The sequence below is a fragment of the Nicotiana tabacum genome, chromosome 6 (assembly GCF_000715075.1).
Source record: "Nicotiana tabacum cultivar K326 chromosome 6, ASM71507v2, whole genome shotgun sequence".
Taxonomy (NCBI): Eukaryota; Viridiplantae; Streptophyta; class Magnoliopsida; order Solanales; family Solanaceae; genus Nicotiana; species Nicotiana tabacum.
The window spans coordinates 188,669,176-188,741,264 of NC_134085.1; the positions used below are offsets into that span (position 1 = coordinate 188,669,176).

Here is a 72,089-nt window from a genome sequence, read left to right on the forward strand (position 1 = left end):
AATACATCATTTGTCCTTTATTTCTATTTATCCCTCCTTTCCTTCCCCCACAAACGCACTCCCCAAATCGCCACAAAAAAACAAATATAAATGGAACAGTTAAAAACAAGGAAAATATAAATTTTATAGAAGATTTTTGTTGTGCATGAATGGTGTGTTATGGATGGGTCAATTCAGATAGGCGTAGAGCAGTAAGTAAACTAGTGAAAAGGTGGTTTAACATTGGTTAATTACATGTGCTTGTCTTTTACAATTAATTAAAGGTAAAGCATAGGCTCTAATTGAAGTGTTTCTTTCATGCTTTGATTCAAATAAATCTTACTATATGAAGTGCATCAATTGATTATTTCAGATCCACTTATTGTTCTGCTCCAAACACAACAAAACAATTAAAAGCTTATCTAATTAAAAGTTTTCACTAATCATCTTGTCCTTTTAGGGTTAAGATGGCAAGCATAATGTTGCATGAATTAACTAATAGTATAACTTCTGAATAATAGTTCAATACGTTTCCCTAACTTAGTGTACCTCATCTAATCATTTTTTTAATGTCCAAAATAATGAGCTTATAATCTGATTCCAAAGATTTGTCCATTAATAAAGATTGAGATTAATTAGCAAAAAGCTCAATGGGGTGAGCTCAAAACAAGATGAGAATGCCAAGTCAGCAATGGATAGTGGGACCATCAGTGAATACACCAAGATTAGGATGACAAATCAGCCACACACGTAGGACCAAAAGTGCAACAACTACCGCCATCAATCAAAAAAAAAGATAGTTCATATGCACAAGGTATTTCACGTTAACATAATGCCCAAAAATAGGGCGGACGGCCATCAATCAAATTTTGTATATTTGTATAGTTATAAACATTTATACTTCTATTTTTTTTTATATAGCAATTCGATAGTCAAAAGGTCATAATTCTAATAAACTATGATAGTATCAAAAAGTGTATATTTTTGCTACCTGACATTAAGTGATACTGGCTTAATGACCCACTAATTGATTATTTTATCTTTGAAAAGAATTCTTGATTTTTGGTGTCAATAGAAATTCGTGCTTTTCTTTCATTCTTTTCCAAGTTTATCTGTTAATTTTATAAAATAAAAAAAGTTCAGAAAAGAAAAGAGAAAATGATGGATGGGAAAGCAGCCACGTAAAATTCATAGAATAACTTGTTAGCTTCATCTTATCATAGTAATGGGCCTAGCCTTTGTCATCTGCATCTTTTGGTACATAGATTTCATGGGCCCACTTTCTCCTTAATCCATTACAACAGTGGCCATCAGCCCCTCTCTTTTATTTGAGCTTAGCTACTTATGATAAAGTGTGCGGGTCATGTTAAACAACAGCGAAGCTAAGATTTTAAATTTATGAATTTTTAATTTTATAGAAGCAATATAATAAGTTTTGAATATATTATTTTTATATATTAAACAAATTAGTTAAAATCTGTGGTATAAACTAAAATTATTGGATTTTGTCGAACCCTAACAAGCTTTGTCCTTGTGTTAAATGATGAAATTGCCTACAAGCTGTAAGCAGCAGTATTCATCTTTGCCATGTCCTCTTTGATGTTTATTTCAATATGAGTGGGCCTATTTTTGCCTTTCTAGATACATTGAGTAAAAAGTATACAATTGAGCTGCTAAATAAAATGACTTATAATAACTTAAACAAGATAATATCCTACTGCGAATGTCGTTTTCCATTATTTTCGTATTTTATGTAAAACACTCGAAAAAATTAGGGGTAAATTTTACAAATGGTCATATAATTTTTTTTTTCCGCCAAAGTCATGTAACTATATTTTCTTGCACAAAATCATAAAACTTTCGCTAACTCACACAAAAATCATAGTGGCAGGAAAAAATAACTTTCTGGTAGTATTTTCCTATTCTATATTTTATTATTTTTTATTTTCAATCTAACAAATAATAATCAAATTAAAATAGAAATGACCCAATCCGACCTCACCCAATCCAATACCGATATACATAAACTAAACTAATATTAAAAGAGAATTATTCCCTCAAAATATACGATACTTCTATTTTTATTTTTATTTCTAACATTTTCAGTCTCATTAATAAGTTCAAGAGCTGTGTGATTATCCATACCTTTTATTTATTTATTTATTATTATTTTTTTGGTCATGATCTCATGAAAAATACTCCAAAAAGGAAAAAAATAGTACTTAGAAAAGCAATGATTTGGAGTATTTAGCATACATTATTATATGTCTTCCTCTGGAGCATTTTGCATGAGTTTATTATAAAAAAGAAAAGAAATAGAAGGTATGGACATAATTCATAAAGTTCTTGAAATAATAATATTATCAGTTGGAATGGAAATCTTGAAAAGGAAAATAAAAGATACAAGTATTGTGTATTTCGAAGGAATGATTAACTTTTAATATTACTTTAATTTATGTATAATCAGTCGGGTTGGATCGGGTTGGGTCATTCCTATTTAATTGAGTTATTATTTGTTAAACTGAAACTAAAAATGAAAAAACTTGGAATAAGAAAATATTACCGAAAATTTATATTTTTCAATCACTATGATTTTTCTGTGAGTTATTGAAAGTTTTATGATTTTTGTGTGAGAAAAATATAGTTATATGACTTTGGTGAAAAGAAATTATAGTTATATAACCATTTGTGAATTACGAGTAATGTAATTCAAGTGATCCAATCATTAAAATGTGTTGATTACTCTTTAATAAGTATACGACTTGTCTAACCTATTGAAGTTTAGATGGCCAGAAGCATAAACAAACAAATTAAAAGTATTAAAGCAATGGGAAAACGAAATGGGCACTAGTGGACAATTATATATGGCACCAATTTATAAGGAATAAATCAGTAGTAAATTCATGACAAATAATTGGGTCCAAAAGAGAAAAACCCATTATCCCAAAAGAAGAAAATACAACAGATTCTATAAGGTGGGGAAGAAAAGGTGTGTACTACTTTTATTAAGCATAACTATATATTGTTCTTGTCTTTATATTGCAACCTGCGATTCCATTGGAAATAATATAGTATTATTTCAGAATCCAAGTCCAATGATGATGATGATGATGATGATGATGATGATGATGATAATAATAATAATAATAATAATAATAATAATAATAATAATAATAATAATAATAATAATAATAATAATAATAATTTACCCTAATGTCCTAAACATTTAATAAAGAAAAAATTGGATTAAAGTTATCTGTAATTTTCATTTTTGTAATGTCCGCACGACAAACTAACCATGAGGACCACAATACAGTAACTCAAACCAACATTATTTCATCTCAGCTTTTCAAACCTATAATAATCATTCTATTATTTATAGAGAGAGCACGACAGTCAAAAAATTAATTCGATTCATAATGTTGCGAGTTTGAATTTTTATAACCTCTTTCTTTACTCATTAAATATGTAAGCAAAAAAAATCTCCTTCTAAGTCCTAACCTATAACTAGTGGTGGCAAAATGGTTAAAAGAAAACAGTTATTCATCCATATTATCCATTAAAAAATAAGTTGATTTATTAACTTTTTTAGAAACGGGTCAAATATGGATAAGAACCATATTATTCACTTAGAAAATAGATAACCAATGAATTTAACTTTTACATTTGTAAAATTTTATTTGTATTAAATATAGATCGAGTCGGATAATTTATCTGTATTTTTGCATTACCCGTTTCCGATCCGTCCATGTCTTACCCGACCCACCCGTTTGACACCCCTACCTATAATTATAACAAAAGGAAATATTGTGATTTTACTTATTTCTTTTTTGTTTTAATCCCTAGAGAATTCAAGAAACTTAAGCTGCAGTTGATTATAATTAGAGTAATAATCATATTATTATTGTTATATTGCTTTCTCATTACTTTAGCAAGTAGGATTGACAGGACATATGATGGGATCAAGTGGTTTAATTTATTTTCAAACAAATTGGAGACAATGGGTGGTTGCTTTTAGCTGTAGTTATATATAATGGCCCCGCGGGTAGACAAAGGAAATAACAGAAGAAAGGAAACTTTAGTATAATGATTAAAAGTGAAAAAAGATGTTAAGTGTTTGATACAGCGAAAGTTATTTTCAGTATTTTTTATTAAAAGGAAGAAAAGAATTGTTTTTTTTAATGGTCGGAGTCAGATTTTTAACATTATATTACTTACTTCAATTAACACATTAGATATTTATCATAAGTTACTTTTTCATAAATCATGTTTAATGAAAAATGACTTTCTTATACCAAACACAGTACAGACTCCCATAGTTGGTTCATATCCATTTGCATAATTCATTAATGAAAGGAGTTACACTATCTATTATAGCAGGTATGCGCTCTGCTTTAAGGCTAAAAAGTCAAAAAGCCAAATACAATATAGTTAAGTGCTGAAGCAAAGCATCTGATTCATAGCTTACTTCAGTGAGAAAAAAGTAAATATAATAAATAGTGCCAATTTCAAATCAAGTTTATTACTATGATTCGTAATTGTCAGTGCATAACAACTTTCTTCTTTATCCAAGCTTGAAAACGACAATATGACTAAATCTCGAAATATTGTAAATGGACCTAGTAGCACTTTCTTTCTTTTCCTGTTTTGGTTAACGACCGATAGAACATTAAGCAAGTGAATTGTAATATCTTATTATATATATATTAATCCTTTTGTATATGTATATAGAATTCAGAGTAAAAATAATTGGCACTAAGATTATATAAAAACCACCGGCCAAAGAACAAAACAATTTGAACCACATCCCAACTCTATTCTTGAATATAATTTTCAGAGTTAACAATACATATGGATTATGTCTTATGAGCAGTATATGTGCCAAATGTCGATGTTATATTCAATAACTCAATACCTAATCACTTAACGTAATGTTCAATGAACCACTTTAATTTCTGAATCATAATCCATTATGTTTTTAAATAGCTCAAGTCTACTTCATTGGATTTTTAATTTTCCAAGCTTATCTAATTCCTAAATGAATTGTCTATTATATATTACTGATGATGATGATAATTGAGATTACTTAAAAGCTCAATTTGGTGAGCTAAGAACAAGATGAGAACGTCGATTAAGCAAAGGATAGTGGGCCTTTAGTGTATTGCACCAAGATGAGAATGACAAATCAGCCACACACACGTAGGACCAAAAGTACAACAATGACAGCCACCAATTACTTTTTGTATATTTTCACGTTTTGAATGGAGACAAGCGTTTTCACGTCTTACCATAGTAACGGATTTGTCTTATCTATTCGTTTTTTGGGTTAAAATAGCACGGTCTAGCCAGTTTTCGGATTGGTCATTTAAAAATAGTCAGTGTTTGCCAAGTCACTAAAAAATTACCACTATTTTGCTGCAATAGAGACCGGTCCAACATAATATACTGGAGTTCGGTGCACCTGTGTATGAACTTCCAGCATATTATGCTGGACTGATATACTTTGCTAGCTCCAGTATATTATGTTGAACCGATATATTATACTGAAACTCGAATATATTATGCTGGAGTATTTTTTCGGATTTTGAACAGTGTTTTCGTTCAGATTTATCTTTACATGAAAAGTGGCTAAATTTCGATTATTTTTGAAACTGTGGCTATTTTTGAATGATTACTTGTAAATTTAACTATTTTTAAATTTCTCCCGTTTTTTTGTGATGTCCCAACACTAGCATGGACTCGCTCAAAGTGCTTTCTCTGATTGATGAGTAAGAAATAAAATGGGAACAGTGTCGATTTTGACTCAGATCCTAACTACGTGTCATTAGGATTCTTTGTCAATTTGACAAATAAGCTAGACCACGTAGATCAGAATAATGTTCACTCAAATGTCTTAGTGTAGAGGCGAATTGATTTAGTTATACTCATAGTATTATGAGTTCAAATTTTAAAAATTGATTTAGTTATAAGTCAAGTTGGACGCTCATTTTAAGGACGAGCTATAGGTTGTTTTAATAACTATAAGGGGTCGTTTGGTAAGGTTTATAAGAATAGTACTGAATAAGATGTAAAAGTAAAAGGAGCGATAGCTTGTTGAGAAAATGACATTGTATAGTCGCTTTCAAAATAATAGCCAAATTTATATATATATTCTGTATATTATATACAAAAGTTATACAAATTTTATATACTCTTTCGGTTATCAAATATATAAAAGGCTAAAAGTGATAGCTTCAACTTATCGTGGATGAGCCAGGCCTTGGCATCTTTCATTAATTAGTTGATAGATATCTGTGGGCCCACATCTACCTTAATCCATTGCAGCAGTGGCCATTGGCCGGTCTCTTTTGAGCATAGCTCCGAGGAGAAATTTGTGGGTCCCGTTAAACGGTCAAGTTGGATACGAAAGTAGGGAAAAAATTTATTTTGTGTCTCATACAATTGTTACTAGTTGTATAAGATATTTTTTTTGTCTTACAGTTCTGTGGACTCAAATTTTTGTATACCCATAAGTATAAGATTGGGATCGTCTTTGCCATGTACTAATAGGGTCCCCTTTATTCAATAAAAATGGGCATATTTATTCCATTCAATAAAAATGGGAAATTTCTTCCCGACAAACAAATTTCTATTTGTTTGCTTTCTTTTTCCTAATTTGTAGTTACACAGTTGAGTTCATTTTGAGAAGCATCAAATTTTTAATTTTTACATTTTTATAGACTATATGAAATTATATTACCATCCCTACTCAAGTTTTACTTTAATTACTTTCGATATACAAAATTATTAATTATGTACATTTTTAGAATTTAAGGATAATTAATCAATTCCTACAATCTTTCCGACTCCCCCCCCCCCTCCACATTTCTCTCTCCACATCCCACCCCTCTCCCCACGTATCTTGCACAAGAGAGGAATAATTCCACCATTGATAGCCATTAAAAAGCTTTGAAGCTTTGGATTTGAATTTGGGTTTCAAAAAATATTATTTATTTGAATTGGATGATGTTGCAAAGAATTGGGAATTCTCTCAACGTCTCTCTCTATCTCTCAATCCCCAATTTCAGTAATGTAAAGCAAAGGGAAAGAGAGCAGCAATTCCACCATTGACAGCCATTAAAAAGCTTTGAAGCTTTGAATTCGAATTTGAATTTTCAAAAATCATTATTTGTTTGGAATAGGTGTTGTTGCAAACAATTGGGAATATGGTTTGGAGTTTATATCTCAATTTTGAGGGGTTTTGGTAAAGATTAGACTTGGTTTTGGCTGAATTTCAGATTAAAACTCGAAGAAGAAGACATGATATACATTATATTTACGAAATTATAGTAAAACTGTAGAAAAATTGTAGTTCTGTTGTTTATATATATTTCTTTTATTTGTATTTTGCCCTAGTTGGACTGGTTCGCCTAATCGAAGAGCCCTACCTTACTTGTTCACCGTAACTATTGTATGAAAGTTGAACAATATAGTATAAAAATTATATTTAAGTTGTATGATATTGTAGTTGTATATAACTGAGTAGAAATAATGTATGAAAATTATAGATAAGTTGTATAATATATAATTAGTTGTATGAAATTTGTTTTTACTATGTATAAATCAGATACCAAATATACAAAAGACATATTGTATAAATTTTGTATAAAATTTGTATTTAAATTGTATGTTATTGTAGTTGTATTTAACTGGGTAGAAATAATGTGTGAAAGTTGTAGATAAATTGTACAATATATAATTAGTTGTATGAAATTTATTTTTACTATGTATAAATCAGATACATCATATACAAAAGACATATTGTATAAATTTTAGTTGAGCTCTCCTTACTTCATATCGGGGGTGAGGCGGGGTTGGATTAGGGTTGATCTTAGATGACTTGCAGTTTATGTTGAACACATACTATTCTTGCAATTTATCTTAGCCCCGGCCCTTAGACTCTGGTTACTGTTATTGCATGTCATTCATCTTTTGGTTTTTATGCTTCTGTTACTATTACTGTTTCTACTGGAGTTACTAATGAATTCTCTTTTCTTATTTTTTATTTCCGTCTTTCTAAGCCGAGAGTCTATCGAAAACAGCCTCTCTGCCCTATCGGGACAGGGGTAAGGTCTGCGTACATATTACCCTTCCCAGACCCCACTATGTGAAATTTTACTGGGTAGTTGTTGTTGTTGTTGTTGTTGTTGTTGTTGTTGTTGTTGTTGTTGTTGTTATATTGTATAAATTTTGTGTAAAATTTGCATTTAAGATTATACTATACCCATGTCTTCATTAGGGAGGAAGAAGAGGTTGTTTTGTCTTCATTTACAACTTCTCTCATCTCAAGTTCCGATACAAGAGTCTCTTTTATTGAATCTTTCAAATCAATTCTTTTAATCTTAACCAATAACTACCTTTCCTAGTTAACTTTGTTTGTAAAATTTGAGAACCTGGTGAACATTTACTTTGGCACACTTTGATTTCCAGATTATTTCATGTTACTTTTTGTTGCCCTGCAACTCTACTCTCTGAGGCAATTTGTCATGGACATTGCAAAAGTATTTTTGTGGCTGATGGTTGTTTGTGTAATCTTATTCGCTTCTTATTGATCTGCTGGAAAATTCCAGATTAAACTCGGATGTGGAAATGTGTATTCTGCTCTTACACAATTATACTAATTTCTCTGAGTTACGAAAAAATGCAATTATTCTTTTGAGAGGAAGAGAGGTATATCTCTTTCAGTCAAAGTAGAAATTGTTAAAGAATTGCAAGAGCTGAATTTGCAAAGGAACATGATGTGGTAAACAATTGACGAGCACTGTCGATGATTGGAGAAAAATAAGGAAAGAGAAGAAGAGAAAAAAAGGTGTAATTAAATCTCTTGATTGAAGGCACAAATAATGAATTTGGGAACCTTTTAAGGTGGATTGTATATATTTTGTAAACAAAATTTGTTTATACCAAGTAATTAGCTAAACATGAACATTAAAGGTAATAAAGTTTCAAATAGTGTATAGAAATGAAAAAAAGTCTCAACCAAATTGGGATCAATGATATGAATTCTTATTCCTTTTATTTAGCTCAATTCAACATCATCATTACCAAAATAAAATAAAACTACAAGTAACTAACTAAATAAAAAAATATAAATAATAATAATAATAATAATGCGCACCAAAAATTACATTAAAATATACTGGAATAAATTAGAAGAAACTCATGCACAAAGAATTGGACGGTCCTAAAAGATTGAGCATGATGAGGGGTTTCCTATTGAATATACAAAAAATGCAAAAAAGAGTTCATGATGTCGTACCAGAAAAAATATATCAAATTATCCTAATAAAATTATAAAAATATGATAGATTTTGTAAGGTGGGGGAAAAGTAGAACACTTCTTTTTCGAGCATTGCTTTTGTTCTAGTCTTTATTTTGCACTCTCCAATTCCTCCAGAAACAATACTTTATTTTAGAATCCAAATCCACATACATAGCTTTGCCTTTACTTATAAAACAAGAAAGAAGTGTAGATAATTATTTGAATATCAAATTAAACAGAAGTTTTTTTAAAATCCTGGGCTGTGTTTGAAGGTGTCAGATTTGATTGAATCATATTTGATCTTATTTATTATTGATCTAAATTTAGTTCAATATTATTTGTGTCTCATATTTTAGCTAAAGAGGATGAGCTTCTCCATAGGACCATAGCTAGGATTTTATTCAATCAATGTTCTAATTATTTTAATAAAAAAGCTTACACGTCCATGGTTGTATCTTAGCATACAGTTCAAAGATGCAATATAATATATAAGTATAAATATATGCATGCATAAAGTAATCAAGTATCATTTACCTATTAAGGGAACATTTATTAGGAGGAAAAATATATTAAAGCCAGTGGTGGAGCCAGTTTTACGTCAAAATCTAAAGAAGTAACCCCAAGAAGAAAACAAGGGGAGTCAATATATAATACATATATGTAAAAATTATTTTTTTATCTAGCTAAATAGTGTAACTTTTCCGGTAAAGGAGTGTCAATTGATACCCTTTAGTATAATATGGCTCTGCCATTGATTAAAGACGTTTTAGTTTTTTTTTTAAAATAGAATCAAATTCTTTTTTTCAACTAAATATGATTTTGAAATGTAGAGTTGGGAGATAGTTGCTCTCTCTTATATATGTTGCAAGTTGTATAGAGTTACTTGTGAATTTTAATTATATTTAATGTGAAAGGCAAAGGTTCAAGTCACAATTTTGAAGATGATCTTATCCGCAGCCATGATTTTGTCGGGCATTCTCCGTCTATATAAATTTTGGGAAATAGACTAATGATTTTCTTTATTTTGCATGGACATATGCCAAATATTAACAGATTGAAAGGATAGAAATACTCTCTTATGACCAGTTATAATCTAAATAAATGAAATGATCCTAAAAAGATTTTTATTTATCGATTTCATGTATTAGATTTTGTTGGTCTCTTGCGAAAAAGAGTCATAAATTAAAAGAACATTTGTAATTGCGAATAGAGTCATTAATTAAGCTTCTTTCCCTCGGCTCACCCAAGATTGAGACCCAACAACAGAAATGTCGCACTTTTTCTTTTTCTTTTTTCCTCTTTTTACTAGGTGCACCCGTTGTACTTAAATCCTAGCTCCGTCTCCGGGGTGTGGGGTGTTTAGGTGGTAAACTTACTACTGCTAGTGATATACCGAAATTGTTGACTGAGAAATGAATGCAGCTTTCACTAAGAAAGTGACCCTCAAAATAATAAGATCACAAAGGAGGTTTTGATTTTTATTATCTGAAATCCTTAATGGATTGATGCGAAGTGTAATTATTGATCTAATGTATTGTGATGCTCTAATTTTTTTTTTATAGTAGCATCTAAAAGGTTAATGACATATTAACTACTTTCAAATCTGGTGTAGAATTATGATTATGATCCTAATTGACTTCGACCTATCACATTATCAACAACAAGTATTGCCGAATATTGACTGTTTAGGATAAGCAACTGACCATATTATATTTGACGCATCCTAAGATGCACAATGATGCCTAATAATATAAAAACAGAAGCTTCATATTAAAGCAAAGAAATATTTTGATTAATTAATCTCTTACCCTAGTTTCCATGGCAATATATTGCAAGATCTAACTACTCTAACTACTCATGAATCCAAGATTAAATCAAGACATATTCGATGCTTGAAAACTTATTGATTTGACTAATTTGGATTCGCGTCTCTTAGGACCCATTAAATTAGGAAGTGCTCCCTATCAAAAGATTCTCCATTCTTACGGCTCGAATATGGGGCCTCTAGTTAAAGGTAAAAGGATCTCATCCATCGCACTAAATCATGGTATAACTATGACATTGATCAGAAAAACTCGTGCTTTTTACCCACAATAACTCAAAATATAGCATAGAAATTCTAACTTGCACTCTCCTAATTACAATCGAGGATAAATTATATGGAATTAATTAACGTAAAGAGATCTTTACACAAATAATTGACCGAATTCAATGTTTTCTTTTTCCAGCAGGCAAAAACTAGCGGATGAAGGAGGAAATGGCTGGTTAAAATGGGACCAAAGACATGTTCTAGGCAAATATTGGGTCTATGGTAAAGGTTCGCCAGCTTATAAGGGGACCATAAAATTGAAAAAGATTGCTCAAACTCTTAATGTTTCCATTTTGTTTGAAACTTGTGGGTAGTGAAGTGCCAAATTAGCAAAAACCAAAAAGGGTGAAAGGTTGAGGTGTGGAACAATGGGCTTCAATCAGACTTATGAGATATTATCGGGGGAAAAAATAGTTATATTTATAACTGATAATTGAAAATAGTCATAGTTTCAAAAATAATCGAAATGTAGTCATTTTTCATGTAAAGATAAAATCTGAACAAAAAACATTCTTAAAAATTCAGAAATATTCCAGCATAATATGCTGGAGTTCGAACTTTTTATGTATGAGCTTCCAACATAATATGCTGGAATTTCATAGTGTGCTGGAAGTTTATATACAGGAACTCTATAATCCAGTATATTATGCTGGAGTTTTCCGTATTTCAACAAAACAATAACTATTTTTCAATAATTTAACAAATACAAACTATTTTTCAATTAACAGTCTGAAAACTAGCCAGTCCGCTCTATTTTTACCTATACGTCTGTTGAGACTCAAGAAAGCCAACCAATCTGCATTTTTGGACCATTGCTTCCACTTTTATTTCCCAACCATTGGATCTTTTTGTTTATTGTCCTACTGGAAACAGTTTAATATCCCACAATAAATCAATCGACTTCAATCTGAAGCAGGTTCGTATCGGCCATGTAAAGCCTCAACTCCACACAACATTGTCGATCCCAAGCTCGGATAACTGAATCTTAAAACTAAAAAGTTTAATTAATGTCCAAAAATAAAATACAAACTTAATCGTTGTCATTAGGGGCGGAGCTAGACCTTCGGATACGGGTTCGGCTGAACGCAATAACTTTTGTCCAGACCTTGTATTTATTTTAAAAAATTATTAATTAAGAACTCAGTAACTTAAAATAATTAGAATACTGAACTCATAAGTTCCAAATCTCGGTTCCGCCACTGCTTGTCACATATAAACTAAGATTGTATTTTTACCGGAAATTATTAAACTTGGAACTAAATCTTTGTTGAGAAACTCAGCGACACCTTAAAACTTGCTTGAATCGAAACAAAACGAATTTAATTATTGACAAACCTTAGAATGCATATTTAAAACATAACAAAAATGAGTTTCCAATTTTACTATTGATAGCAGCCATGTAAGACTTATGTCATCGTATTAAATTTAATTATTGACAAACCTTGACTGCTTTCTTCGATGATCCACTTGAAGAATCATCAATTATTCTAACTTAATATTGGAAATTATGGAATGGATAAAGCTTATCATCCTAGTCATAACTGAAAAGCCATCGGATTTTGCCTTGTTGGACTTCTCATCCATTTAGACTGCAAAATAAATTTGATTCAGTATTTTGAATATGGACGAAACCAATTTAGTTCCTATCTTTTTTCTTTCCTCTCCAGTAAAATTATATACACACATATAATACAACAATTATGTCCTTTTTTTCACCAAATAAGTTGCAGTTAGCTATACGAATTCTCACGATGCATGTTGCTCTATTTAAACCCATTTCAATCGAATATTATGTAAGATAATATATATTCGCGTATTGATATTAAAGTTATACGCTCCCCTTTGTGCTTAAAGAAAAATTTGAGGGCAGAAAAGGAAAATAAGTAGGTCGTTTGGACATGAAAATAGTAATTTTTTGAAGAAAAAAAAATAGTAATTGGAGTTAAGTTAAAAAATAGGGTATTATCATTTTTAACCCGCGCCAGAAACTATTTACATTTGGTAGCCGAAAAAGTATATAAAACTTATATATTTTTTTGTATATAACATACAGAATGTATATATATAGACAAAAAATATACAAATTTTATACATTTTTCGGCTATACAGTGTCTTTTTTTCCTTAAAAATATATTTAAAATTATGTTTGGACATGCATTTCATTAAAAAAATATTGCAGTTTTGTGAGTGGGGGGAAAAAATTCGAAAATTATAAAAAAGTGGTCAAAATCACTTTTTGGTTTGAAAACTCATTTTCGAATCTTTTAAAACTTACAAAATTTCATGGACAAACACGTTTTGAAAAAAAAAATCCGAAAAATAAAACTTCTATGGACAAACAGGTCCTAAATATCTGAATTCCAAACCAAAGAAAATGTAGTCCTCGCAAGTGTTATCCTAGTATTAAGGATTGGCTTGCCACATACACAAGGAAAGGTTTTAGAAATGTTATCCAAATCCAGGTTCCATAATCAAATGGGTCCATTTAATCCATATTTGCAGAAGTCGAATACTGGTCATATCATAAATTCTGTTGATGGGAAATGTGGGGTTCTTTTTGCCTTATTCTTCTAACTTCTATGTGGATATTAAATTGGACAAACATCTCTAAATTGCGTACAAAGGGATGCTTTTTGACAAATATTTCAACGTCCATCCCCATCCTCAAGTTTGCCATCTCCCTTTCATGCAATCCAATTTTTCCTTTCTCTTAAAAAGAAAAGAAAACATCATCTACTACTTTCTCCATTTCATTTTATGTGCCTCGGCACAAAATTTTAAAAATATATGATCTTAAATACATCATAATATTATTATAACTATAAGAGCATGCATGTTATCAAGAATAAAATATAAAATCTAGAGTACCTTTTGAATAAGATAAGTTGTGAAAAGATGCTCTAAAATGTAAAATTTAGAGCATGTTGTACCCAGATTTCCAGATTTTGGCGTTTGTCGCATTTATTCCTAAAATTTCCTTCTAACGACCCACTAACAAGAAAATGGATAACGCTAAGGACCCGTTTGGCAATAAAAATATTTTTACTTTTTTTTTCTTCAAAAAATTCACTTTTTTCAAAATCAGTGTTTGGCTATGAAAATTTCAAATCATCCGAAGATGAATTTCGGAATTTTTTGAAAATTTGAAAAACTCCAAAAAGCTATTTTTCAAAATTTTTACTTCATCACTCTTCAAAAATTCAAAAACAGCTCCAAATTGTATTCATGTCCAAACACAACTTTAATTTTCAAATACCATTTTCACTTGAAAAAGAATATCACTTTTTTTTTTCCAGAATTTCACAATTCTTATGTCCAAACGCCCACTAAGTCTTTTGTGCCAACTTGTTGGTTATTGCCGTTTGTTTACACTATTCTACTTATGTACTCATTTCCTTTTGTTTACACTCTCGTTCTTTTCTTGTCTCCAGAATAGTTGATTATCCACTATCCTATCTCTAACTTTTTTAACTTTTGAACTTAACTAATACAGAACCTATAAAAAGATCAATGTTCAATGGAATTCATCATTACCCCAATTCAAATTGTGGACTGAGTTCCAACCTTAGAATGTTCAGCTTTAAAATTCAGTTACACTTGTGCAATATGAAGATTTGAATAATGTACGAGAAAAAAATGCAGCAAAGATCCAGTGCATCAACTTGCACAGAAATAGTGCTCAATATCCCGTGATTGTGATCAAGAAAGCGTAGACAGTAAATTGAATTCAATTTGCTGGCATCAAAAGTTCCATTACATGCATTGCAACTTCATTTCATGATTAGCGAATGGAGAATAGAGATCAAAAGGAGGCATCAGGAAGCCATTGATTTTGCTAATGTCAAACTGCTGAAGGCAATTTTTAGGCAAAAACTTTACAAAACCTATATAAGTAGGTTTTTGGTATGCAAACCAAGTACTCCCTTTGTTGTCAAGCAAAGAACCTGAGCAGCCACAACTGTATTGCATCACCCTCTCATTTCTCCTGCAGTTCTCCCTGTCTGTCAGGAACATAACCCCAAAAAACAACAAATGGAAAATACAATTTATAAATCTTCCAGAAATGACAATAAAGGTGTTCATATCTCCTTCCACTTTTACTGCTTATCAAGAAAGGGAAGCTCAAGGAGTGATAAACGATTAATAAAAAAGGGGGCATGGAGAAATGCAGAGAGTTAAAAGAACTATTAAACCTCGAACTCCTCCAAAAATTCAATTGAATACTTTAACACGTATACATGAAAATGACCTGTACCAAAACATAGCTACTTACAAACGTGTTCATGAACAATTTACCCTCATGTTAAGAACAGCGAATGAGCAAATCAAACACATTCCTCGATCCATTCAGCTATGTATATATTTTCCAGAAGTATTAAGGAGGAAATCATAGCTCTGCTGTAGTATGAATATTTCTCCATTCAGAACAACACGGCCTCTTTCTTTCTATCTAAGATTTGAAATACGATAAGCTCACACACATCCAAGCTCTTGAGATATTTCAATGAGAAAGCAGTGAAGAGGTAATAACAGCCTTCTGAACAATGTTGTTTTTGAGATCTCATTTGTTTCAGCATGCACATGTCTGTCCTTTTTATATTGGATTGCACTACTTCATTTCTTCCACCAACATCACCTTGTTGTACCTATTACATGCAATAATTGCCAAACTTGAAAGTATTAAATTAAGAATAAACAAGATTACGCCCCACACTCACATATTAAAGGTAGGGGAAAAGCAATACTGAACAGAGTTCCGGGCACGGAGCACAGATGTTACCGAAAAGAGAAATGGCGGAGAACCAGTTCTCCTGCCCATACAACAGATTAATAATGTGTTCCAATATTTCCTATATAAGCTTTGATGTACTCTTATGTCTTTTCTTTATGGTATAGAAAATGGTAAGACAACAGCCTGCACTCACCAATGGCAAGAGAAAGTTCCACCATCTATCCAATTCCAAAAGTTTAGTTGTTGCAACAATCAGGAGATAGAAAGAGAGGATAACAGAGCAACCAGCAAAGCACATGAAAAGGCAGAATGTAGTGCTCCACATGAACAGATAAATAGTCTTTTGGATAAACTAGTCTTTCAATTCTGTTATGAACTTACTTCAAGGAAAAAGACATATCATATGCCCCTTGAAATTGAACCACATATAAGTTGAAAATATGAGTCGTTGGCAGAATCTAGTGCTCCACATGAGCAGATAAATACACTCTCTTTATCTCAATTTATGTAAAGGTGTTTGACTGGGCATAAAGTTTAAGAAATAAATAAAGACTTTTAAAGCTAGCAGTCTAAAAGAACTCCAGCGTAATCCCACAAGTGAGGTCTGGGAAAATAGCAGACCTTACCCTTACCTTGTGAAGGTAGAGAGGTTGTTTCAAACCATAGAAATTTGTATGGTTTGAAATCATCTCATCAAGGGTAAAAAAAAAAATCTAAAGCTGAATTGTTACTAAATATAGAAATGTGTTACTCTTTTTGTGACTGACTAAAAATGAAAGAGTGTCACATAAATTGGGACGGATGGAGTAGTTCTTTTGGATAAGTAGACACATAAATTAGTCTTTCAATTTTGTGATGAACTTCCTTCACGAAAAGAGACATATCATATGCCCCTTAAAATTGGGCCACATGTAAGTTAAATATATGAGTCATCTCATGCCCCATAACTTGTCACATCCTCAATGTCATAAAAAGAAAGTGGTGGTGGGGACCATCTTCCATCGGAACAAAGCTTAAAAGTTCGCGTATGCACAACTTAGGTAGACAGCTTTGTGTTCTGTGACGAACAAAATGTAAAAGTCAAAGGAGAATATTTGACAAATTTCTTCTTCATGTGAAGGGGAAAAAGATGACATGGACAAAATCGTGACTCACTTCTTGCATTTTTCAACAATTTGAAAATATTCAAGCCATTGGACTAATAGTCTATTTGGCCAAACTTCTAAAATCAACTTATTTTGAAAAGTATTTTTCTCAAAAGTGCTTTTCAAAAAAGTACTTTTAGTGAAAAACAGTTTGTGCTTGGCTAATTAATTTGAAAAATACTTTTGAGCAGCAAGTGTTTGGCCAAGCTTTTAAAAAGTGTTTCTAAGTGTATTTTTTTTAAAAGTGCTTTTGGTGAGAAGCTATTTTTTTTTTTTTGCTTCTCAAAAACTGCTTCTGCTTCTACTTTAAGACAGTTTTTTTCCTTCTAAAAGCTTGGCTAAACACCATAATTTTAGGGGGTGAAAAACGCTTTTGGCCAAAAGAAGCTTGGTCAAACATGCCATAAATTGCTTAGATCACTCAAAGCCTCCTTGTTTTAGGTGTAGAATCTGCCACTTTCAGCAACTCTGGAATATCTCAGAATTAAGAATCATGACCCTGGTATGTAATATCATCAAGGGCGTAAGTAAACCACAAACTAGATTCAAGCAAAACTGGGGTCTGCTTGGTTTTCTCTCCCGCAAGCTTGTAGCAGCTTGACTTTGAGCCAGCTCGATAGTAGAACAAGCTAAGTGACCTAAAAGCTACCCGGCTCATCAGACTCGTGAGCCTTTTTTGCCTTTTAATAGTTCATCCTCACATGTCATACAAACTTATGTACATATTTCAAATAGCCGCAAAGTACAGCAGGAACCAACCTCACAGTAGAAACCAACATTTACCCTCTCTTGAGTAGGCTACTTCTTCCCTCTCCTCGTCTAGCATGGGATCTTCTTTCAATTACCCCATTTTCTTCTCCTTCTAACACTTATCTTCCTTTTTCATCGGTTGAGTACCAAATTTCGGTAAATCACCCATTGTCCTCCAATGTCCCTCTTGCTCTAATTGGTCTCCTTTCCTGGCAGACCTCTAATTAAGCATTTAGGCCAAGCTAGAGATGGAAAAATTTGCCTTCCTCCGGCAGGCGACGCCTTCACTCTCCTTCTCCAGCTTGGAATCTTCTCTCAATAACCTCATTTTCTTCTTTCTTAATCTCATCTTCCTTTTTCATAAGTGGAGAACAAAATTTTGGTACCTCAGCAATTGTCCTCAGTGTCCCCCACTCTCCCTCTTGCTCTCATTGGTATCGGGTCGGAAACATGAGGAATCAAGGGTAGTTAATGGTGTATCCGCTAAAGTGCCAAAGCATCTGCCGATGACTAGTTCAGTATGCTTACTCAAGAGGAGTCAACATTTAAGTAAGAAAATCATTCAATTAGGCTTATGGGTCAAAGAGTTGGTAAAAGATCTAAAGTGAAGGCTATTAAATTTAAGAAGAGAAAGTACCTGCTAAAGTATTTAAAGTTTTATAGGATGCTAAGGACGAATGTAAGGCAGACAAGTGTTATTTTCTGTATAGAAGAGCATTAACAGAAAGATTGCATGAAACGATTATGGATCTGCTGATTGATTTGCCTCTTCATGGAGCAAAGCATACATGGTCAAGGGAGGAAAACACTACACACATCTAGGATTGACAGATTCCTTATTTCTATAGGTGGGATGAAAGCTTTAAAGCAATTAAGCAGCTGGCGTTGCCTAGACCTATTTCTGATCATAAACCATTATTGTTGGAATGTGGAGAATGGGTTGCAACTCACTCCTACTTCAAGTTTGAGAAAATGTGGTTGCAACAAGAAGGGTTCATTGATATGGTCAAAGGATGGTGGCAGAATTACACTATAGGTGGCAGCGCTGATTTTATTCCCATTCAGAAGTTGAGAAACTTGAAAAAAGACATCTCCAACTGGAATAAGGAAGTTAATGGCAAGCTGGAACTTGGAAGTAAGAATAAGCAGAGCTCTACAGGAACTTGCAGCATTAGAACAGGCTACAGAAGGCATAATTCCAATGCAGGCAGAAAAGTAGAAGATTTTGAGTTTGCAAGTGGAGCTGGAGGAACTGGCCAAAGCTGAAAAATCATCATGGAGACAAAAGTCAAGATGTCAATGGTTGAAATAGGGGGACAGGAACACCAAGTATTTCCATTCCATAGCCAATTCACACAAAAGATTCAACAATATTGACAAGCTCAAGTGAATGATGAAATAACAGAAGACAAAGCACAGATTAAAGAGATCATGAACTACTACCATAATCTGTATACAGAAAATGAAGTGTGGAGAACTACTGCCAATTTTGATGAAGTAGCTAGACTTGCAGAAGAGGATAGGGAGATGTTAGAGAAAGCCTTTGATTCGGGAATCTCTTTCTATGTTAGCTAGCGGGGGCGAGCTTTCCTATGGTAGTCCTGCGGCCTCTGAACGGCCGTCCCATCTCATCTTGATTTGGCTATACTTGTATGTAGCCAGCCATGTTAGCGTTCACCTTCTCTCCTCTGTTACAACATAGGTCGTTCCAATCCCTGATGAAAATATTCCACTTATTAGTTTAATAGTTTACTCGAGAGTTACTCAATGAATCAGTTGATTGGAATTGCGGGATTGATAGATATTACAGAAGATGAATCAATTTCTTGTTTAGCTTTCTTCGGGATTTGGCCCTAACTGTTCGGCGGATTCTCAACTCTTCTCACAATGAAGAAGAAGTGCATGAAACCATTAATTCTTGTTCCTCATTAATTCTTTTTTAGCTTTCTTCAGGATTTGGCCCTAACTGTTTGGCGAATTCTCAACTCTTCTCACAACGACGAAGAAGTGCAAACCATTAATTCTTGTTCCTCATATAAGGCTCCAGGTCCAGATGGTTTCACTATGGCTTTCTTTCAAAAAATATGGGAGTTTATCAAGCCAAAAGTGATGGGGGCACTCAATCACTCTCATCAGCAATGCTATATGGTGAGATCATGTAGTGCCTCTTTTATTGCCTTGATTCCCAAAAAGAAAGGGGCTATTGAACTTAGAGACTACAGAACCAATAAGTCTGATTGGCAGTGTCTATAAGGTTGTGGTCAAGCTACTAGCAGAAAGATTGCAGAAGTTATTGGCAAATTAGTCTCCAGTCATCAAAATGCTTTCATTAAGCACAACAGATGACTGATGCTTCACTTATAGCCAATGAGGCTCTAGATTGGAGGCTTAAATCTGGGAGTCTGGCATTATATGCAAACTTGATATTGAAAAAGCTTTTAACAAGCTGAATTGGTCATATCTAATTTATATTCTAAGGAAAATGGGATTTGGAGACAAATGGATGAGGTGGATTAGATTCAGCATCACAACAGTCAAATATTCAGTGTTGGTCACCAGAGAACTTGTTGGCTTCTTCTCACCTTAGAAACGGATTAGGCAGGGAGACCCACTCTCCCCATTTCTGTTTATACTTGCCATGGAAGGTTTAAGCAAAATGCTTGAAAATGTTAGAGAACTATAATGGATTCTGTCTCTGTTTTTCAGCTGTTGTATGCTGATGATACTCTAATGTTTTGTGAGGCTGAAAAGTCACGACTTATGTACCTAAACCTGGCTTTCCTCCTATTTGAAGCACTTTCTGGGCTACATGTCAATGTGCTGAAAAGTATCATTTATCCTGTCAACCATGTATCTAACATTGAGGAACTAGCAGGTAGCATGGGTTGCAGTATTGGGTCCTTGCCCACCACATACTTGGGCCTTCCATTGGGTGCCAAATTCAAAAGTTGGGAGATATGGAATGGGATTATTGAAAGTTTGAAAAAGGGTTAGCAACATGGCAATTGCAATACCTTTCCATGGGAGGAAGACTAACTCTTATCAATAGTGTACTTGACAACATTCCAACTTATTACATGTCACTGTTTCCTATCCCTAAAAAGGTGTTAAAGCAATTAGATAAAATCAGGAGGGACTTTCTATGGGAAGGGAATAGCAACACTCACAGGTTTCATCTTATTAAGTGGGATAAAGTCACACAACCAAAGCACCGGGGAGGATTGGGTATCAGAGATCTAGAGGTCCACAACAAGTGTTTACTAATGAAATGGCTTTGGAGATATGACACAGGGGAATCAAGTCTCTGGAAGGAGGTGATTATTGCAAAGCATGGGAAAAGAGACAACTGGAGCACCAAAATCTCTAATGCACCTTATGCAGTGGGCCCTTGGAAGTACATCAGGAAATTGGGGAATGAATTTTTCCAAGAATCCTACTTCAAAGGCAATGGAGCACATATTAGATTCTAGAAAGACAAATGGCTCAACAATATTACACTTATGGATGAATACCCTAATCTGTTCCAGATTGCATTGGATAAAGACTCCTTCATAGCTCAAAACAGAAAGTGGCAATAATTAGAATGTTCATCTCAGAAAAGTAGTGCAAGATTGGGAAGTGGACAACTTCATAGAGTTACTTGCCAGAGTGGAAAGGTTCAACATGAATGCAAGTATACGACATCATTTGTTGGGGGAGTAAGGGCACTTTCTCAATGAAAGAATGTTACATGCAGTTATGTTCTCAAAACCAAATTATCGATGCATAGCCATGGAAATTAATATGGAAAATTAAGCTGCCTATTAAAGTAATTTACTTTGACCGGAAAGCTGGATTGCTCTCCATGAAGCTTGCTTGACACAAGACAATCTCAACAGGAGAGGCTTTTAGCTAGTCAATAGATGTTATATGTGCAGGGAAAATATGAAAACAGTTAGCCATCTGTTTTTGCATTACCTGGTGGCCGCTGAACTTTGGAACATGTTTTACTGTATTTTTGGCCTCAAATGGGTTATGCCGCAAACCATAAAACAAGCACACCTGAGCTAGAGTCTATGGAGAGTTGATAAGACCATTAAGAAGATCTGGTTGATGAACCCAGCAGTTATTTTTTGGTGTTTGTGGAATGAGAGGAATAGTAGATGCTTTGATGGGATCTCAACTCCAAATCACTCTCTCAAAGCTAGATGCCTCCTCAATCTTTTTTGTTGGACTAGGATAGCTACTGTAATTAGTTCCGATCATCTTTTGGACTTTGTTAGCTCCCTTGTCTTAGATTGACATTCTGTAAAGGGACTAGTTTTCTTTTAATTATGCACCTCAACTTTTGTAACTATGCATCTTCTTGATACTTTTGATAATATAACATCTTACTCCCTCCGTTTCATATTAAATGAGGTACTTTCCTTTTTAGTCTGTTCCAAAACAAATGACACATTTCTAAATTTGGAAATAATTCAACTTTAAACTCTTTCATTTTACTCATTTACCCTTAATGAGAAACTTTTATAGCCTCAAAAATGTCATGGCCCCACAAACTTTTTACCCCTTAGTTTTTAAGACCACAAATTTTAAAAGTCTTCTTCTTTTTTCTTAAACTCCGTGCCAAGTCAAACTACCTCATATAATATGAAACGGAGGGAGTACTTCATAAAAAAAACAGAAAGATTGCATGAACCATAAAAAAGGTACATTTATTGCTTTTATGTATCTGAATCGAACTTAGCTGAAGTTTCTAATAGTACTTGGTGGCTTGACTTTAGTACAACTACTCATGTCTACTATGTTGTAAGGATTCATTATGATCCAAATCACAAACCCAAATGATGATTTCTTTTTTTTGAGGAAATCGCATAAAGGTTCCAATTGAAAACACAAGGAACTTACTACTTAATCTTAGATACTAGATATTATGTTGATCTATTACAAACTCTTTATATTCGCTCAGTTTTTATAACTTTGGTTTCTCTCACAACGACTTGATGCTTCCTGGTTTAGTTTTAAGTTGGCCATGGATTTGAAAAAGCTTACGATAAAGTCCCAAGGGAGGTTCTATAGAGATGTCTGGAGGTTAGTGGTGTTCTGGTAGCGTACATTAGAGTGATTAAGGATATTTACGATAGAGCGAAAACTTGGGTGAGGACTGTGGGAGGAGACTCGCATTATTTTCCTGTGATGATGGGATTACATCAGGGTTCGGCTCTTAGCCCATTTTTATTTGCTCTGGTGATGAACGTGCTGACGTGCCACATTCAGGGGAGATGTCGTGGTGTATGTTATTTACAGATGACATAGTGCTAATCGATGAGACGCGTTGCGAGGTTACACGATCGGCTAGAGCTGTGGAGGCAGACCCTGGAGTCTAAAGGTTTCAAGTTGACTAGGACAAAAACCGAATACTTGGAGTGCAAGTTCAGTGTGGGGACGCAGGAAACAGAAGCGGAGGTGAAGCTTGATACAGAAGTCATTCCCAAGAGAGATAGTTTCAAATATCTTGGTCCTGTTATTCAGTGGAACGGGAAGATTGACGAGGATGTTACGCATCGTATTGGAGCGGGGTAGATGAAATGGAGGCTTGTGTATGGTGTTTTGTGTGGTAGAAATGTGCCACCAGGACTTAAGGTCAAGTTCTACAAAGTGGTAGTTACTAGTTAGGCCGACTACAACCTATGTTGTATGGAGCCGAGTGTTGGTCAGTCAAGAAATCTCATGTCCAGAAGATGAAAGTAGCAGAGATGAGGATGTTGCGATGGATATGTGGGCATACCACGAAAGAGTGGATTAGGAATGAAGTTATTAAGGACAAGGTGGGTGTGACTCCTGTGGAAGACAAGTTGCGGGAATCGAGGTTGAGATGGTTCGGGCATGTGAAAATGAAAGACACTGATGCCCCGATGAGGAGATGTAAGAAGTTGATCATGGCAGGTCAAAGGAAAGGTAGAGGGAGGCCTACGAAGTACTGGGGAGGTGATTAGGCAGGACATGACACTGCTTCAGCTTATCGAGGACGTGACCCTCGATAAGAAGGTGTCGAAGTCGAGAATTAGAATTGCGGGTTGACAGGCAATCGAGAGTCTCTTCTAGTCGTACTAGTAGTATTAGTACTAGTCTTGTATTCTCCTATTCCAACTTCCTTGTTGTTAGACGATGTGGCATTATTGCCGGTAGTTTCTGCACTTCTTATAGCTTCGTATTCCTAGATATTTGCTATTACATGTTGTGCTATTTGTTTTTGTTATCTTATTTTCGTGCCATTATTATTGCTTGTTTATTATGTCCTTTTCATTGTTCTTGAGTCGAGGGTCTATCGGAAACAACATCTCTTCCTTCATAAGGTAGGGGTAAGGTATGCGTACACATTACCCTCCCCATACCCCACGTGTGGGATTTTACTGGGTTTGTTATTGTTGGTGTACCTTATTCTTTATAGCTTTGGTATTCTTATTGATAATTTATATTAAAATGTGTTTTCTGAATCTCTTCTTCCTGTTCATTGTAATGTTGGATTGGGGGATGAAAGTTCTGAGGCTCGGGACCTCGGAATTTGATTCCGGGCATATGCCCAAGTCCCATATTTTTCCACGGACCCTCCAGGACCATCAAATCATGTGTCCGAGTCCGTTTACTTATGGGACCAAAGGACCAGACGTTTAGGTCATATACCCAAAGGAATGTTAAAATGATTAGTAAAGAATGAAATTCTTCCAAATATAAGTTCTAGCGATCTTAATATATGTTTGGATTGTATTAATGAAGATCAAACCAAACATCATGAGAGAGGGACTACAAACAGTTGCCAACTTCTTGAAACTATACCCATCGATATATGCCGACACTTTAATGTTTTATCTTTTGGTGGGGAATTTTTCTATCACCTTTATTGATGATTTTTCACGTTATGGATATATGCTTATTTGTTGAAGAAAAATCTCGAATAACGGACGCTCACAAGGTGTAAGTAAATGAGGATAAAAAGCAACTAGAAACTCATTAGGTTAGACAGAGATGCTGAATATTACGAAACTCATAATGTATCAGAGCAATGTCTAGGTCTGCTTGCAAAGTCTCTTGAAGGACATGTCATATGTGCACACTATATTGTGCCAGGGATGCCTTTAACCGGACACTTATGGACATGGTTAGGAGCACGATGAGTAATTCCTCGTTTGCTTGAGATTTTTTTCCCAACAAATAGGAATATCCATACGTAGAAAATAAACAAAAAAAGGTGATAAAATATTTTTTCCACCAAAAGATAGAAACATCAAAGCACATATCAATGTGTATAGTTTGAAGAAGCTAGCTACTTCTTGCTGCACCTGCTTCATTATTTTTGGTTTGCTTTCTCTTGATGCAATCAAAACATATATCAAGATCGTTACAACCTAAATTTAAAAGAATCTCTTCCATAATTGATCATTCCAACCTTTATTCGGATATATGACCCAAAAGTCTATGCCACACGTATGCAGAATTTCCGTCTAGTAAACTACTTTAATTCCAATATTATGATGAGGTTTGAAAAATACATTATGAAGTTTCAATTTATATAAACCATCAATAGAAACATCAGAGACATAAAAGAACAACATTCATTCTTATATATGCGAAAACATTTATGTCCAAAATTAAACTAAACTCCAAAATACCAAATCTTTAAAAAGAAAACCAATATCCTAGAAATTGAAGGAACACAGAGAGAGCATAATAAATCAATGTGATGTCCAATGTCTAAGATCAAATGGTAAATCCATATTCCTTCCGTTGGAAGCTTCATATAATTTTACATAAACAAGAATTTCCCATTTGGGGTATTGCTTGGGATCATAATGAATCCTTGCACCGTAGTGGACATTGGACACGTGAATAATTGCACCAGAATCAAGCTGTCAAGTATTATTAGGAACTTTAACTAAATTTGTTTTGTGAAACATAAAAGCATTATACATACCTTTCTCTTCAAACCAAGCGTTAAGTTTCATGCAATCTTTCTAATAGTATTCTTTATCACAAAAATGAAACTTTTATGCCTTATTTTTCATCTTAGCCTGTGAAATTGATTTCTTCTTCTTAAACTTGTTGACCTTCATTTTAGGTATTTACCAACCCTTAGATCGTCTTGAGTAAATATACTGGACAATTCATTAACATTTTACATGTCCTTAATAGCATTATAGTTAATTTAGAAATGTACAGGAGGAGGAGGAGAATTCAGAATGAACTTAACCAAAAAAGAGTCATTCACCTTCATTCCCATGGTCTCAAGTAGTCTTAAACTTCATACTAGCGGGTTATGCCATTAGTGTAGCAAGAAGTGACTCGTCAGTAGAATGAAAATGTTCTTCCAAACTTCAAGTATTCCCTGTCATTTTCTGTTTGTAAATAATACTCTTCATGTTGTTAGCTATCACATCCGCATGAATATAAGACAGTCGTCATCAACAGCAAAAATATGTCATGTCCCTATACCCATATTACTAACCAAGGTAGAGAAGAGAATGAAGCAGACCTTTCCATTCCACTGGTCTGATGGAGTAAGGCGACTGTCCCTAAGAAAATGCGAGGACTGAGCAAAACCCAACCAAACTCACCAACCCAGGATGGGGAACCCATATTATTACAATAAACCCATCAAACCCGATTTGTCACCGATTAAATATGGGCTCAACCCATTTTCAAATATCATTCAACCAACCCGCTTAAATATGAGTCGTATGAGGGGGTGATTGAAAAGTGAGTCTCAATTTCCAGGACTAATTTAGAGTCAAAGAAACAGCTTACCCTCTATTCTCTCCACAATTGGCAGGTTAGAGTCACCTATACAGAAGCCCAACTTCAGCATGATTACGTCAAGCCTTTGCACATTTGTAAGGTAAAGATAACCAACCTACAAGAGAGAATACTAGAAAAAATTAATTTGTAAGTGAAAAAAATCATATGCACTCCATAAAGAATTTCATTAGCTTCTAAACTACCAAAAAAGGAAAAGATTTGATTGACAACCATTAATGAACAGCACATATTGGCAGATGAAAACATAGATAAAGCAGTTAATTCGCTATTCTTAATAATAGGGTTGAAAAACTGACAAGTGTTTCAAGTGAAGACGCTCGGTTGTAAACAGCTACACCAGCACGCTTTTTCGTCCGAGTTTTACCTGAAACAATATTTTTCCCCCAACGAAGCACACCCCTACAACATGGAAACACATACACATGGTCAAAATCACATGATAAACATGAGGTTTTTTCCTTTGCTTAACAAGTAATAGTTCTTTTGTAGCTTAATGGGGATAAATTAAACAATATATTTAGGGGCCATTTCGTTACAAGGATTAATGGGGTTATCCCAGTATAAAATTTGGATTAAATTTGTCAAGTGTTGGTTGCAAATATTAGCTAAAACCAGAATAAAATATATATACCAAAATCATGGAATTATCTATCCCATATAAAAGATAGGATTATCTATCTGGTTTTGAATCAAATGACCCCTTAAAGGGCGGAGACACCTCAATTTAATCCCAAATTTTATAAACACCAAGGTTCAGCCTAAGCAATCCATTAGTTGAGTCGGAAAAGAAAAAAAGGAACTCTGAACTCAGTTGAGAATAGAATTAAACAGTAAAATTGCGAAATAAAATATATCTTGTTTTACCAATATAAGATTCTTTATTATTATTATTTTTTTGCATTGTTCGATTTGTCAAGCAACAACTGAGTTATGACCGTGGAACATTAATATAATTACTCTCCTCCTGAGTTGGATTTTACTAGAAGAACCAACACTTCTCACCCTAACCGATCCGACTTCAACAAACAAATCGCTCGTGTAACCCGTGTTTATCATATTTTTGGCACAAACTTATTTTTCATTAATACAATTACTCTCCTCCTGAGTTGGATTTTATTAGAAGAACCAGCACCTTTCAGCCTAAGTGATCCAACTACAACAAACAAAACTGTACCACTGTAGGATTGCATATAGATGTTCTTAACATGCAGCGGAAGATAATAACAATCCTAGGCAGAACTTTTCGTGTTTAAAACTAATTTACATGTCAAAGAACGGATCTAAGACGTACCTAGTGAAGAGAATCTCGTTTTAAATTTCTTCAATAGTGTGAAGACTCTATGTGTATCCACACCGAGACTGATAAACAATCTCCCGTCCTCTCAGGTACCTGAGTATCCACTTGACTGCTTCCTAGTGTTCTTTTCCAGGATTTTCAAGAAACCTGCTAACACCAACTGCGTAAGCAATATCAGGTCTAGTGCATACCATTGAATACATCAAACTTCCGATGGCAGAGGAATAAGGAACTTTGGTCATGCTTTCCTTTTCCTCCATTGTTGCAGGGCACATCTTCTTGTTTAACTTCAGATGACTAGCAAGAGGCGTGTTGACTAGCTTAGCATTCTTCATGTTAAAGCGTTCCAGTACATGTTCAATGTACTTCTCCTGAGACAACCACAACTTTCTGCTTGTTCGCTCTCGAACTATCTTCATACCCAGAATTTGTTGTGCTGGGCCAAGTCCTTCATATCAAATGACTTGGACAAATCTCCCTTCAACTTTGCAATCAGCCCCTTGTCTTTTCCTACAATTAACATGCCATCCACGTACAACAACAAAATAATAAAGTTGTTGTCAGAAAATTTTTTGAAGTATACACAAGGACCAGAATATGTCTTTGTGTAAGTTTGACTTTTCATGAATGAGTCAGACTTCTTGTACCACTGCCTTGGTGTCTGCTTCAATCCATAAAGACTCTTATTCAATTTGCACACCATGTGTTTCTTTCCAGCTACTTCAAATCCTTCTGGCTGCTCCATATAAATTCCCTCTTCCAAATCTCCATGAAGAAATGCAGTTTTCACATCCAACTGCTCCATTTCAAGATCTAATTTAGTTGTTAAGCTCAAAATTGTTCGAATAGAAGTCATTTTGACAACATGTGAGAAAATTTCGTCAAAATCAATACCTTTCTTCTATTCGAAGCCTTAACCACCAATCGAGTTTTGTATCTGACCAACTTTCCATTTCCATCTTTCTTGAGTTTAAAGACCCACTTACATTTGAGTGGTCTTTTACCCTTTGGAAGTTCAACGAGCTTGTAAGTGCCATTTTACTATAGAGATTCCATCTCTTCTTGCATGGCTTTCATCCACTGGTTCTTTTCTGTATGGGACAGCACCTCCTCAAAACTTGCTGGCTCCCCCTCACCATTAATGAGGACATACTTTGTGGAAGGGTACCTGCATGACTCTACCTTTGGCCTTTCTGATCTCCTCAGAGGTTGAGGTTGTTCTTCTCACTGAGTGGGGTGATCCACTTGCTCGACACCATCATCAAGTTGCTCCTCCTGCTCAATAACCTCATCAGGTTGCCCCCCGCTCAGCAACCTCGTCGGTCCTACTTTCTACACTTGTGGGATTGTTAAAAGTAGAAGGAATAGTAACAAGGTTTAATTACATCATTCTTGGCCTTCTCTAACATATCATCAGCCGTTCCAACTTCACTTTCTTGGAAGACTACATCTCTGCTTCTGATGATCTTCTTCTTTACAGGATCCCACAATCTGTACCTGAACTCTTCAACTTCATATCCGATGAATATGGAGGGAACAAATTTATCATCCAGCTTTGTTCTTTGCTCCTTTGGTACATGTGCAAAAGCTCTGCAACCGAACACCTTCAGATGCTAGTAGGACACCTCCTTGTTGGTCCAAACTCTCTCTGGAATGTCAAACTCCAATGGAACTGATGGACTCCTATTGATTAGGTAATCGGTTGTATGAACTGCTTCACCCCAGAATGACTTAGGCAGTTTAGCCATTCTGCTTCTCACCTTCTGAACAATAGGGCAGTTCATCCTCTCGGCTACGCCATTGTACTATGGGGTTCCAGGAACTCTCTTTCCATGTCTGATCCCATGACTTGAATAGTACTCTTCAAATTCCCTTGAAGTGTACTGCCTTCATTGTCACTTCGGAGATGCTTTAGCTTTCGACCCGTCTCCCTTTCCACCGGAGCATGAAACTTATAGAAAACTTGAAACACCTGATCTTTGGTTTTCAAAATATAAACCCATAATTTTCGTGAAGCATCATCAATAAAAGTAACAAATTATTTGTTACCGCCCATCGATTTCAATTTCCATTGAACCACAAACATTAGAATATACCAAATCAAGTATATTCAATTTTCTTTCATACGATGTCTGAAATGAGACTCTATGCTGCTTACCAAATAAACAGTAGTCACAAGGTTTTAACGTTGTACTTTTGGCATAAGAAATGAGTGATTTCCTGGCAAGAATATGCAATCCCTTCTCGCCCATATTACCCATCATTTTGTGCCACAAATTTGTAGAAATCTCATCTTGTCCGCGTTCAATTCACCTTGGCATATTTCTGCATTTGTCCAGTACAATGTGCCACAAGCAACTCCCTTTGCAATCACCAATGATCCCTTAGTTAGTCTCCACTTTTGATTTGCAAAATAGTTCTCGTATCCATCTCGGTCTAAAGTAATTCCCGAGATCAAGTTCATCCGCAAATCAGGTACATGTCGCACGTCCTTTAGAACCAATGTACATCCGACATTTGTCTTGATATAAATGTCACCAATCCCCGCAATCTTTGAGTAACTTGTGTTACCCATTTTTATAGTGCTGAAATCACCTGCTACATATCTGCAAAAAAGATCTTTTACCAGTGTGGCATGGTAAGACGCTATTGTATCAACCACCCATTCCGACTCTAGGCCTGATAAGTGCATGTATTCCTCTTCCTCATTTATAAAGAGGGCAACATTATCATTGTTTTGCACCATGGCGGTTGTGTTGTCGTCATTCTTCTGGCCACTGCTTTCACATTTGCCCTTCCTTGGATTTGGGCAATCTCTTTTGAAGTGACCCAGTTGATCACAATTGTAGCAATTTCTTGCTCTTGATTTGGATGGGTTCTTATACTTCCCACAAGTTCCGGATCTACCATAGTGCTCAAACTCCTACTCCTGCCTCCGCCTTCTGTGATGAGAGCATGTCCTTGATTTTCATGCTACTTTCTCACCTTCTCATTGAGTAGAAGAGCCGATGTGACACCTTTCAACTCAATAGTAGTCTTACCGTGCAGGATGGTTGTTGCCAAATTATCATACGAAGATGGCAACGAGTTCAATAACAAGATGGCTTTATCTTCTTCCTCGATTTTCACTCCGAGATTGGCGAGCTATGTGATTAGTCCGTTAAATACATTTAAATGTGACAAAAAATTTGTACCTTCACCCATGTGTAGGGCATATAGATGCTTCTTCAGGTACAGTTTATTTGTCTGCGTTTTGGACATGTATAAGCTTTCCAACATTGTCCAAATGCCACATGCGGTGCTTTCATCAATGATGTTATTTACCACATCATCTAATAAGTGCAACCTGATTGCACTCGCAGCCCTTTCATACAAGTCAGCTCAATCCTCAACTTTCATGGTATCAGGCTTTTTGGCATCAACATCTAGTACCTTGTGTAATCCTTGTTGGATGAGCAGATTCGTCATCGTTCTTTGCCATGTTGAGAAACCGCTATCTCCGTTGAATTTTGTTACCTCGTACTTTATTCCGGACATCTTTGTTTTTCACCGAGTATAGTACTACCAATAGTAAATAGTATTTCTGTGAACGAGCAGAACTTGTGCTCTGATACTAGTGTTTGGGAATAAACCCCCTACAGAAATAATATTCACAATAATAAAAGCAGAATAATAACGTAGCACTGAGATACGATAATTAACAAGAATAAAAGAGTGAAAACAACACCAAGATTGTTACGTGGAAAATCCTTTTTTATAAGGGGAAAAAACCACGGCCTTGAAACGAGCAACTGATATCACTATAGCAAGAAATTTTATACTTTGTAGGTCCGAGTAAAATACTCCAAAGACCACTACAACACTCAAAAGAAATAACCCTCTTTTGATATTCCTACCTCATTACAATATCGCTCACTCTCTATTTTTCTCACACTCTTATACCCTGTCTGTGAAATCTCACTCTTGCTTTCTCTTTGTTGGTGTGTAGAAATAAGAGCCGAAGCTCTTCTTTTATAGTCGAAGCTTCACTCTCTGAAGCCGACTATATTTGACATTTTTCCTTCCTACAGATTTGCAAATTCCACAAGTGCCTACCATATTTGACACTTTTCTTTTCCAATTCTTTGTTTCATTTATGGGGATGGATCAACATCCATTTTGTTCTGCATCCATTTTTTGAATAAACCCCCATAGAAATAATATTCACGATAATAAAAGCGGAATAATAACGTAGCATTGAGATATGGTAATTAACAAGAATAAAAGAGTGACGACACCCAAAATTTTACGTGTAAAATCCTTTTGAATAAGTGAAAAATTACGGCCCGGGAGGAGCAACTGATATCACTATAGCAAGGAATTTTACACTTTATAGGTTCGAGTAAACTACTCCAAAGACCACTACAACACTCAAAAAGAAATAACACTCTTTTGATATTCTCACCTCACTACAATATCGCCCACTCTCTATTTTTCTCACAAACTATTTTTTTATACCCTATCTGCGATGCATCACTCTTTCTTTCTCTCTTTGTTGGTGTGTTTGAAATGAGGAACGAGGGCCTCTATACATAGCAGGAAGAGCCGATAGCTTAACCAATCAAAAATTGATTGGTATCTCATAATTTCAACCAATTTGACAATTTGCATATCTTGCAAATTCATCCACCGCCCAGCCACAAATCCAACCAATCAACATTTTTTTGCATATGTCAACAAAATTAGGCACCTCCCATCCCATTTTTCTTTTTGTTTTCTTCAATAAGAGCCCCACAAATCTCTCCCTTAATTTTAATTTTTCTTTTTCATTCCAAAGTTTGATCTCAATCTCTGAAAAATCCTCAAACTTAAGAGGCTTTGTAAAGATATCTGCAGCCTGATCATGAGACTTCACATATTTGAGCTTGACTTCCTTCTTGGCAATGCTCTCTCTGATGAAGTGATACTTTGTATCTATATGCTTGCTTCGATCATGATACATCGGAATCTTGGCGAGTGCATGTGCGGATTTGTTATCAATACAAATCTCTGTAGCTTCAATTTGTGGCAAATTGAGCTCTTTCAATAATCTTCTCAGTCAGATAGCATGACACGTACAAGATGTTGCTGCAATATATTCAGCTTCACAAGTCGAGAGGGTAACAATTGATTGTTTCTTTGAACTCCAAGAAATAATAGAATCACCCAAGAAAGACACAACCAGTTGTGTTTTTTCTATCATCAATATATCCCGCATAATCATTATCACAAAATCCCACAAGGTTAAAATCACTAGAAGAAGAATAAAATAGCCCAAAGTCAAACGTACCTTTTAGGTAACGAAGAATTTTTCTAGTGACTTTCAAATGAGTGGAGGTAGGAGTTTCCATGAAGCGGCTTACTACTCCAACCGCAAAGAGTATCTCTGGCCTGATACAAGTCAAGCACCTCGAACTTCCCACAAGACTTTTGAAAATGTGGGATCCACTTTTTCTCCTTCATAAAACTTGGACAATTTTGTCCCACTCTCCATCGGTGTGTTCACGGGGTTGCAATCGAGCATGTTACTTCTTCAATATCTCTTTTGTATAGCTTTCTTGAGAGATAAAAATTACATCCTCCATTTGCTTCACTTCTAGGCCCAGGTAGTATGACATGAGCCCTACGTCTGTCATATCGAACTCATGGGACATATCTTTCTTAAAAGATTCAAACAAACTTGGGTTATTACCCGTAAAAATAAGATGATCAACATAAAAACAAACAAGAAATATATTTCCATTAGTATGAACTTTAGGATAAAGAGCATATTCATGGAGAGACGAGTAAACTCATTGTCTTGAAAATACTTGTCGATGCAACTATTCCATGCCCGTGGAGCTTGCTTCAATCCAAATAAAGCTTTCAAAAACCACAATACTTTATCTTCATGGTTTTTAACCACAAAGCCCAATGGTTGTTCAACATAGACTTCTTTTTCAAGATAGCCATTCAAGAAGGCTGACTTGACGTCTATTTGATGGATCAACATAGACGTCTAGTTGATGGATCTTCAAGATAGACTTCTCTTTGCATCCACACATATGATTGCTTGCTCCATTGTTCAAATACCACGAGCTGCAATCATCCTTATCCTCTTCCTTGAGTGCCATCAACAACGTTGACTCAACTTCTTCTTTCTTGTCGTCAACAAGGTTAGCTTTTTCTTCAAGATTACTACAACATTCCCAAGAGTAATGGCCAAATTTATCACAATTATAACCCTCAAATTTTTTATTTGTCATACCTTTGGCCATTATTTTCTTGGTAGTAGTCACGCCCTCTTCCTCCTCTTTGTCCACGACCACGACCTCTGAATGTTAAATCTCCCACTTCTCAAGAAAGTTCAAATGAACCGCCGCAAAGGACAAAGAGTATTCAAGCGCTCAATGAGGACACAGAAGAAGTTACTAATTTTAATTTTTTATATTGTTTTTTTGCTGACAGTGAAACAATGAACTTTGATGAAGCTATTACTGACAAAAGGTGGAGACAAGCCATGGAGGAGGAGATCAAGTCAATAGAGAAGAACAACATTTGGGAGTTAACAACTCTTCCCCAGGGTGATCGAGCAATTGGAGTGAAATGGGTATACAAGACAAAGAAGAATGTTGATGGAAATGTGGAAAGATACAAGGCACGACTTGTGGCTAAAGGCTACAAGCAAAGGCAAGGCATTGACTATGAAGAAGTCTATGCACCTGTTGCCCGCATGAAGACGACTCGTTTGTTGATCTCTTTGGCGGTGCAAATGAAGTGGAAGATCCATCAACTAGACTTCAAGTTAGCCTTCTTGAATGGCTATCTTGAAGAAGAAGTCTATGTTGAACAACCATTGGGCTTTGTGGTTAAAAAAAATGAAGATAAAGTGTAGCGGTTGAAGAAAGCTTTATATGGATTGAAGCAAGCTCCACGGGCATGGAATAGTTGCATCGACAAGTATTTTCAAGACAATGGGTTTACTCGTTGTCTCCAAGAATTTGCTCTTTATCTAAAGTTCATACTAATGGAGATATATTTCTTGTTTGTCTTTATGTTGATGATCTTATTTTTACGGATAATAACCCAAGTTTGTTTGAATCTTTTAAGAAAGATATGTCCCATGAGTTCGAGATGACAGACATGGGACTCATGCTATACTACCTGGGCCTAGAAAGTGAAGTAGATGAAAGATAGAATTTTTATCTCTCAAGAAAGCTATACAAAAGAGAGATTGAAAAAGTTCAACATGCTCGATTGCAATCCTGTGAACACACCGATGGAGAGTGAGACAAAATTGTCCAAGTTTTATGAAGGAGAAAAAGTGGATCCCTCATTTTTCAAAAGTCTTGTGGGAAGTTTGAGGTACTTAACTTGTATCATGCCAGATATACTCTTTACGGTTGGAGTAGTAAGCCACTTCATGAAAGCTCCTACCTCCACTCATTTGAAAGTTAATAGAAGAATTCTTCGTTACTTAAAAGGTACGATTGACTTTGGGCTATTTTATTCTTCTTCTAGTGATTTCAACCTTATGAGATTTTGTGATAGTGATTATGCGGGGATATTGATGATAGAAAAAGCACAACTGGTTGTGTTTTTCTTGGGTGATTCTGTTATTTCTTGGAATTCAAAGAAACAATCAATTGTTACCCTCTCAACTTGTGAAGCTGAATATATTGCAGCAACATCTTGTACGTGTCATGCTATCTGGCTGAGAAGATTATTGAAAGAGCTCAATTTGCCACAAATTGAAGCTAAAGAGATTTGTATTGATAACAAATCCGCACAGGCACTCGCCAAGAATTCGGTGTATCATGATCGAAGCAAGCATATAGATATAAGGTATCACTTCATTATAGTGCATTGCCAAGAAGGAAGTCAAGCTCAAATATGTGAAGTCTCACGATCAGGCTGCAGATATCTTTACAAAGCCTCATAAGTTTTAGGATTTTCAGAGATTGAGATCAAGACTTGGAATAAAAATGAAAAATCAAAATTAAGGGAGAGATTTGTGAGGCTCATATTAAAGAAAACAAAAAGAAAAGAAGAATGAGATGGGAGGTGTCTAACTTTGTTGACATTATATGCAAAAAAAATGTTGATTGGTTGGATTTGTGGCTAGGCGGTGTAAGAATTTGCAAGATATGCAAATTGTCAAATTGGTTGTAGTTATCCGATACCAATCAATTTTGATTGGTTAAGCAATCAGTTCTTCCTGCTATAAATAAAGGCTCGCGTTCCTCATTTCAAACACACCAAAATAAGAGAGAAGCAATAGAAGTTAGAGAGAGTAATTCACACATTGTAGTATGTGATATAAATAGTGAGTGTGAGTAATATTGTAATGAGGTGTTTAAAATAAAAAGTGTTATTTCTTTTGAAGTTGTAGTAGTCTCTTGACACTACTAAGTTGTAATATTATAGTGGTAATATTGTTCCGCTCGAGTATTGTATTTTACGCCGTTAAAAGATTTGGTGTCGTTGTTACTCTCTTGTGTTATTGCTATTTATCGTGGATATTATTCCTGACTGGGATTATTATTTTCCCAACAACGTGGTATTAGAGCGGAATAACAATTGTCCTTCATTTTTGTCCATTGCATAAAAGAAGTTTTGGGCACAAAGTTATTTTTCAAATAGTTGTAGGCTGTGAGAAAGAACGGGAGAAAATATATTATTGATATTGGTTACTCAATATAATACAAGAGGTCCATTTATAGCTATAGTCTACAAAGTACATATTACTCCCATTCCAATGTGGGACTACACATAATTGTAATTGTAAACTAACACTCCCCCTCAAGCCGATGCATAACGAGAACCAATAAGAGATTTAGTGAAAATATATGCTAGTTGATCATTCGACTTTACAAATTTGTAACAATATCTCCTGAAAGTATTTTTTTCTCTGACAAAGTGATAGTCGATCTCAATGTGCTTAGCCCGCTCATGACGCAATATGAAAAGCAGCTTGGTTATCACACACCAGTTCCATCTTGCTGATTTCTCCTAACTTTAACTCCTTGAGCAACTGCTTGACCCAAACTAACTCACACGTTGCCATAGCCATGGCCCGATATTCGGCTTTGGCGCTAAATCGAGCAACTACATTATGTTCTTGCTCTTCCAAGAGACCAAATTACCTCCTACTAGAACACAATATCCAGACGTAGAACGTCTATCAGAAGGTGATCCTGCCCAATCAGCATCTGTGTACCCAACAATCTGCTCGTGGCCTTGATCCTCAAATAATAATCCTTTGTCTGGAGCTGACTTTATATACCGAAGAATGCGAACAAATGCATCTCAGTGACTATCACAAGAAGAATCTATAAACTGACTTACAACACTCACCGGAAAAGAAATGTCAGGTCTAGTCACTGTGAGTTAATTCAATTTTCCAACCAACCTCCTATATCTCGTAGGATCTCTAAGAGGCTCCCCTGTCCAGGCAGAAGCTTAGCATTCGGATCCATAGGACTATCAATAGGTCTGCAACCCATCATTCCAGTCTCCTCAAGAATGTCTAAGGCATACTTCCGCTGTGAAATAACAATACCTGAGTTAGACTGAGCGACCTCAATACCTAGAAAATACTTCAATATTCCCAGATCCTTAGTCTGGAAGTGCTAAAAAAGATAACAATACCTGAGCTAGACTGAGCGACCTCAATACCTAGAAAATACTTCAATATTCCCAGATCCTTAGTCTGGAAGTGCTAAAAAGATGCTTCAGATTAGTAATACCATTCTGATTATTGTCAGTAATAACAATATCATCAGCATAAACCACCAGATAAATACACAGATTAGGAGCAGAATGCCGATAAAACACAGAGTGATCAGCCTTCACTACGAGTCATGCCGAACTCCTGAATAATTGTGTTGAACTTACCAAACCAAGCTCGAGGGGACTGTTACAAACCATATAGTGACCTGCGCAATCTGCATACACAACCACTAAACTCCCCCTGAGCAACAAAACCAGGTTGTTGCTCCATATAAACTTTTTCCTCAAGATGAGAAAAGCATTTTTAATGTTAACTGATAAAGAGGCCAATGACGTACAGCAGCCATGGACAAAAAGAGATGAACAGATGCTACTTTAGCCACAGGAGAGAAGTATCACTATAATCAAGCCCAAAAATTTGAGTATATCCTTTTGCAACAAGACGAGCCTTAAGCCAATCAAGCTGGCCATCCGAGACAACTTTGACTGCATAAACCCAACAACAACCAATAGTAAACTTACCTGCAGAAAGAGGAACAAGCTTCCAAGTGCCACTCGGATGTAAAGCAGACATCTCGTCAATCATAGCATGTCGTTATCCTAGATGAGATAGTTCCTCACCTGTAGACTTAGGGATAGAAACAGTGGACAAAGAAGATATAAAAGCATAATGAAGTGACGACAGACGATGATAACTTAAACCGACATAGTGGGGATTAGGATTGTGTGGATCGTACACCTTTGCGGAGCGCAATTGGTTGACTAAGAGGAGACAAGTCCGTAGTAGGTGCAGAATCTGATGCAGGACGTGAATCACTCGGGCCTGATGCTGGACGTGGACGACGATGATAAGTCAAGAGTGGTGAAGATGCAGAAGGTTGAACTGGATTATGTGGAAGAACTGGAGCAATAGGTGGTGGAGCTACAACTGGAGCTGTAGGTGGTGGAGATGGAGATGTAGAGGAAGATGAATGGGAGATAGTGACTGAATCTCCAAAAGATGAAACTGATAATACTTCAGAAATATCTAAGTGATTACCTGGACCTCTGAAGAATGATTTAGCTTCAAAGAAGGCAACATCAGCGGACATAAGGTACCGCTGGAGGTTAGGAGAATAGCATCGATACCCATTTTGTGTTCTCGAGTAACCCACAAAAACGCACTTAAGAGCACGAGGGGCTAATTTATCCGTTCCTGGAATAAGGTTATGGACAAAACAAGTTCTTCCAAAGATACGGGGTGGAAGAGAGAACAAAGGTAAGTGAGGAAACATGACAGAGAATGGAACTTGATTCTGGATAGCTGAAGATGGCATACGATTAATAAGATAGCAAGATGTAAGAACTTCATCCCCCCCAAAATGCAACGGAGCATGAGATTGTATGAGTAGGGAACGAGCAGTTTCAATAAGATGTCTATTCTTTCTTTCAGCTACCGTATTTTGTTGAGATATGTACGGACAACATATTTGATGAATAATCCCATGAGATTTCATAAACTGTTGAAATGGGGAAGACAAATAATCTTGGGCATTATCACTAATATGCGAATAGAATCCCCAAATTGATTTTGAATTTCAGCGTGGAAGGTCTGAAAAATGGAAAACAACTCAGATCAATTTTTTATCAAAAATATCCAAGTGCACCTGGAATAATCATCAATGAAACTGGCAAAGTAGTGGAATCCCAAGGTAGAACTGACCCAACTAGGACCTTAAATATCTGAATGGACTAAAGTAAAAGGTGACTTTGCTCGATTATCAAGGCGCCAACGGAAATGGGAGCGAGTATGCTTACCGAGCTGACAGAACTCACACCCTATAGCTGACAAGTGAGATAAACCAGGTACCATTTTCTAAAGTTTTGATAAACTGGGATGTCCCAACCGTTTATGTAATAAATCTGGTGAATCAGTAACAGGACAAGTTGTTGAAGGAAGATAAGAAGTGAGTCCATGTGATTTAGCAAAAATAAGGTAATAAAGTCCGTTTGATTCACGTCCGGTACCAATGATCTTCCCCGTACTGCGTTCCTATATAAAAAGATGGTCATCAAGAAATAAAACAGCGTATTTAAGTGATTTGGCTAAGCGACTAACAGTTATGAGATTAAAAGGACTATTGGGAACATAAAGGACTGAATCTAAAGGTAAGAAAGGAAGTGGGCTCGCTTGACCTATTGCAGTTGCCATAGTTTGAGACCCATTAGCCATTGTGACTCTTAGAAGAGATTGAGAATACGAAACAGTAGTGAAAAGAGATTCGTTACCAAAAATATGATCTGATGCACCTGAATCAATGACCCAAGACTCGGAGGTTGAAGATTGGGAGACACAAGTCACGCTACTACCTGTTTGAACAACGGAAGCTATCTCTGAAGATGCCTGTTTGTAATGAACGAACTCAAAATAATCTGATAAAGAAACCATTTGGATTGGATTCAATGGATTGGATCCAACGGATTGTCAGTCAAAGGCTTTTGATACAAATGACATTATAATTTCCACGCGGGAAAAATCAGAAACCCTTCTAAAATCACTGTTCACGTTGTTCATGCCGGAAAAATATAAAAGTGGTCGGAATTTGGTGTAACATAGATGGGTAAGCTCGGAATTCCCTTGCGAACAATCTGTCCCAAAGAATTTTTTTCAAAAAGTGACCGGAAAGGGCCCCACGCTCCGGTGCGTGATGTCAGAATTTCGCTAGAAAAATTTCTTCCGGCGACGCATGGGAGCGCGTGATGGGTCTTCTGATGGACATATTTTTATGGGCTAGTCTCCAAAGTCTGATCTACTTCGTGGTGGTGTTGGTTTCTGCACAACACTGACGAAAAGTGATTTATTTTACTGCGACAGACCTGTGTTTGCCGGAAAAAGACTTCTGGTTGACTGATTTCTCTTCCCGGAGTGGCTGGAATTTAGGCACAGCGATAAATCTCTCACGATTGCTCTGATACCATGTGAGAAAGTACGAGAGAAAATATATTATTGATATTGGTTACTCAATATAACACAAGAGGTCCTATTTATAGCTATAGTCTACAAAGTACATATTGCTCCCATTCCAATGTGGGATTACACATAACTGTAACTGTAAACTAACATAGGCCATCAAATACATTCTACAAGAGGCATTTTAAAAGGGTGTGGTAATGCAGGAAGATGTCTCGAGTATAAATAAATAGGAATCTATAACGAATTAAGCCATTAATTTCATGGATAATTGTAAATTATGTCTACTAAATGTATGAAAAGGCTAACTTGGTTTGTTTGACGAAGAAGAAAGTTGCTCTATTTGCTATATTATAAATCTGTTAGCACAACAAAGATTTGAGAATTCCACAAATTTCCAAGATGAGGATTCATTGACATGTAAATTCTCATATGAACATCCAAAAGGAAAGAAACTAGTTTAAATGCAATATCTACCTTTCTTCTTCTGACAAAATATTGTCATTTATGAGTTTCTGCAACATAGCATCCTGCAATGAAATCATCAACAGTTCCATCTTATGAAGAAGGTGACATTAAAAAGAAAAGTACCATACATATTCAACCAATACTCATCACACAACAGCAAGGCCTTAAAGGCCTATGCCCTAGGAAGTGGTTCAAAGGGATTTTTTTCTTTTTCCTTTTTTTATTTTTATTTTTATTTTATTTTTTTTGGGGGGGGGGGGGGAGTATGATATTCTTGAATACTTCTATATTTAACACCTTCTCAAATACCAATCAAAAGGAAAAGTTTATCAAATAAAAAACCAAGCTAATTGAGTTAAAAGGGGTTATCTTAAAACAAGTGTGCATCTGAAAGAGTGAATTCTTAACCTCTCCAAGCATGTATAATGATATTCTTGAATACTTCTATATTTAACACCTTCTCAAATACCAATCAAAAGGAAAAGTTTATCAAATAAAAAACCAAGCTAATTGAGTTAAAAGGGGTTATCTTAAAACAAGTGTGCATCTGAAAGAGTGAATTCTTAACCTCTCCAAGCATGTATACCCAGTTGTCATGCAAGAAAATTACAAACTATTTCACATATTGTGCAGCAAAATCATCTCTAGTATCTTTCTTTTCAACATCTCAAAGCATGAATTAGTAGTAGAAGATTTCTATCATTATGCAGTACAGTCATCTCCATTGCCTTTAGTTTTGGTGAGGGAAGGGAAGCCAAACTCCAAGAGTCTTGATCCCCTTATAAATCCATAAAGGGGATAAAAAGGGATTATCAAGATGTTCCTAATCCATATTTGTCTCCTATTGGAGAATCAAATAAGTACTCTTAAAACAGAAGGAGACATCAGAAGAAATCATGGGAAGCAAACATCAATAATCCAGAATGAATCTTCATAAAGCCTTAAGACTTGTGAGAGAGTCATACTTGTGCCTCGCAACGTACTATTGCCATGACTCTATCATTGTACTCTTCGATGCTCAATGGTGGGAACAAAAAATGCCTTCTTGCATATAGCTGCACAGTCATAAGGTGCAACAAGATTAGATATACCATTCAAAAGTTGCATCCCAAATTGTTTGATATTGTAGCTTCTAGTTTTAAAAGTATCCAGTATGGCATTGACAGCTGATAAATAAAGTGTTAGTTCGGAAATTGATTTGTTAATTAATTAAGATATTAGAATTTAGTTTGAGAAGATTGCCAGTTTCGAGCAGAGTGTTTTGCTTGACATCTTGCCTTCTGAATATTATCCTTAGATATAGTATTAAAGAAGCAAACTGAAAAATTCTCTCTGAGGAAGCAAGTATTTCTCTTTTATTTCTTTTTAGATAGGCAAGCGAGGACATTTTCTGGAAAGCAGACTAGGATTGTGAGACAGTATATTTTGGAATTGGGCTTTGCAAAAAAGTACTTGTTTCAACTACAAAAAATAAAGGCTTAGACTTTTTGTTTATATTCACCAAAACAGTAAGTTCAATCCCTGCCTCTGATTTGGCAGAGCCTACTAGCATGTGTCAAGCTTAGGACTCTTCACTGGGGTGTTCCAGAGCTCTAATGCAGACAAAGAAGAGAGTTTCTAGCATTTCCTGTAATTTGGAGTTGGACAATCCTAAACTTCAACACCCTTCTAAATCTTCTACTGTATCACTCAAAAAGGGGAAAATGTATAATATTCATAGTGAAAGATTAAAGAAGAATTAGAGTCAGTTGGGAGATTTTGTATGTTATTGGTCTGAGATAAGCTTAAGCGAAACAACATTGTCAGTTAAGATTCATATAACCAACCTCAATTTGCTTCTGTTTGAGGGGTAGTTTTTTGTTTGTTTAGATTTAGTTGGGAGAGGTGTTTTAGCTAATGCCAAATATAGGAGGCTAAGGTTCAACCTAAGTTTGCCCATCTTGGATGTTGTTTCTCATCTTGTAAAACATTTTTGAACTTCTCTCATGAGTGACATATATATAGCAGCTACCCTCTCACCTAATAGCATGACTCGAACTTAATTCTCTATCCTATATCACTGCAAAAAGTCATCAAGAATTTTATTGATGAGGATCACTTAAAGCTAATAATCCAAGAAACTGTATACATATCCAAAGAGAGAGAGAGAATATAATCAACAAGTAAGATAGTGAATACAAACCTCAAAGATGCAATCTCCAATGTAAGCAAGTGAGGCTGCATTAAACACCGACCGAGGCTTCTCAACTTTGCGTGCACTTGGTAACCATATGTCGTACCCCATATAGGTTTCATCCTCTTTCACTATTTACATATAAAAGAATAACATAAACAAAATCAATATAGAAAAATTACAATTATACAGTAAAATATCAAAAAATGCACAAAAGGAAAAAAAGAAATTAGTACCTTGGGTTGGTTTAGGAATTTCACGTTTAAGAAGGTCCGAAACCGAAATATTGGACCGGGTGGTGGAAGGGGAAAATGATAGAGTTGAATCAGAGGTTAGGGGTTTCTTGGGAGGAGTACGGTGGGGGGTATAAGGAAGTCTTTGGCTTGTGTCGACGGAGGAAGCCATTACCTTTGGGGATATGGAGAGAAGAGGAAGAAGAATCGCCATTGGATTTTAATACTTCAGCTACTCTCCGGGAGAAGTTTGGCAACGGATAATTGTATTCCGCGGTATTTTGACCCCTTTTAATCACGGAGTGCTTTTTAGAGTGTGAATTCTAAACTACCCCCGATACTTCTTGCAATTGTAAAACATTTCCCTTAACTTCATTAAGATTACAGTATGCTCTTACTTTTCCAATTACATTAGGGGATGAAAAACGAAAAGAAAGGGAAAGTAAAAATGAATATAAACTCCACATTTATTTTCTTGAAACTTTTGTTGATATCACCAGACTATACGTTTTGGTAGTACAATTTAATCTTTATACATAATTGAGATTTGAAGTATCTATATTCAATAGTTAATGACACTTGAATTGCTAAATGTTAAATGTGTGGTTTGTATACGTAAAAATCTGATCACAGTAGCCGACCCAGCTAGAACCCCGCCTAAGGGGCGGGATAGCGAGGACCACTATGACCTACTTCGGTCTAAGTACTTATAGTATACATTAAGTCAAAAGGCAATATTAAGTAATGACAAAAAGGCCACAGCGTGAAGGCATACCGATCGGAGAAGGTAGTCGCGGTCTCAGAGCTATATATAGGGGATGAATTCCCAAAGAAAAGGGGGGTTTTTTCGTTTTTCTCTCTCTATTCCCTCCTTCTATTTTCTTCCAAAAAGGATGTAAAATTGATTACCTTTTTTACTTTATGAAAGAAGAAATGACAAAGATGAATGGAGATTGTTCGCCCTTATTTTATTCTATTCATTAATTTCCGATTCATTTTTTATCTAGATTTTATTGTGCTTGACTAAAATTGATCTCATCATTATCATTAGTTGTTTTAATCAAAAAGGTTTTGACATCTTTTGGTCAAACAATTTGGCACCGTCTGTGGGGACTCTTAGTGAAACTTCCTAGTCTCTTCCAGATTAAAAATCGTAAACATAATCACCCACCAAAAAGAGCGGTAAGTAAACCTCACGTGCTAATCTAGATCATGATGTTGTATGCAAGTAGAAGTTACAGCCAACATCCTCCCCCGTACACCGGGCGGTCCATGAACCAGCTAAGGCAAACCCAACCCACGCACAGAAAGAGCACAAAAAAGAAGGGGAAAGAAAGCTGGATACGGCCACCGAATTTAGAACCACCACCCCATCAACCGTTGAAATGCCAGGCAAAACGAGCAACGCTATAGATCCACCCCCATTCACCGACTCATCAGATCGGGGTAAGAAAAATATCATTTTGGCTCACCTTCTGTTGTTTGCTCAAATAGGAACACAAGCGCCGCGCAGGCGAGCGAGCAAAGAAACATCTCAAATGGAGAATGGGAAATTACTACAAAACAACTGAAATATCGCCCACCAGACAATCCAACTTCTAGAAAATGACGCCCCTTAAGCCGTACTCTCTCCCCCTCACCTAGGAGTTGTCCCAATAGGGTTTTCCCGAGGACTTAGGGACCGAGTCGATGAGAGGGACATCCCCAAGTTCAAAGTATAATTCATTATCCCGCCCACCAATGACATCTCAAGACCAGAAAGTGAAAAGATTGGACAAGGAACCTCCAATATGTGCACGAAACGTAAATAGTAACGTTTTATACTCTCCGACATTACACTCTCCGATGTAAACAAGATCAAGCAAACTGGGACTCCCCAGAGGATAGCCGACTCTCCAAAAAATTGGGACTAACGACGGGTTAATATTTCGACGAAAGTTCGAAATAACACCTTTAAGGCCAATGGCCATCACCGAAAGAAAAATGACTTCGCCCGAACCAACGGTAGTTTGGACCAACCCGGACGACCCAAGTCATGACAAGCTTCGTCCGAAATAACGAATATGTTATAAAATCTTATTTTAAATCAAGAGCGAATCTGCTCAAAGCAATAAGTCACTTGTTGACCTTGCCCAAATAGGCAGTTCAACGACTCCATTCAGACTCACACGACGAAGTCCTACTTAGTCTGACAGAGATTAAATTCCTTAAAAATCAGGAATAGACCATACTGAAATCCGAAATTTCACGCCAAAATTATGCAAAGAAAAAGGAAGGGGAGTGCAAAGACATACACCGATGAAAGCTTCTCTTTATCTAAAGCAGTTGCGCAAATATTCACAAATTACATACGGCTAAATGTAGGGCAAGTCCAAAGAAAAAAACACAAAGATAAATAATTTTTTTACTCGGCGTCATCACCGTCGTCCTCATCACCACCGTCTCCAAGAAGTATCTCTTCAGCATCAGCATCCTTGTCGGCCCCGAGCGTTGTAGGATCATATCTGCAATTAACACGAGCCTCTCGTGCCTTGGCCCGAGCTCCTTCATATGCAGCCTCAAAAATATTGCTCGCTTCCCACAAACTCTTGTATATGTCCCGCTGGGCTTCGGCATGTACCCATAGCTCGTGCAGATGATGGGGCATAGCGGCGGAGGTAGATTCGACTTGGGCCAATAATTGTGCCTTCTCGGTCTCACGAGTAGTGACCCAGTCCCCTAAAGTCGATGTTTCCCGATCGATGTCACTAATACGCTCTTCGAGTCTCGCCTCCCTAAGCGTCATCGTTACCCTCTCAGATTCCTGCTCGGATTGAAGGACACGGATAGTGTCCTCTAAAGCAGTCGCCCTCGCTGAAGCCGACGCCCAAGCACTCTCAATGTTCTCCAATCCGGTAACCTTTCTCTCCGGTTCAACTAACTTTCCCACCCAATCCGCACTCATCGCCTCGACCCTGATGTCATCGGCCCTATGAGCACTCTCAATCTCCACCATATACGTCTGAAAAACAAAAAAGATTGATTAAGGCCAAGGTCGCCAAAGATGAAAAGAACATAAAAGAAAGAAAAAACTTACCCTCAAGCCCATAGCAGCCACTTCATGCATCAAATCAATATCACGAACGTCCCGGAGAGCCTGGCTCTCGGCGGCGAAACACATGAGGTCAAACTGCGGTATCAGGTCTTTCGTATCCCATAGGAGGTTGATATCCGACGAGATTTCAAGTATACGGGATGGGCCTCCCACATATACCACCGAACAAGTAAGGCCCTCTTCAAATATCCTGACCTCATCAAGATCGAGATCAGACTCAGATTCGTAGTCATTGACCACGACGCCTTTCCCCCCCTTTGCGGCCGAAGAAGAAGCACGACCTGATATAGAAGATGAATGCCCGCCCAAAGTAACTACAGCGGCCTCGGGACTCTGACTCCCTGTCGTAGTAGTCTGTTGGTCACTTATAACGGCCGGGATCTCTATCGGCGGGTTGATCACAACGACCAGATCCACCTATACAGAAAGGCTAGTATCGTTGCCCGTCCCTGACTCCATTAAGGGTACATCATCTTCTAAAAATATCACGGTTGACGGAGCCATTTCAGACTCCACCCATCGTCTCTTTGACGGTCCCTTGACATCCTCAGCACGAAAAGACTACCCCGTTGGGTAGACAGTAGAAGTTGGAGCCCCAAATTGAGGAACAACTTTCATCCACACGGCTACGGCCACAGATCAACTTGATCAGCCCTTGCCGGAGGTAGGGCAGCAGGTCTCCATACGGGCCGAGCAGAGGACGTTGGCTGACGAAATGCAAGTGGAGGAGCCATCGCTCTTCGCACTCTCCCTGCTAACGATAGATGTTATATAAACAACAAAGCCAAATTGCAAAATAGAAAACAGTGACGGCGGTAAAGTTACTTACTAGTAAGGGACTTAGACCCGTATTTCTCGTAGAAGGACGACCATTCGCGAACTCCCACCGTATGAGGAAGAATGGCGTTCACCCATTCGCGGATATCATCAACAGGCGCAGAAGGTAATCTTGGGGCTGCAAAAGCAAAAATAATTAAATAGCCGCCCAAAGGAAAGCGGTCGACTATCATTCCGACTAAAGACACAAAAACTTACGGGCGAAGTTCCATCTCTCAGGGAATCTTGCAGGGTTCACCACAAGGTGCTTAGTCCACACATAAAAACAGTTTTCATAAAATGACGGTTGTCCCTGTTGTCCATCCTTACCACCAGACTCTTCGTCCCTCGATGGCGCATGTGGATCATCGTGCCTCGGATGAGTTGAGGCGAAAAGATATTGAGCATGTGCCTCAATGTGACCTCCCGACCAGCAAGCTCTGCAAACTTGAGCAGTTTAAGGAACAATATATACAAGTACGACGAAAGTTGAGTTAGACACACCTTATAGAAACGGTAGAAATCTACTATTAAGAGGGGAAGAGGAAGCGTATACCCGACGATAAAGGGATAGGCGTAGAACGCACAATAACCCGGGCGATCGAAATGTATGATATCGTCTCCCATCGCCGGCAGCATTTTCAGCATGGTGAGGGATCCCCCATTTTGCCCTCAGCTCCGCAATCCCCGCCTCAATCATAAAAGAGGGAGCAGGTTCCGGCTCTTCTCCGGCGGGACTGTGGAAATCGTTCTACGGCTTTCCAGGTCGAGGCAATATTTTGGCCGCCGTCGGAATCCCCTCATCTTCTATCACTTCCACTCCTCTAAGAGCAGGAATATCATTTTCCGACCTCGAAATTGCGGCAGGATTATCAGTGCGGGAAGAACTGCCAGCCATTTGTATCGATTTAATTGAACAAAGGGCTTAAGAAAAAGAAGAGATGGGGGTTAAAAGTTCCAGCTAACCAAAGAAGATCCGAAATCTAAAAGTATATGAAAAGAGGAAGATCTACAATGTTTTCTCAAAAAAGGCAAGAAAGTGTGTCAATCGAATGGTGTCTTTCCTCTATTTATAGGGACATAAATTCCCCGGGAAATCCAAGAGTCGCCAATCTAAACTGATAAGGGCACGAAATGGTTTAATCATCAAGAAATGTATGTCATAATGACAGTAGTCACGAACGACGTTTCAAATCGAACAAATGCTTTGATTTCGAACGGTCGCGACGATCTAAAGGCACTATTATAGCGTCATCTCATTGCCTCGATTTAAAGACTACGTCTGAGGCATGAACAGTCAGATTTCTCTTAAATGTTCAAAATCATAATCCGCCCGTCGGTCCCACCAATAGACGACCCCGACGGACAGAGGGACTAACTTTATAGGTCAAAATATGACCACAGTAGCCGACCTAACTGGAACCCCGCCTAAGGGGCGGGGTAGCGAGGACCATCACGACCTACTTCGGTCTAAGTACCTACAATATACAGCAAGTCAAAAGACAATATTTAAGTAACGACAAAAAGGTCACAGTGTGAAGGCATACCTGTAAGCACGTGATTTTTGCCCTATGAAAGAATTACTCCCAAAAAATTCAAAATAAAATGATTTTTATTTTGGTGTGCAATTTTTTTAATTTTTGTGGTATTTTTGTGTAATTATTTGTATATTTGTATGTGCATGTTTATTTGTTAAATTATTAAAAATACAAAAATATGTCACATTTTGCATGTAGGATTTAATTCTACAATTGTTAGTAATTAAGTTTGTTTTACAAAAATTGAAAATTACAAAAATAGGCATCTTTTGCATTTTTAGCATTTAATGTCCAATTGTACAATTTCATGCTTAATTATTACTTAATTGTGTGTTAATTGTTATTGGGAGTTAATTTGCGCTTTTGGTTAAATTAATTAAATTTTAGAAATACGCATTAGTAATCAAGATTGTTTCTAATTCTCCGTAATTGTAAATAATTATAGCTCAAGTCATCTAACAATGTGAATTTAATCTAGATGGGATAATTAGTTTCTTTTAAAATATTATTTGACAATTCCATATTGTTTTTATAATTACATTTTAGTGATATTTCATTTCGTTAAATATTTGTCTTAAACTAGTATTTAATACGTTATTTTAAGTATGTAAAAAATTGATTTTTATAGACAAGTTTAATAAAAAGAAATGTAGTCATTTTAAGATATTCATAAAATAAGGGAGGATTTCGCTAAAAATAAATAAATATAAACAATACAAAATTTGCAGGGTCCTCCAATCTTATTTATTTTTTTTAAAAAAATACTTAGATTCCGGGATGGGCAATTTAGTAAATTTCACAGTCCTACCTAATAGTATAACAACGCGTAGTATCTTGGCGCATATTTAATAAGGGTATTTTCTTAAACATGGGTGTGCATTTATGTAACCCAAATCCCAATCTTGGCAGAGTCAAAATGCGTCAACAAATCACGTGTACACTGGTTGTGACGTGGTTCGAGATGCGTTTTCACGACGTTGCAATTCTTGTATAAAATAATAAGAGGAATAATGATAAAAGCGATTTAAAAGCTAAATTTGCATATAAGTTCTTAATTATTTAAAAAATCAGATAAATAAGCCAAATATAATAGTTGAGCGACCGTGCTAGAACCACGGAACTCGGGAATGCCTAATACCTTCTCCCGGGTTAACAAAATTCCTTATCCGGATTTCTGGTTCGCAGACTGTAATACAGAGTCATTCTTTTCCTCGATTCGGGATTAAAATTGGTGACTTGGGACACCGGTTTTGTTTTGTTTTGTTTTTGGTAAAAAATTAAAAAAATGAAAAATGAAGAGGAGGAGTTGGGTTGTTGGTACTGGACTGGGTCGACCCGGTTTGGAATGGATCGGGTCATATGGGAAGGTTGGGTATATTTGGGCTTGTGGTTCAATATTGAAGAAGAGGCCAAATTCGATTTTTCTTTATTTTTTGCTCTCTTTTCTTCTTTTATTTTTCTAAAACTAAATTCTAAAAATCCTTAAACTATCATATAAAACTAAATTAATTTATAAAAGCACAAATTAACTCCCAATAACAATTAACACACAATTAAGTAATAATTAAGCATGAAATTGTACAATTGGACAGTTTCGATTGTCCTTTAATTGGAAAAAAACTCCTTCACCCTTCGCGGGGGCGGAAAAAGGAGGTGTGACAATACCGATCAAAGAAGGTAGCCACGGTCTCAGAGCTATATATAGGGGATGAATCCCCAAAGAAAAGGGAGGCTTTTTTGTTTTTCTCTCTCTATTCCCTCCTTCTATTTTCTTACAAAAATGATGTAAAATTGATCACCTCCTTTACTTCATGAAAGAAAAAATGACAAAGATGAATGGAGATTGTTCGCCCTTATTTTATTCTATTCATTAATTTTCAATTCAATTTTGATCTAGATTTTATTGTGCTTGACTAATATTGACCTCATCGTTATCATTAGTTGTTTTAATCAAAAAGGTTTTGGCATCTTTTGGTCAAACATAATTCAAGCAAAGATCAACCAACTTGATTAAATTGCAATTCGGATAACAAAGGTGGAGGACAAGATGAAAGTAAATACTGGTCCATTAAAGTCTGACACATCTAGAAAACAAGTCGCATAAATGTGAATGCTAAGATAGACGTGCAGTTATATAAGATTAAAAATAATCATATTTCTCAAATGTACAAGTAACACATAACGAGGATAAAAAGAGAGAAGGTCTCTTAATATTATTTGATCATATTCTATATTGGCCTTAATATGCACTGGTTCATAAGTGTGAAATGATGGTAAATTGAGATGTTAAAATATGAGAGGTACACCTAAAATTATACCGATAAAGTTTATCCAGAATCTTAACAACTTTTAAAAGCCATACAAACTAAGCAAAATATATGGCATAGTTGAATAAAAGATCTATATAGACGCTACTAGTTATGTAAGAATATGCTTTAAACATTTTATTAAGCTCTCGTTTGGCCATAGATTTTGGCTTCATTTTTTCAACAAAAAAATATAAAAAATTGAAAACATCGTTTGTTTATGAAATATGATAACGTTTTGGGGGAAAAAAATTTAAGTTCCCAAAAACTGGTTTAGGGTAGTTTCTGGGTAATTTTTTTCTTCCACTCACAAAACTTCAACTTTGTTCAAATAAAATTCATGTCCAAACACAACTTTAACTTTAAAAAATTATTTTTAAGTATAACTTGTCGCGCCCTTTTTTTCCTTTTTGACGGGGAAGTCCGGGTTTCGACATTTAGGGGAGAAACAACTCGTTTATTTTAGGAAATTGGGTATTTGAAGAGTCGCCACCTAACGGATTATGGTACGTTAGGGCATCTTAGAGCAATTAACTAATGGACTACTTTGCATTACCAGAGATCTAGGGTAAGGGCTCGAAATAACCTTGAGGAGAAGGTGTTAGGCAGCCCTCGTGGTCCACAACGGTGAGTCCCGGTCGAACATAAACTATATGAATTAGTCATTTTAAAAAATAAATAGTTTTAACACGTACTTGAAAGTAAAGGCATGTTTTTGACATTTTAAGCACATGTATGATTCAAGTAATGGAACAAGGGAAAGGGTTCAAACAAGTTGCACATATAAAGAAAAGTATATTTATTTAAACAATGGGAGTCGGGAAAGAGGGGTCCTAGATTGGTTAGCCTATAGGATCATACCCACACAATGTCCGGTAAACACTCCTCAACGAGGGGTTACACGTAATATTAGCACGTGGTCGTCATATTCCTTACTACCCAATCCCTTCCCCTAGTCATAGCCTAAAGCGTTCTAGCAACCTTGAAAGATATCTTATGCGTGCACTACCCGTCCCTTCCTTGTGGCCCTGGAGGTATTTAGGACCTCTAATTTAGGTAGTTCTAGACCATCCTAAGGTATTTAAAGGAAAAAAGTCTAAGCGTCAATCAAAATAATTAGGACTACACTTAAAGAGGGAACAATTAAAGGCTCACATTTACCTCCACAAACATAACAAGTAAGTGCACATCTCAAACAATAGTTTCAGGTATTTAAGAGAAAACTTTAGAACATGATATCTAGGTGAGCAGAGAGCATACAGTATTGAATTAGGACCAAAGTATCAAAGAACTAAATCCTACTTGCCTACTGATTCTTTTAAACCTGTTGAATGTTAGCAGTCTCAAATAACAAGACGCAGTTTTATCGTTGCAGGGTTTTAAGCGTCCTATAGGCTTGCCTAGGCGTATAATGGTGATGTCATATGAGCATGATATCTATTACCGATTAGGGATGTAACTAAACATCAAACATTTTTAGACGGTAGTTTGGATCCTATAGGCATACTTTCTAGCAATATTATTTAGGTAGCATTGAAACTTATTAAAGAAGTGGACATATTAGTTGATTAAACCAATTCAGAATAAACAAACATAAATTAAACTGATTTTCTAACTAAACTAGTTTTAAGTCATATAGGCATGATTTCTAATTAAACATAATGTGAAGCAAGCAAAATTCATTTGACCAAAGTGAAACCCCTATAGGCATGATTTCTATTAAAGCCGATTTTAACTCATATAGGCATGATTTCTATTAGAGCCGATTTTAACTCCTATAGGCATAATATCTAATAGAGTTGATTTTAACTCCTATAGGCATGACATCTAGTTATTAGATGCTGATTTAGATCCTATAGGCATGGCTTCTAATTGCGTGGAAGTAAAGCAAACAGAACTTATTTTAAACCAAATCATATCCTATAGGTATGTCATCTAACAAACACATTTGAATCAACATGGACCTTATAGCATGGTATCTACCCAATTTTGCCCACAATATATAACTACCCTCCCTTTTTCACTAATCACACCACTTTTGTTTACAATAGTTATTACAGACCAATGATTACATAAGTAGAACAGAAATTAATCTATAGGGAACCTGAAGTAGGCCCAAATGATTTCCAAGCCTCCAGTAGTCTCAAATGCCCAAAGTTCCATAGCCAATTTCATGTCTAGGTGTGTCAGAGTTCTTTAAGGACCTCAAGGATCCTGGGCAGTGCTCATACCTAGACCTTTCCCAAGTAATAACTAATTTATGTGCAGTGTGGAAGTGCCAGCCCTGATATGTCAGAGTTCAAAGAGATCTCAAGGGTCTTTAAGCAGTACACATACCGGAGGGGCATGACCTAGTATTATAAGAGTAAGTGAAAGTGCATAATGGTTTGAAAGGGTTTAAAAGAAAGGTTTTAGGACTGAAAAGAACTTCCGAAAAACCATTAGTGATAAAACAATTTGAGAAAAGTGTAAGAAACCATTTGCAATTAGAACACAAGTCATAAAACAAACAAGCTTTATGAAGCACTTTGGCAAAAAGCTTTCACACGAGGGAAGAGGGGTTGGGAATATAGAGAGTACACCTTAATGGAACACACAAATAACAGGATACGTAGAGTTTGAGGAGTTCTATGGAACTAGTAGATTAGATAAAAGCAGGTCATGCAGCAAAGGATCACAGCATAAACATGTTGAAGCCACTCTGGAGAGAGTAACTTTGCAGGAGTAAGGCAAAACAAACAAGGACTTAAATGGACATGCTAGGCAAGTGTTAACAAGTGTAGGCATGCTAGTTACACAAAAAGCAGAGTTTAGGCATGCTAAAGAAACAATAGTCAGCCAAACAGGCTAGCTATATATGTAGACATGTTAATCAAGATAGCAGACAAGCAAGTAAAGTAGAAACATGTTAATCACATATTTGAATAGACAGTATTTGGCATGTTGGGTAAGCAATAAATAGAAGCAAGAATGGACTTAGGCCATATGAACTAAGACAGTAAATAAATACATAGGTTTTGATTCTTGAAATTAACTAGAAGCATACCTAGTTAAAGAAAGAAAACACAAGATATGAGCAGGGTATTGTGCAATTCCCAGCCTTGCTTTGCAGCCGGCTACAATAACAGGGATTACAAGTAGCAAAGAGAGCAAAGAGATAGCCTTTTAGAGTGTAAAGGGATAGTTTTTGAACTATTGTTCATATCTAGAAGTTAAACTAAGAGGGAGTTTATATAGTAATCAAGAGCAGAGCAAATAAGGTAAAGCAATCAACAATCAATAATCAAGGAATTTTAGAGTCAATTACACAAAGATTCAACATGATTTCCTCCCTTAATTAAGGAAAAATCAACCAACAATAATGACAAAGACTAAACAAAGCAACAAGTTCAATCAGACCAAGTAAAGAAGTAGGAATCATAGATCTTATTAAGGAAAGGAGTTCCAACTAAAACAAAGAATTTCAGAATAGAGAGTCAACGTTTTAATTAAGGAAAGGAATCATGCAAGGAGTCAGCAAGTATCGCGGACAATTTCAAATAAGGCAAGAAAGGAATAGTTAGGAAACAGATTGATAAATCAAGAGTTCAAATCAACACTGATTTAAGGAGAAAAATAGGTTTACTATGAATAGCCAGAAAGAACATAGACATATAAAATCAGTAGAAAAGTTGAACCAAGAAACTCAGCAGAGGCATATTAGGATAAGAAATCACGAGACATCTAAATGGCTAAAGAAAAATCACAGGAACCAAGCAAGAGCAAAGCCAGTACACAAGTAACTCAGAAACCAAACAAAAATGTCGAAAAATTAGCGCTTTTAGTATAAACGAGTTAAGGTTAGAGCAAACCTTATGAAATCGATTAAAACATATGAGAAACAAAAGATTAAACACTTAAAACTATCAAGCATTATTGGAAAAGAAATTTTTGGGAAACCCTAGTTTATTCGAAAATCAGAGGATCATTGTAAAAATCAGAAGGTGATTCGTAAAAAAGAAATCATATGAAATAGGTCTAAACATCTCAGATCTGTACATATCTAAGAAGTATAGAAAGAAGAATTTCGGGTTTCGAGAAGAACAACACAGAGGTAAAGGAGCAAGCTTAGAAACCCATAGATATAGGAAGCTCTTACTCAAAATCACACCGGAACAACCCGAAACTAGGCAAGAATGGGCCATAGATACAAGCAGACTGACCCTGGTCCCTTGAGGACCCTGGAGATGATGATACCAGTACAAGAGAAGTCATTAGAGGCCTGAGGGGTGGTGAGAAGCCACCATAGATGGCCATAAATGAGTGATGACGAGGTCTGATTAGGGTTAGGTTTGAGAGCATTTGAGAGATGAGAGGATTAGGTGACGGCGAGGACGTTGAGGGAAATGAGAAGGTTTGGGGGGGGGGGGGAGGGGGCATAATTTAATCAATTATTTTGGTTAAAACGACAACGTCTTGTGTGACTGCGGTAATTTGCCTCAACAAGGGAGAAGAAACGCCGACGCCGACGAGTGAAGAGTGAAGCGTTTAAACAATGTCATGGTCGATAGCCAATTCCACCTGAGTAAAGAGGAAAAGGTAGAAAGAAAGGGAGCTGTAGCAAATAATGGGTGTGTCTCCAAAATTATACGTCAATAAACCTAAAAAAGGTAATCACTATAATATATTTCCAGCGGAGAAAAATATCCCAATAATGATCTTTCGGAGAGCGACATTTCAATTATTAATATCCATTTTATATTCCGATTTACAGCGCAGCTGAAGCAGCATCAGCAACAACAGGCATCTTCTCCACCGCCGCCGCCGTCTTCGTCGTCGTCGATGGCGTCATCAGCATCTGCACGCAGTGCGGCTCCACCACCTCAGCCGCCTAAGGAATCTTTTGTCCGTCGTTATAAGTACCTCTGGCCTATGCTATTGGCTGTCAATTTCTCTATCGGAGGTTCCACTTTTACTCTTTACTTTTTACCACTACTGCATCTCTTCTGCCCAATGCTCCTTAATTTCAATAAAAAGTTCCGAAGTCTTTGACTTTAGACTAGGGCATTTCTGATTGCACTTTTATGGATCTGCTTTGTATGTTTTAATTTACTTTTAAGTGCACTATTCTGATATTGTTCTGAAATTAAAAATCCATAGTAAAAAACACAATCAGGTGTTTGCTTTCTTAAAGAAAGATTCAAGCTTTTTATTATGTTAGTAGCCAAATTCCTGTCTTTAGCTGTTAACTTTTTGTAATTCAATCTGAGTAGCTTATATCTCGTACAGTCATATCCAGAGATGCTTAAGAGGTTAGAAATTTACTGCAGCTTTATTTGCATTGACGAAAAGTCATGATAGACATAGGAGGTAAGAAGCTTAGACGAGGATGCCTAGTGAAATGATGCAGGTTATGCTGCAATAGGCCTAGACTAACTATGCCAAGATTACAGGGGTTTTGCAGATTTGGGGAAAATGATTTAGAAATGGGAGAATCCTCCTTTTGTCCTTGAAGTCACTGGCTGTTTTCCTGTCTTTCTTTTTGCCCTTCTTGCTCTATTGTTCTAAATTGGTTTGCTTTGTCTTCATTTTGGTTCTTGTTATACGTCAGCAGACAAGATTTCCTCTTTTCGCATTTGGCAGTTTTATGATTGTTGTAATTTACTCAGCTTAATAATCACAATATTCCTGACTCCACATAGTGCAAACAATATACAATTTTTTTTCTTATTATTGTTTAACGATCCCATATCCGGAACTCACTAGCCCAACTAATCCAGCTTCGTGCCAAGTAGGCCTACTAAGGGGATAAATGCTCTCCATCAAGAAGTTCTCCCTCCTCAAGGCTCGAATCTGAGACCTTTCGTTAAGAGTGGAGGGATCCCGGCCATCCCACCTCGCTCCTTGGTGGTATAAACAATTTCTTGTCATGCCACCATATATTAGTTGCTCTGAATTTTGAATGGTGTGATTCATTTAGAGGCCTAAACCAAAGAAGTTCAAATCTGAGCCGACTGATATCTACGACCAATAATGCGACCACCTTCAGGGGTCGTTTGGTACGCGTACTAAATTATCCCGGGATTAAGTCCTGGGTTTATAATCCCTGGACTAATTTATCCCACATGGGAGGTGGGATAAAATAATCCCAAGTTTAATGGGATAAAGTGGAATATCCAAGATTAAGTATGAGATTAAATTTATAATGTGTTTGGTTGACGCTATAAAGGACAACCCGGTGCACTAAGCTCCCAGTATGCGCGGGGTCCGGAGAAGGGCTAGACCACAAAGGTCTATTGTGCGCAGTCTTACCCTGCATTTCTGCAATTGGCAGTTTCCACGGCTCGAACCCGTGACCTCCTGGTCACATGTCAACAACTTTACCAGTTACGCCAAGGCTCCCCTTCGCTGGTTACAAGTATAAATTATAATTTTATATTGTCAACTAAACGCAGTATAAATTTAATCTCACACTTAATTCTACCTTATCCCACCTTATTCCTGCATACCAAACGACCCCTTAGTTTGAAAGCCTTCAACTTTGTCCTTCTGCACAGAATACTGAAATACTACCCAAGAATGACCGAACACTATACGGTCCGAGAAACTGCAGAAACAGTGAAAATTACATGGCAATTCTCCTGTAAGCTTTTGTATTTTGTCTCTTCTCTGGAATGTAATCCCTCTTAATTGTGTGCTTCCCATAGACGAGAAAACTACTGAACAGTTCATGCAACTATGTTCTTGCCATCATTATGGAGAAGTGGTTACCTGTGGTGGAGGATCATTTTTATTCTGTTACAGTGCTGATTTAACTTTGCAGGGTCTATGAGGTTTGACGATCTTGATCCAAACACTAATATCTTAAATAGTTTAACCCAGCTGATTAAAATTTAGATGGTTAATCCATCTGATTCATGAGGATTGAATATAAGTTGTTGGACAATCCAAATCTAGTGCAGATTACTTTGGTCAAAGTAGGGGATTGTTTCAGAATTGTGATAAGAACTTATGAAAAGCTTAAATTAGCAGTGATGGAAATCCTCAAAAGAGGTACATCATTATAGAAGGAACCATAGACATACTAAATGGTCCACTTGTACAACTGTGCTTTAAGCAACATAGTCATAGATTTAAATTGATCTGTATCTTTTTTAAACTAGTTTCAGCATGGACAGTTATAATTAAGAAGCAAGTAGTATGGATTGATTCCATCAAACTTGTTAAAGCACATTCTTGATTTCCACTTCTAATTTGGTTGGCTGCAAGTGGAAGTCCTTTGTGTTCTTGCACTATGTATCTTTAGTATATAGTGACGGTAAGATGAGATATTTAATTCCAATATAGAATTGTATATTTGTTTGTGATGAAAATTTGACTAATTTGGCTGTGCGAAATGGTCTTGGTGCTCTAAATTCTAATTATCACCAGAAAGAAGAAACGAAAATTGATGTTCCTGGTTATTTGTTTCAACAATTTAATGTTCATTGTTTCTTTTTCTGTCTCTTATTTCCATGTTACCCTGATATCTGTAATGTTTCTTCCCTCTCTTTCCATGCTCACAACCTTGTGGTACCTCTACAGCTGTATGCAGCAGGTCTTTCCGGTTCTCTATTTTAGAACTCTACCACTTACTTTTACCTTCGTGGCGCTTCATCTATTTTTGCAATTTGTGTAGCTTACCTTTTCATGAGGACAAAGAAGAAAGATGTGGGAACCGAGGAAGGAGAAATGCCATATGTTCCTAGCGCCGCTTCAACAACAGCTGCTATGGCAGTTGGTGAAAAAGAAAAGGAAGTCACTAAAGAAGTCGCCACTCCACCTCCTGTGCTGCCTGTGATTGTACGTGAGCCAATACCTGAGAATCAACAGCGTGAACTATTTAAGTGGATGTTGGAAGAAAAGAGAAGAGTTAAGCCAAAAGATCACGAGGAGAAAAGGCGCATTGATGAGGAGAAAGCCATTCTCAAACACTTTATTCGAGCCAAGTCCATTCCAGTTTTGTAGTTTCTGACTCCTGCGAACTTTCAGTACTCCTGGGCGTGGATGAAAAACTTAATCTTCAGGTTGGACTTTTTCATCTTTTTGTTTTTCCAAATGCGAGAAGGTGCTGACGTAATGAATCGAACAACGAATCGATGTCCGATCTCTATCTCCAAGTCTTTGGTTTTTCACAAGAAACCTTGTAAATTTTGCAGGCTTTAACTATGAATTTTCACTAGCTAGAAGACATCATATAGTTTTTGTTGTCTTTATTCTATCTTTACCCAAATTGGAAGACTGATGTATTACTCTAGTAGAGAATCAGCTTTCCATTAAAAATGTGAACATGGACAAAAGCAGAATATTGCCTCCTATTAAAGGTGGCGCATTGAGTCAGAAGACTGTTAGACTTGCAACTTCAAGCAAATCAACTCCAAGGGACAAAATCCTAACAACTGCAAAAGGGAATTTGAGTTTACACAAATGATCTTGAGTGCATTAAAATATTCTTAGTCAATTTCTTGAGCCACGAGTAAGAGGGTCCCGATTTCCATGTCTGTGTTGAATTTGTTAGTCGTTTAGACGTACTACTACAAATAATTCCACGATATCTAAAATTGGGATTTGAAGCTTCCTGCTCCCTTCATAGGTAAAGCTTGTCTACTTTTTTTAATATATTTATTTATTAACTTTATATCCTAAGAAGTGTGAAAAAAACTTAGATGAAATGGATTCCGTATCAATATTTCAGCCTTCCACTATATAGATTCACGTTATACTATCTGACTATCTCAAGGATTGCAGTATTGCACTAATTAATAAATAGCTAAGGAAGGAACCCAGAACAACAAAGGTTTCGACAAGTGAAATTCACTAAGCTGCCTTCACTAATTTGGGAGTTCCCACATAAGAGGTAATTGAAAACACTAATTACGATCCCCTTTGGAACTCGGAGTTACTGATCTGTTAAGGATCGATGAAGGTTAAAAAGAGGGAAAGAAAAAAAGAATGCTCAAAGAAATGGAGTAAAAAGAATCCCATAATAACTAAAAGAACAAACAAGAAGGTAGAGAGATAAGAAATCATTTGAAGACCTTAATTATATATATATATATATATATATATATATATATATATATATATATATATATATATATATATATATATATATATATATATATATATATTTGACTAAATAATATTAATTTTCCTTCGATGAGTAATTAGTAACTAATAACTATGTGCCTTATTGGAGCATTAAAAGTGAACTTGCAAATTTTTTATTTTCTTTTTGAAAGCGATAACTATTATATTAATTTCAGATCAAATTTGTTTTGCTAAAGCCATAAATAAAAAAAGATGTATGTGCGTGGTTTGGGCGAGGAATGCAACACCACTTGTCCATTCCCTATAGAGATCCCACAATATGCATATCGAATCAATAACTGCCGTCAAGAATTCTATTAATTAATCACGAGAAAAGATCCAATAATAGTATAGTTGCATCAACGAGATACTCTAGTACAGAAGAAATATTCTCCAGCATTTTCAAGCTAAGATTTGATTTATATATTAACAATTATTAAAAGAAACGTATCTAAAGAAGTTAATGGAATGATGACAATAGGATGAAGCACACGCTTACACTATGATTATTAACAAAAATCAGTTAGGCAATTTGAACAATCATGCAAAGAAGGAATTAATGTTGGGGCATGGAACTTAATGTTAAATATTCAAAGCCAAAGTCGATGTGGGTCATAAACATATCAAATACTCCTACTTGCTTCGTAACAGTCAAAGGGATATGCAGAAAATCACATGCATATATATATATATATATATATATATAACTAACTGGCGTTTGGACATAAGAATTGTAAAATTCCAAAAAAAAAGTGAATTTTTTTAAAGTGAAAATGTTATTTGAAAATTAGAATTGTGTTTGGACATGAATATAATTTTGGGTTGTTTTGAATTTTGTAAGTGATCTGAGTGAAAATTTTGAAAAACAGTTTTTTGAAGTTTTTTAAATTTTCAAAGAATTCCAAAATTATCTTCATGTGAAAATTGAAAACTTTATAGTCAAACACTGATTTTAAAAAATATTAAATTTTTTATATGTCCAAACGGGCTCTAAATATATATATGAGTATGAGTATTACAATAAAGTACTAAAAGAAGAAAAAAGGAAAGAAGATTAGGTAGTCCTACACCTTTCCTTTTATGAGGTTTGAACGCTCAAATCTCAAGCCTTATTGATTAATCAATATATTCTAGGATAGCTTAATTACTTACTAATCAGAAACGTATAAATCAAGAAAGGATTGGCGGAGAATGAGATTAGAAGAGAAGTTTGGCCATGGTTTGTGGGGTATGAATATGATGATTATGAAAGCGAAAGTGTAATTAGGTTTCTAATTAGAAAAATAAACTCACATGCAAGCACAATTGTGCTCGGCTGAAGAGGGGACGCTTCATCCAAAATATTGTGCCTCCTATATCATCATGAGCGTAGGGACTTATATTATTTTTTGTTACTAAAATACTACTCCCTTCGGTCCACTTTAATTGATTTATTGGTTGTTTTTACCCTAAGGAATCCACCTTTTAACATTAATATAATTGACCATGCTAACCTTAATTTATTCATTGGAAACATAACATATACTCCTAGCCCCTAGACTCTTTACTCCAAGGGTAACTTTGGAAAAAAAAAGTTAACTCCTTCTTGATATCTGAAAAAATCAAATATATATTGTAAGCCACACAAAAGGCCAAAATCAATTAAAGTGGACCGGAGAAAATACTTATTAGAGTATATATACCTTAATAAACTTCTCTTTGTACCTACCAAGAATTTGATTTAGCTTTATTACATGTTTTGGACCATTTAATAAGATATTCTTTTTCTTCATTCCTTCTTGTGGGTATTTTATAAATTGTTTGATTAAAGAGAAAGGGAAGTAGTTGGTCTTCTGGGATATATATAAGGTTTCCTTCTTGACCATGCAACTGTATTGTTTGACCCATTCCACACACAAGCGGCTAGCAGATTAGTACTGGCCACTACTTTTAACATTTTAATTAGTGTATAATAATTAAAAAAAGAAATTAATTAGTGTATAATTGTGGCGTAGTAGGATCTATCCTACCCTTCTTTCCTTCCCATACAATCATATGCCTAGACTCTTTTAATGATTAGTGGACGTTGGTGAGTAATCACTGGATTTATATCACACAATTCTCAGTAAGTACAGAGTCCAAAGAGATCCACACAGAATCAAGAATAGATGTCAATGATTTACCTAGAGATTAATTAATTAATCCTTCTCACTTTCGGAGAATTCTAGTAAATAGCTATGGCCTATAAGCTATAGAGCCAAACAAAAATAGTAGTAGTACCCAATAATTGTCCACTCTATTATCTACGGTTGTTGGCCAAAGCATGGGTATCTCTAGATCACACGTTCTACGTGAATCCTTTTATTTGCCCTAACGTACTTGTGTCGAACGGGTGTAATATATGTATACATAATTCGAGTTGATCCAGTAAAAAAATACTAAAAATTTAACCAAAAAAAGAAGCTTGGGGTGTTTGTATCGGATCTTTTGCAGACACACGTATCCGATACGTATCGACAAATGCATTAATCTGTATGTAAGATATAGCTCTTCTCGATTTAGATGAATGATTGTTAAAAATATGAATGATGATGAGCTTGAAGCTCGGTCTGGAGCTTCAATGGAGTTCTTCTAGAGAATTTTGAGAGTGAGAGGTTATGAGCGGAAACAAAATTTAGGAAAGTGAAAGCTCACTTTGATTTCTAAGTATAGTACAAAATATATATACGTGTAGTTCCACATTACAACTAATGCTGAGTTGGCCCACTAACAAACACTACCTACACAACTAACTAACATTACATACGAAAATATAATTATACAAGTCTCAATAACCCCCTCCCACCCAAGTTGAAGGTGTTGTACACACTGCCAACTTGCCCAATATTGTTGTATGCTTTACTCCTGTTAAGGTCTTGGTGTGAACATTAGCTAGCCGATTGCTTGTTGCAATATGGTGGAGTGAAATCAACCCTTCATGCAGCTTGCTTCTTACAAAATGACAGCCCACCTCTATGTGCTTAGTCCTCTCATGAAACACAGGGTTTCTAGCTATGTGTAGAGCTGATTGGCTAGCACAAAAAACTTCTACAGGTTTAGCAAAAGGCACAGTAACTTCTTCAAGTAATCGGCATAACCATACCAACTCTCCTACTACTTTTCTGAGTGCTCTGTATTCTGCCTTCGTTGATGATACAAAAATAGTCTCCTGCTTCTTGGATTTCCAACCACAGGACTATTCCCTAATAGAATTATGTATCCACTGACGGACTTCCTTGAGTTTGGGCAACCAGCCTAGTAAGAGTTACAATAAACTTTGATTTTACTGTTTGGCTCATGTGACATGAAGTTCCCCGTGGTGGGATCACACTTCAAGTACCTGAGTAAGTGAAAAGCTGCTTTCAAGTGGGGTTCTCTGGGATCTTGCATGAATTGGCTAAGGTGTTGTACACTATAAGCTATGTACATCCTTGTGTTGGTAAGGAAGTTCAGTTTCCCAATTAGTTTCCTGTAATAGGTTGGATCAATCAAAGTAGTGCCCTCTTTAGCTTTCAACTTCACTGTTGGATCAAGTGGAGAGGGAAGGCTACTGTAATCCGTACAGTTGTACTCCTTTAGAAAGTAGTGTAGTTTTCCAGGTATTTGATTTTGAAGCTGTTATGTAGAAATGCCTTCAGCTCATCTATCTCCTTTTTGTTTATTCCTGTCAGGATTACATCATCTACATATACTGCCACATATATTGTTGATTCAGTTGTCTTCTTGTAGAAAAGTGAGTAATCATACATGGAATGAGTGTAGCCTTCGCAATACAGTGCTTCACTCAACTTGGCATACCATTGCTTACTTGCTTGCTCTTAAGATCATATAAGGACTTCTTAAGTTTGCATACCAGATTTCCACTGTCTACTACTAAGCCTTGTGGCACTTTCATATATACATCTTCATAGAGATCCCCGTGAAGAAAGGCATTTACATTTAATTGGAATATGCCCCAGTCTTTCTTGACTGCAACAACTATTAGGGCCCTCATTGTTGTGATTTTTACCACATGGCTGAATGTTTCTATGTAATCAATTCTAGCATGTTGGGTATAACTTTTCACAACCAAACTAGTCTTGAACCTCTCTTATGCTACCATCTACCTTATGTTTCACTTTATGCACCCACTTACACCCTAGTGTTTGTTTCCCAACTGGTAGTGGTATTGGCTCCCAGATGTTATTGGCATGCAATGCTTCAAATTCTTGTATCATGGCTGCTTTCCAGGCAGAATTCACAACTGCTTCTTGATATAAAATAGGCTCTTTATCACTGCAAGCACCTCTCACAAGGTACTGGTTGTCCTGGCTTAGATTCTCAGCACGTATATAGTGGTAGAGAAAAAATAAGGCATTAAGAGAAAATGGGTAGTTTGATCATTGGTACTAGTGGTATTATGTTCACTAATATTTGGTTTCAGTTGAGGTAATTTGTGTACATAGTCCTTCATGTATGTGAGAACTTTATGTGTTTATGAGATTATCTTGGTTGCAAAATATGCTCAGGTGATGTATTTCTTATAGAGCTTATTGGTGAATTATTTGGTGAAATGTCTGGAATAGGTAAATCTACAGTGTTAGGAGAGTGTGGTGAGGGAGATGGATCAGATATCAGATCTGGATGTGTAACATCTGGAACCCCTTTATCATTTTGCTCATTAGTTTGAGTTTGTTTATTGTCACTTGACACATGATCAATAAAAAGGAATAGACTTGAGAACAGAAGGGAAGGAAGTAGTATCGTGAAAGGGAAGACATTTTTATTAAACACTACATCTCTAGATACATGTGTTTTCTTAGTGGCCACGCACTTTATACCCCTTTACCCCGTAAGGATATCCAATAAAGATATGAGGTGTGACTCTAGGTTCAAATTTATCTTTATGGACCTTGGGTACTGTGGGGTAGTACAAACAACCAAAGCTCCTCATATGAGAGTAGGTAGGTTTTCTGTTGTACAAGAGTTCATAGGGTGACTTGCCCTTGAAATGAGAAGAGGGCAGTCTATTTATTATATAGGTTGCACATATGATGCATTCACCCCAATATCTTAGAGGTAGTTTTAACTGAAGTAAGAGGGCTATGGCAATTTCTAACAAGTACCTATGCTTTCTCTCCACTATGCCATTTTGTTGTGGTGTATAGGGACATATCTTTTGGTAGAGGATCCCTTTAAAAAGAAAGAACTGACTTGCCTCTGTATTGTTAAACTCTAGACCACTATCTAACCTTATAAATTTAATGGTGGTGTTGAATTGGTTTTCAATCATTGATACAAAACTTTCAATGACACACGTGGCATTACTTTTGCTGGTTAGTAGGTGAATCCAGGTGGACCTACTATAATCATCAACCATTGTAATGAAATGTCTGAAATTATCATGGGTTTGCACATGGTAGGGACCCCAGAGATCAACATGAAATAATTCAATGATTTTGGTGGAATTGGTGGATTTTTCTGGGAATGGCAATCTCTCATGTCCTGCTATTGGGCAGACAGAACAGATAAAAGGCTATTTTTGTGAAAATGATGCTGAGATATTAGATATTCCCTTCATCTTGGCAAAAGGCACATGACCTAGTCTGTTATGCCACAACACATTCATATCATTACTTGGGGAGATAGAAGAACTCATGATATTCACAATGGGGGATTGCACTTTATTATTTGGGAAACATGTATTTACAATTGAATGAGATGTAAAATTATCCCTAGACAGTGAACTATTTATAGTATAGTGATGAAAACAGTGTGAATTGTATGTGCAGCAGGTGGAAAAAGTAGAACTAGTAATTGAATTATTTACTATTGAGCTTGGATAGTTGTTCCTCAAACACTTTGGGCACAGAAGATATAAGTCATCACTTGCTTTACTAATTTCCAGAAGCCTCTTCATTGAAGGGGCCTGCAGAAAACAAATATTGTCAGTAAAGGCAACAATGCTATGATGAGTTGAACTGGTTAAGGAATAAACTGATATGAGATTATATTTGAAGGATGGTATATACATGACTTTGTGCAAAATGATCTTGGTAACCAATGCACACTTCCAATTTGTGTTACTTTAACCTTATATCCATTTGGAAGGACTGCTAATAAGGGATATGAAAGGGTTACAATATTAGTTAGTACAAATATATTAAAGGTCATGTGATTAGAGGCTCCTGAATCTAATATCCAAGAGTCAGCCTTATTTTTGAATCATTTACAAGACAATTTACCAAAATTAATAGAAAAGGTGCAGACTATTTATACATGCGAAGTTCACACTGGAACTCTCTCCTCCTGTTCCAATCTGAAAATGTTGCAGCAAATTCAGGATCTGTCCGTATTGTTCCTTAGAGAGATTGACTTGCCCGACCTCATCTCCATCTTCTAATCCATCTTTTCTAGCTGGCATTGCTTCAGAAGAGGTCCCTTGCACACTGGCTACTATTCTCCTTCCCTTGTTAAACCTTGCTGCTTAATTCATGTTCTGTCCTGCATAACAACTCTGAGTGTGTGAATTTCCAAAACTCTGAGGGTACCCAGATAGTTTGTAGCACTTGTCCTTGGTATGCCCCGGTCTTTTACAGTAGTCACATAATGGTCGGGGCCTATTGCCTTCAGTGGAATTATTATTGGCAGAGTAACTTGTTTTGTAGGTACCAGGTTTTGATGTGTTAACATTTAGGAAAGTAGACTCAAGGGACATTTGGTTATGTGGTTTGATCTTTCTCTGCTTCTCATCTTGAATAAGCAGTAAAAAGGCTTGTGCAAGAGTTGGCAGCGGATTCATCATAAGAATACTTCCATGAATGACAGTGTATACTTCATTAAGTCCCATGAGTTACTGTATCAATCTCCTGTCCTGCTCCGCCTTATGCATGTTCTCCGTAGCACCACAGGTACAAGTACAACTACAATGAGTTTTCTTACTTAGGTATTTATCTCTTCCCAGATCTTTTTCAACTTAGTGTAATAACTTGTAATGTCCAGCACGCCCTGGGACAGATGGTTAATTTCCTTCTAGATTTGGTATATCCTAGCACCATTAGTTTGCTCATACGATCCTCCAATTCTCTCCATAGTTCGACAACATTATTAGCATACTCCGCATTGTCCGTAATGTCTTTGGAGAGTGAATTTAGGATCCAAAACGTCACCATATCGTCGCATAGTTCCCACTGACAAAACCTTTGAGACTGAGGATCTGGTGATTTGCACTCCCCATTTATAAACCCTAATTTATTTTTTACAGGCAAACCTCGCATAACACTATGCCTCCAAGATCTATACCTAGTTCCGCTGAAAGAAACTGAGGAGAGCATCGCTCCAAGGTTGTCTGACAGATGTAGATAGAGGGGATCGCTTGGATCTATTAATTTCGGTGCTCGTCGCGACAAAGACACTGGTAGGGCCGCTTATCGGGCGGATCGGACAGTTATTTACTCTTAACTATTCGGCTTATCGGTTATCAGATTTTAAATATATTAATCTGCTAGCCACCCAATAAGATATCAGGCGAATCATTATCGGTTTAGCTATTATCGGGCGGTTTATCGGTCTATTTAAATATGTATTACATAGGCCTATTTTAGTCTTTCGTGTTACTAGTAAATACCAACAAAAAGCAGTTTACTTGCGCATTTCGTCATTCTTTAGTTGTCTCAAGGCACCTGGTTCGAGTGATTGGATTTTCTACATTACTTTATTTTGGCTTGTTCATTTTGTAGGTTGCTTTCAAAACCAAAGTATTCCATCCAAACATCAACAGTAATGGTAGTATTTGTCTAGACATCTTAAAAAAACAATGAAACTCCGCCCTTACTGTATCCAAGGTAAAGTATTGCATACTTCTTGGCTTTCTAAAGCTTCCAATTAATGCATACATTTTGATGATGATTATACTGAAAATTAATATACATATGGATAAAATATATAAATATAAAATTTTTTAACGGGTTAACGGTTTATCCCATAAGAAAATTGAATAATCCGCCCCAAACTGATAAGCCGTTAATAATAAATTTCATTACGTTCACCACTTGTCAATTCGATAACCCGATACCAATAAGCTATTAAGCCACTTTTACGGTCCGATTTTCGATTTTTGTTCGGTTTTGAATACCCTTGGACACTGGTATCACCAATAGATGCATCTTCCTGATCTAGTACAACATAAGGAGATAAATTTGTTGCGTCACACACGATTTCAGGTGGAATGTGAAGAATCAACTCTTAATTTTATAATTTGAATGGACTAGGAAAACTGACGGTCAAACTTGAGATAAAATCCAAAAGAAAGAAACTAGTAGATGAAAACTAAGAGAGACGATGACTCCTAGTCGAGCACGAGCTTCCTTGCTCTGATAGCATGTTAAAACTATGAATAATGATGAGTAGATCGAGCTTCAGTGGAGTTCTTCTAAAGAGTTCTGAGAGTGAGATATCATGAGAGAGAAACAGAATTTAGGAAAGTGAAAGCTCACTTTGATTTCAATGTATACACGTGTAGTTCCATATTACAACTAATGGTGAGCTAACCCATTAACTAACACTACTAACTACACAACTAACTAACATTATATATAAAAATATAATTATACAAATCTCAACAAAGACAAAACAACTTAATCAAGGAGCTTTTCACCGAGGGATCAATTCATACTATTGGATTCGTCTACACAGTAAAATTGCAAAATAGGATAAAAAACAGAAAGAGTGGGGGAAATGAAGTACTCCAATTAATTAGCTAGCAGACAAGCAAGAAGATAATTAGCATGAAGCTAATTTCATACTATATTAGCTAATTTGGAGAGAATATGATTTTAGAGGCCATATTATATGCAATTAACTACTAATGAATCATGACTCATCCAACTAAAGCTTCTTAACTCAAGTACACACTTCCAATTATTAGGAATATTATAAGATTCTAAAAAAAAAACCCTCTTTCTGCTTTTCCCTCCCCACCAATTACCCTACTCCAAACAACAAAAAATACACAAAAGCGTGTGCAACGTGCAAACACAACTCATAAATAATACACATCTACAAAACCATTGTCAAAATCATTAGCCAAGATCTAGCAAACATAAGGAAAAAAAATTCTCAGATGGATAGTATTACCCTTTGGAGTTTGTTAGCAACAGTACCAATCCTCTTCTTAATATCAGCATTAATCATTATTTTTCATAGGAAATTCATCATCAGCCGTAGAGTGAAACCATCATCATCAATATTATACAGAAGATCAAGCATAATTCAACTTCCTTTGGGAAATCTTGGATGGCCTTTCATCGGAGAAACCCTAGAGTTCATTTCTTGTGCCTGCTCTGACTGCCCTGAAAGCTTTATGGACAAGCGTCGTCGCATGTAAGTTTTATTTAAATCATATGTTGTTCAGTGTGATTGATACGACAAAAGTCATTTTTCAAAAAATAATTTTAGAAAATAACTCATTTGTGTAGTTTTTAGTTGGAAAGTGGAAACCATTTCTGGGAAAACGTTTTACTAAATATTGATATTAATATTAGCAAATTGGTTAGTGTTTCGATGATTTTTTTTTTTTTACGTATTATTAAAGATTGATAATAATGTCTAAGTGTCAGGGTAATACGAAGTTAAGAGTTGGGATATGTGTCAAGTAGTCTTCTGCCAAAAAGCGAGGAAAGTTTTATTGGAGAATATATATTTTCTGGCCACCAAACATCAAAAATATTTTCCGTCGTACCAAACACACTAAAATCTTCTGTATTGGGTCATTATGACCAGTCTATTAATTACTATGTAATTGAATGTTATTTACGTATTTTTGGCTTTGGAAAATTTTGAAGGTATGGAAAAGTGTTCAAGTCACATATATTTGGAAGTCCGACGATAGTTTCAACTGATGCAGAAGTTAATAGAAGTATTCTTCAAAGTGATGCAAAGACTTTTGTGCCTTTCTATCCAAAATCTCTAACTGAACTCATGGGAAAATCCTCCATCTTGCTCATTAATGGAAGTTTGCAAAGGAGAATCCATGGCCTCATTGGAGCTTTTTTCAAGTCTCCTCACGTTAAAGCTCGGATTACTCATGACATGCAAAAGTATGTTCAACAATCTATGAATAAATGGCATGAAAATTGCCCCGTCTACATCCAAGACCAAGCTAAAAATGTTAGTTTCCAATTATTTATGAGTTTAATTTAAATACACCGTAAGTATGTATAAGTTTTTATACTATTCATCATGTCACCAAAGGATATCGTGTAAAACATTCTTACACTAATAATAAAAAAGAATTCTTGATACCTACTTATTCCCTATTTAATTGTTTTTTTTTCTTATCGATATTTTTCTTAGTTTTGCAGAGATTTAACCATTTTAACCTGTTATAACAGTTACTTTGTCTTATTTTCAAATTAAATTTTTTACGTGTAGTTTTTTTTTAGACATTTCTAAGTGAAGAAGGGTAAAAGTGATGTTATAGGTGTGTAAAAGGGCGATTATAGTCCGACCACTTCGTTGTCCAATGCTTTTCCTACAGTGAACAATAATGATTATGACCTTAATCGTGGGTTTATGCTAACTTTGGATGAATTATTTTGTTAATTAAAGTGAAGTCATTTGTAATAATTATGTTTGAAGAATTTTTATGTTATAATAATGTGTCTATTTCAACTTTGATTTGTTTTTTCTTTAACCTTTTGTTTTTGGTACGTTCAGATTGCTTTCCAAGTGTTAGTCAAAGCATTGATTGGAATAGATCAAGGTGACCAATTAGAGTTTTTAAAGAGTCAATTTCAGGAATTCATTGCTGGTCTTATGTCTTTGCCAATAAATATTCCTGGAAGCAGACTTCACCGCTCTTTACAGGCAAGTTGTGCTAATTTATGTAGGTTGTCAGGTGGATGTTTGGGTTTATTTTGGGCGGGTCAAAATGAGCTGAGTTAGTAAATTGACGGGTGATCAGTCCAAAAGTTACTTGACTGGGATGAGCTGGGTAAAGATGGGCTAAAATTTAACTATAGTCCAACCCACCCAACTCTTATTAAGCTTTAATTAATAGCATATGTTATTTTCTTATAAATTGCTTAATTCAAATAAGACTTTTTTTTTATTTTGTTGTGGTCGTATCTCGTATGTAACATATCAAAAAAAAAATTATTTTAAAGATATTTAAGCAAAGTTACGACAAGAGGAGTTGCTCTGATGGTAATCAACCTCCATTTCCAACCAAGAGGTTGTGAGTTCGAGTCTCCCCAAGAGCAAGGTGGGAAGTTCTTGGAGGGAAGGATGTTGGGGGTCTATTTGGAAACAGCCTCTCTACCCCAGGATAGGGGTAATGGGTTGTTGTTGTTGCTGTTGTTAAGCAAAATTACTCATAGATCAATTTATGCTAGAATCAGCCTAATTTTAGATGAGCTAAGACGCGTTTGGTCAAGATAGATTGAGTTCAACAATCTTGAGCGGGGTAGACGGACTAAATGGATTTGGACTCAAATTGTCACCCGTAATACAACGATATTTGACAAAACGAAAAAATTATTAACGAAATTTTATTTTTTTCATGGTACAACGGATTAATCTTGAATTGCTAA

General features: G+C 36.0%; 3 protein-coding genes across 6 annotated transcripts in view; 2 read left to right on the forward strand and 1 right to left on the reverse strand.

The window, feature by feature from the left end:
• Positions 1 to 15,539: 15,539 nt before the first annotated feature.
• LOC107795778 (uncharacterized) lies at positions 15,540 to 43,924 on the reverse strand. Of its 4 annotated transcripts, none has more exons than XR_012711071.1 (8): positions 43,643 to 43,924; positions 43,416 to 43,537; positions 42,199 to 42,288; positions 41,243 to 41,295; positions 27,086 to 27,188; positions 26,778 to 26,883; positions 26,242 to 26,358; positions 15,540 to 16,015 (listed from the first exon to the last, which is right to left on the reverse strand). XR_012711071.1 is itself a non-coding variant. In XM_016618465.2 (7 exons), exons 1-7 carry the CDS (start codon positions 43,851 to 43,853, stop codon positions 16,002 to 16,004), a joined length of 699 nt encoding a protein of 232 aa, XP_016473951.1. In that variant the 5' UTR covers positions 43,854 to 43,922; the 3' UTR covers positions 15,540 to 16,001. The 4 variants fall into 4 exon arrangements, 1 of the variants encoding a protein (XP_016473951.1); XR_001650239.2 differs by having other exon boundaries at positions 26,242 to 26,368; XR_012711070.1 differs by having other exon boundaries at positions 26,242 to 26,368; positions 26,506 to 26,883.
• An 11,936-nt stretch (positions 43,925 to 55,860) lies between these two features.
• Positions 55,861 to 59,771, forward strand: LOC107795779 (uncharacterized). Its single transcript, XM_016618467.2, has 3 exons — positions 55,861 to 56,042; positions 56,147 to 56,335; positions 59,051 to 59,771. The coding sequence occupies exons 1-3, from the start codon at positions 56,000 to 56,002 to the stop codon at positions 59,377 to 59,379; spliced, it is 561 nt and encodes a 186-aa protein (XP_016473953.2). The 5' UTR covers positions 55,861 to 55,999; the 3' UTR covers positions 59,380 to 59,771.
• Positions 59,772 to 69,507: 9,736 nt separating this feature from the next.
• The window catches only part of LOC107795780 (3-epi-6-deoxocathasterone 23-monooxygenase CYP90D1-like), a 5,604-nt gene continuing 3,022 nt past the window's right edge, over positions 69,508 to 72,089 (forward strand). The window contains exons 1-3 of the mRNA XM_016618468.2: positions 69,508 to 69,879; positions 70,341 to 70,665; positions 71,215 to 71,364. Of these exons, the coding sequence (XP_016473954.1) occupies positions 69,620 to 69,879; positions 70,341 to 70,665; positions 71,215 to 71,364 (735 nt within the window). The 5' untranslated portion in view covers positions 69,508 to 69,619. The remainder of the gene's footprint in view (positions 69,880 to 70,340; positions 70,666 to 71,214; positions 71,365 to 72,089) is intronic.

What these genes read in the sequence shown, in the direction of transcription:
- LOC107795778 (XM_016618465.2), bottom strand. Translation starts at nt 43,853, where the DNA reads ATGGCGATTCTTCTTCCTCTTCTCTCCATATCCCCAAAGGTAATGGCT. An exon ending in TAGTACGTTGCGAGGCACAA is followed by an intron (nt 41,296 to 42,198) that starts GTATGACTCTCT and finishes ATTTCATTGCAG; the next exon opens with GATGCTATGTTGCAGAAACT. An exon ending in CGTCTTCACTTGAAACACTT is followed by an intron (nt 26,884 to 27,085) that starts GTCAGTTTTTCA and finishes TCTCTCTTGTAG; the next exon opens with GTTGGTTATCTTTACCTTAC.
- LOC107795779 (XM_016618467.2), top strand. Translation starts at nt 56,000, where the DNA reads ATGGGTGTGTCTCCAAAATTATACGTCAATAAACCTAAAAAAG. An exon ending in CGTCAATAAACCTAAAAAAG is followed by an intron (nt 56,043 to 56,146) that starts GTAATCACTATA and finishes TCCGATTTACAG; the next exon opens with CGCAGCTGAAGCAGCATCAG. An exon ending in TGTCAATTTCTCTATCGGAG is followed by an intron (nt 56,336 to 59,050) that starts GTTCCACTTTTA and finishes CAATTTGTGTAG; the next exon opens with CTTACCTTTTCATGAGGACA.